The sequence below is a fragment of the Coffea eugenioides genome, chromosome 11 (assembly GCF_003713205.1).
Source record: "Coffea eugenioides isolate CCC68of chromosome 11, Ceug_1.0, whole genome shotgun sequence".
Classification (NCBI taxonomy): Eukaryota; Viridiplantae; Streptophyta; class Magnoliopsida; order Gentianales; family Rubiaceae; genus Coffea; species Coffea eugenioides.
In genome coordinates, this window is record NC_040045.1 from 12238641 (window position 1) to 12291760 (window position 53120).

The window sequence follows — 53120 nt, forward strand, 5'->3', positions numbered from 1 at the left end:
TAAGATTCAAGAAGCAAGAAGTTTTCTTTTGCTCTCCCTTTCTCTCTCTCTTTTGGTCGGCCAACAGCAGAAAAAATGAAGAGGAAAGTGCAAAATTTGGAAATAAGAAGAAAGACCAACTCTTGGTCAAGAAACTCTAGGGTGGCGACACTTGTCGCCACCACCACCTTTCATTTTTCTCTTTCCTTTTCCTTGTTATTTTAGCCTCAATTTTCGGTCAAAGGCAGCTGACAATTAAGAAGATATTTTGCTCAAATATCAATAAGCTTGTATGGTAAGAAAGTGGTGGTCAAGTGGTGCGTTCAATCGGTAGTGCGCGGTACCCGTCGGTTCGCGCCGTTTTTCTTAAAAACACACGTACTAGGGTTTTTACTTCCTATTCACCAACTCTATATCATTGCTCCTAATCACATATTATTTCTCACTTAAAAGTCACTTTTAATCACCAAATTTGATCCTTGCTCAGTACCGAAAATTCATCCGGCGATAAATCGCGAAAACCCTAATTTTGCTCCAATCTTGAAACCAAAAGTGAAACCCTACTTTCTAGGTTTATTTACACTTATTGTGGAATAATTGGGTAGTAGGGCTTTTAGAAATAATAATTTCCAAATAAAAGGGCATTTTTCTGAAAAAATATGAGAAATTTGCGGGTCTTCACAAAGAAGGTTCACTTAATTTTATTAACAGGTTAGTTATAGTCGCTGAAAAGCTCTGATGACCAGTTTTTTCTTAATTTATTGATAACCAAGGTACGACCGTTGATTACCCCTAACTAGGAAATACTCCTAAGTACGACTGTAGGAATTAATTTCTTAATTGCCTTAAAAACTAGAAAAGCCTAACTCAAATTAATAACACGCTACGAGGGTTATTTAAATCAGATTGTACATTCCCCTAGTATGTGAAAATACTAGTTGCCACTTATATTAACCAATTATACAATTACAAATTTAATTGATTAATGTGACAGGAGATTAATAAGTCAAATTGTACATCAGGCCCTTGATATCCAATTAACAAAATAATCCCATGAAAATTCAAATAGAAAACATGCAAATATTAACATATCAAGGAACATATGAAAATTAATTCGATCCCACAGATATTTGGGATTGCGTCGTCGTGTTGATTCTTGACTAGATGAGAAGATTAGCCACGCCTCATAAGAAAATTTTCACGCAATTTAATTGACTTCAAAGACATCTATTTCTTGCCAATAGTCTAGAATGAGAATTTGATTCTCCGTAGTCTAATGGAATAAAACAAGTCTCATGGAAGAGAAGGAAGAAATCCAACCACTGAAGAAAACTCCACACCACACAACAAAAGAAAGAACAACTCCTATTCTAAAAACCAAAGTTCCTATCTTTTCCTCCGTAGAGAGAAAACTAGTCTAATGTCCTCTGCACTAGTTTCATCAGAGAACTAGTTACGTAGGAAGCAAATAGAAAAGCTACTTTCATCATCAAAGTACTCCCAAAAGAAGAACACATTTTCTAAATCAATCCACCAACTTTGTTACGTGGTCCCTGCTGAATTCTCTCCTTTTGATTTCTTATTGCTAGTGGACTTGTCTGGACTTAATAATAGGAAGGCAACTCTTCATCAGCAAATGGAAATGAAATCCATTGCTTAGCATCATGTGGGCCAGGTTTGTGGAGCTTTTAGAAATCTCTCACGTGTGTAGCAATCTTCACAAGAAGGTCCCCATTTTAAAACGCTTTTCAGTTCCACTTCCTATAAATAGATCCAAATACCAAATATAAGTATATGTCGACAATTAAAGCAATATTTGGCAAGGATAAAGAGGAAAATTATCAATAAAAATACTAACAATTAACATCCTATCAGATTGGGATATATTTTATGGCATTTTGAAGGTAAGACAAATACCTACATTTCCTGTGAAAACATCGACACCCAGTTCTTTCATTTTCAAGGTCAAAAATCTAAATTTCAGAGAAAATAGAAAACTGTCCGCGAATTAGGGCATTTGGGCAGTCAGGGTTATTTTAGTCATTTCATAAGATACAGTGAGCCGATTAAGCTGAAATTTTACAGGAAGATTGTTAGCTACACTCCCAATAACTCTCATGTTTTGAGTAAGACCTGATTCGGCCCCTATCATGGATGAATATGCAGGTCAGAAACAGGGCAGGTTCATCATCAAATCTGAAAATTCACTTCTACTCTAAAAATTCATATACTACCTCAATACTAACAAGCACTATATCATCAAAACCATCAATTACTAGCTCAATACCATCAATTACTAGGTAGACAATGTGATAGCCCCACATAACCCTAGGGCATACCCAAGGGTTTGGCAGACCGCCTGCCCAACTCTCGCTAGGACTCAGTCAAATAACATGAAGATTTACAAATAGACCCTCAAAAGAAAATGAAATTATTACAACCAAAGAGTCGAACTTGTCAAAAATCAAACCAAACAAGTCGGCTAGACAGCTATGCAGTGCTCACACCAGCAACTAACAAACTTAAAAGAAAACGAGGCCTTCCTAAAGTCAACCTCTCATTTTCTCATCCCTGTAAGGAAAACAAATGGCGTGGAATGAGCTAGAAGCCCAATGAGATTCCAAGTAATTAAGTAGGTAAAATACGAGACAGGATAGCATATTCAGACATCAAGAAACAAGTCAACTTTGATGAGATTATAATGCAGCATATAATTGAGCAAATAGCCAGATAAAACATGCAAAATGGTGCAGTAAGGAACACATTCATGTCAAAGGATATAGGTTGCTCTCAGGAGCAAGTTCCACGGTAGCTTGATCAAGGTCCGTTGACTCTCCGTCAACCACAAATGTATAACGTCCGTAGATCCCCACTTTACACCAGTTTCCGTTCACCATCACCCCCTACCAGGCCCAAACGTCCAAGAAGTACCCAAGGTTCGTTGATCTTTTCAACCAAGCTCTTGCCGGCTTGATTTGACCAACTAGCCCCGGGGTTGGACTTATAGTCCCAGATATACAGTAATTCATGATATGGCTTATAACCCCCAAGTATTCAGTAATCAAGATTGGAGTCATTGGCAATTATCCAATGCTCACAGAGTAAAGTTTGGAGATGTTAGTTGTCACTTAACGCTTCGTATTCAGAATTAAACAGTGGTGGTAATATTCGAATATACCAGTTAGTTGAGGAGATAACACTCCACTCGACAAAACAGGATAGAGGTACTGAGACGGGATGAGAGGTACCTCCCACTCGGATGGAGTGTGGTACATGCGATCGCTCAGCCCTAGTGTCAATGAGATAACTCTCCAATCGATTTAATCAGGATAAAAGTACTGAGACGGGATGAGAGGTACCTCCCACTCAGATGGAGTGTGGTACATACGGCCGCTCAGCACTTGCAAGTCAAATACAAGCACAAACACAAGTACAGGTTAATCAAGTTCAAGTGAGTACAAGATCATTCAAGAAAGGGAGGCCAAGTGTGATAATGACACACTCGCCTAGCCAGAATCAAGTCACAAGTGTCCAGTAATTCATAATCTCAAGTATTCCAGTACTGTCCAGTAATTCATACTCTCAAGTAATGTCCAGTAATTCATATTCTCAAGTATTTCAAATATTTCAAGTCAATAGACAAATCAAGTTACTTGTTCATGTGTGAAGGAGATATCAAGTGTTTAGTCAAGTCGGGTCAATTGAGTATACATAAGAGCACACTCGCCTAAACAGGTTCAAGTCACAATTAAGTTCAACATATCATGTTTTAAGCAATTCAAGCATTTCAAGTCCAAACAGTTGAAAATCGGATGGTTACGAAACTTGATCAAATAAGAAGAACTGGAGAAAATTAGAAATCTCTTTAGCAAATCCGGTCACATATCAGTTATAACAAAACGGTCAGTACATATTTTAAAAAAATATCAAAGTTTAGTCAAGCGAGATCAAGTGCAATAAAGTACACACTTATCTATGAGACAAGAAATCAAGTACCTAGCATTGTCTAACAATAATGAGCATGTAACACATAAGTCGTGGGATAACCACCCGAGTAACCAACAAGTCAAGTGCAAGCAAATCATTTCATCTCATATTAATATCATGAAGTGAACTACAAAGGATCGAGTATGATAAAATACATCCTCGTCCCAAAGGTTATCAATTCAAGAGAAGTTACTTTAACCAAGTAAGCATGTTATTCAAGCAAGGAGACATTCCACGTAAATATTTTCATGTAAAGTACACACTTATCTATGAGACAAGAAATCAAGTACCTAGCATTGTCTAACAATAATGAGCATGTAACACATAAGTTGTGGGATAACCACCCGAGTAACCAACAAGTCAAGTGCAAGCAAAACATTTCATCTCATATTAATATCGTGAAGTGAACTACAAAGGATCGAGTATGATAAAATACATCCTCGTCCCAAAGGTTATCAATTCAAGAGAAGATACTTTAACCAAGTAAGCATGTTATTCAAGCAAGGAGACATTCCACGTAAATATTTTCATGTACTTGGAACACTCACCTGTCAAGCAATGTAGAGTTCAAACGTCAAGTTCCTTGGTAACGTTCACCATCGTTTCCCAATCCTAGGGCAACGAGTGAAATCATTAACAAACTAGGCTCAATTCTAACCCAAAAGTGAGCTCATTAGGTGACCAAGTGAGTGGTTAAATCTACTCAATTCACCGTACAAGTTAGGCCCAAAATGCAGTAAAAGTTCATGAGAAAACAAGTTTGACAAGTGCAAGAAAGTTGGGCAAAAGAAAAGTTTCATCCAAGCTCAAGTTGTTCTTCGCAGGTAAAACAGTCGCGCCCACGCAGTCTTGGGAAAACGGCTATATCTCACTGTAGGAAGGTCAGAATCAGGTGCCGTTAGTGGCGTTGGAAACTAGACTCGAAGGGCTTTCCAACGGTACCATTCATACTCTAGTTCGTCTCCTATTAGTACCAGTAGCTTAGACAATTCGGCTGATTTTCCAACTCTGGATCAACCCTAACCTCAAGCAAAACTACTTTAGTTCTTGGTGCTATCTTCATTCGTTTTGGTTCAAATTCACCCAAATCAGTACTCTAATGTTCATATACAGGGATTTAGGTCACCTAGTGCCATTGGAGTTCAAAATGAATTACATCAACATGATTAAGAATGACCATAGCAGTCTAGTCATCAAGAGAAACCAAAACAGTCCACTAGTGGTCCAACCAACCACTTTACTTGCTTAAATTTCATTCCAACTCACACATGAGCTTAACAAATGTCTAGCCAAGTTTCTTAGGCACTATTAAGGTGCAAATAAACCACAAAAATGAAGGAGAAACCTCTCCTTCCAAAACCGGTCAGCCAAGAACAAAAAAAACAGTCCACAAGTTCCTTCATGTCACCAACCTTCATCCTTTCATGATTTTCACTTAAACAATATATCAAGTGTTAAATCTAACTCAAAAGGGGTCTAAAACATGTTAATACTTCATAAACAACCATGAACAAAGTTTAAACATTTCATCAAACACATGGTATGCATACTAACTAACCCAACTACTACTTGTTTAATTCAAGAAGATTAATCACAAATCTCATCCAAATAACTTGTAGCTTGCTATTAAAACTGATAGTACATGATATAACACCATAAAATCAAGATTTAAAGATTATTTACCTCTCATGCAAGAAGCTTGAATCACCAAAACAATCCACCAAAATGAAAGCTTCAAGCTTGAAACAAATTCTCTAGGGTTGGAGGAGATTCACTCTACTAACTCAAACTCTTTTTTTTTTGGTTTTAGCTCTTGATCAAACTAGGGTTAGAAAGCAAGAAAAATGGAGTTTTCTCTCTTCCTTGAGAAGCTTCAAGAATTCAGCCAACATAAGAAATAATAGAGCCAAGAATGGTTTAAATTTCCTCTAATCTTTGGTCAAACAAGATGCATGGCTAGGATTTGGCCACTTGGCCCAATTCTTGTCCATTTCTTCCTTAATCTTTGACTAATGGTGTTTCAACCCTTCCAAATGTTCCAATACTTATTTAACACCTCTAACCTATCATATAAAGTCCCAACCACAATAAAATAATATTTGGTAAAAATGTAAGTGGTGAAATAAACTAAAACTAACTCAAAGAAATGTGTTAATTCAAGTAGAGGAAATGAAATGCAATACAAGGAAATTGTTGTAACACATGTAGAATATAATGCAAGGGCATATAAAAAGTGGTTTAAATCTTAGGGCAAGGCATGTAGTTTAGGGAAATTGCGTTTTAAAGTGAGGGTTCTCACACTCTCTTCCTCTTAAAAGAATTTTGTCCTCGAAATTCTCACCTTGATCACTGAATAGCTCAGGATATTTTGATCAAATGCCCTCTTGAACTCTCTCGAGGCCTGTGGTCACATACTATAGTAAAAGACTAGCAATACAAAGCCAAACTATAGGAAGAAATTAAGGTTCCAAAACTTTATTTAGAATATGCATCAATTTATAAGTTTTATACCCGTATAACTTATCAAAATATAATATTTGCTTGTTCCAATCGAGAAGTAATCCTCATGTACTTACAATCAACGTTGCCAAAAGTCATTTAAAGCACAAGAGTATCACTTATCATTAAACATTTGGAGAAATTAGAAAAGGCATTCAAAATACAAAGTTGGAAATTGTCCGACCTAAAATGATTTGAAGAAACTCATTTCCTTTCATTTAAACCTCAATTCCACTCATAAGCCAACCTCAAAATAGTTTAACCAACTCCAATCCTAAAGTTGGAAATGAAAGTAGGAACAGTTTTAGGAAAACAGAAATTTTCTAGTTTTGCGCCATACCATTTGAAAAGTCATATCTCAAGTTTCTTAAGTTCAAAATTTATAGACTTTATATTGTCAGGAAATAGATTCAAAGGGTTACAACTTTCTAGAAGGTACCATTGTAAGATCCAATCCACAAGTCAGTCAAATTCCAACCTAAAGTTGCTGCTTCACCCAGTAAGAGATAGAACAGGTATGCAATTTCAGTCAATTTTAAAAAATCACAGATATTCATGGAAATTGAGAACAATGCTGAAATTTTTGTGATTGATAGTACTCTAAATCTAGTTTCAAACTCAACAAACGGAACTCAATTCTGACTTTTCTACATCAAGATATAACAGATTTCCTAAAACTGCCCAAGGTTCCCTGTGGACAAATTTTCAGCGGCATTTCCTTTGTGTTTACTAATTTTTTTCTAGCCAATCCAAGGCTTCATCCTTCCCACAAAATAGTTTCAACTCAAGCATAAACATACCAAACCAACAACTTACTAAATCAAGCATATAACTGTCACCTACTCAAGTTAGAAAATAAAACCCTAAACTGAAATTCCTAATCACAAGGTGGAATTTTCTTTAGGCTAGTCAAACTAGCATATAAAAGCTAGATATTTCACATAGTAAAACTACCAAACCATGGCCAACACTTAAGCATCATGTGTGTGCAGAAAATTACCATAAAAATTGAAAATTTCACACCACAACTTCAAATCATGAGATTTTCTCATGAAACTACCAAAAATTAAAACCCTAAACCACCAATATTTAATAGCACTTATTAAAATAGCAGGTACCAAGTCCACTGTTCCCAACAGGAATACAGCTTACTACATAAAAATTTCACTACGCATAGTCCAATGATTACAACTATTTCAGGCAAAACCTCACTAATGGCTAACTTTGACTAGGAATGTCTTAAGATACTATTCGACTAGGCAAATGCACTAATTTAAACTTATTCCGTACCTCTTCTGGAATCCTTTTGTATTTCTTTTTCAATTCTATGTTCTGGTGTCGTAGTTCAATTTTCTCCAAATATTCTTATTCCCATCGTCCTTCTCAGTGTTCAGCTAATCTCTTTTGAAACTCTATTTCCTTTCGAATAATCTCTATTTTCTTATGCAGATCAGTCACATTTGTCATCTCGCCGATTCACTTAACTCGATGATAGCTTGCCAGGCAAATCAAAGGAGCAGAATAAGTAACTAATTACAATTGAAAACTCTAGTCATATAACTTTTAAGTTCATTCACTTCCAATCCAACCACGAGAAATTAAACTTAACTATTCTCAAATGAGATAGACAAGGAAGTAGAATACAGGTAGGGCAATATCTCAAAATATTATGCCACTTATTCTTATTCCGGGAGTTTAACATAAGGAGTATTCTTATCACCTATGTACATAATGAAATCCTAAAATGCACTTCGTATTTCAAAAGTTCCACACCCTATCTCAAGCTTTTGCATACAAGTATAGGAGCCAACTCTTTTTCTCAAATCCCCTACATAATTTCAAAACTCTCGATCTCAACACGGTAATAATTAAGCCAAGTCCATACTTTGCCATTAGTGGATAGGTGTCAAGGAAGTATAGGCAAGGGTAGTTCATTGAGGACCAAGCTACAAGTATCAGATATTACAAGAGAGGTAGAAATACCTACATAGTTACAGTTAAACCACCTCAAAATCCAATAAACACTTATCAAGTTCTCACAGTTATAAGAGATGGAAACAGGTCTTCAGTGCAAATTTCTCGACGTACACAACAATCTGGTCACCGTCTAGAGAAACCCTAGTCAGATTATTACTAGATTAGTCCATGATAACCTTCTAGGATCCGTTCCCTCGATCAGTCCAATTACTAGGTCAAATGTTAGAATCTTCCGCGCCTTGGCCTTTGCCATCAAAACCTACCTCAAGAGCAAGTAAGATACAGACCCTTATTCTAGTGCTCTCTACTTTGGTACTCAGATAGAATAATCCAAGATAAGATAATTCATAACTTGAGCCGGCTGGTCCCAAGAGTAAATCACCCATATTAGAGATTCCTACCAACGTACATATCTATCTTCTCCAAGTATCATGAAAAAGGATTTACGCTTATAACAGTCATGATTCATAGCTTATGCCCAACAAGAGCATCTAGTCCTTTCTACTTATTCACCTAATCGGGACCATAACACCACTCGGCCCCAAGCTCACCTCGCGCAGAGATCACGTGAAATGGATCTGATACCACCTGTGATAACCCCACATAACCCTAGGGCATACGCAAGGGTTTGGCAGACCGCCTGCCTAACGCTCGCCAGGACTCAGTCAAATAACATGAAGATTTACAAATAGACCCTCAAAAGAAAACGAAATTATTACAACCAAAGAGTCGAACTTGTCAAAAATTAAACCAAACAAGTCGGCTAGACACTTGTGCAGTGCTCACACCAGCAACTAATAAACTTAGAAGAAAACGAGGCCTTCCTCAATTCAATCTCTCATTTTCTCATCCCTGTAAGGAAAATAAATGGCGTCGAATGAGCTAGAAGCCCAGTGAGGTTCTAAGTAATTAAGTAGGTAAAATACGAGACAATATAGCATATTCAGACATCAAGAAACAAGTCAACTTCGATGAGATTATAATCCAGTATATAATTGAGCAAATAGCCAGATAAAACATGCAAAAGGGTGCTGTAATGAACACATTCATGTCAAAGGATATAGGTTGCTCTCAGGAGTAAGTTCCACAGTAGCTTGATCAAGATCCATTGACTCTTCGTCAACCACGAAAGTATAACGTCCGTAGATCCCCACTTTACACCAGTTTCCGTCCACCATCACCCCCTACTAGGCCCGAAAGTCCAAGAAGTACCCAAGGTTCGTTGATCTTGTGATACCCCAACTTTTAGGATACTATTGTTGTTTAGCCTCAAAGAGAATATTACGGTTTCTTTATTTTACTGTTTTGTTTTACAGACTAGAAACCCTAAATTCTAGAAATAAAGTCTAATCAAAACCCTAGTTTCATTTGTGACTGACCATTTTCTCAAATTTCTCATATTTCAACCGAAACCCTAAATTCAATTTATGGAATTGTAAAATCCCTCATGTTTTCTTAAAAATGCCCTTTTAATTGGAAATTATGATTTTATAATAGCCCTACCACCCAATCATTCCACAATAAGGGCAAATGAACATGAAAGTAAAGGTTTAAGTTGGAGCAAGTTAGGGTTTTCATGTTTTTTCGTACGGAGTGAGGATCAAATTTGGTAGGTACGAGTGACTTTTGGATGAGGAAATATTATATGATTTGAAGTGATAATAATAAGTTAGTGATTAGAAGGTAAAAACCCTAGTATACGTGATTTAAGAAAAAACGACTCGAACCGACGGGTATCGATCACTACCGATTGAACCCACCACTTGACCACCACTTTCTTACTACCACATACGGCCAGGGCTTGGTGGAATGTGGTTCAAGCTAAGTGGGAGAGAGAGGGGATCGCATGGACGTGGGTGAATTTCGTGTGAGAGTTTAACGAAAAATACCTCCCACCTATTGTCCAGGAGAAAAGAGTAGATGATTTTATTAAGCTTCGGCAGGGAACTTTGAGTATAGCTGAGTATGAAACCCAATTTACGAAGTTGTCTAAATTTGCTCCTGAACTGATAGCTACGGAGCAAAGAAGGGTTCGGAGGTTTGTGCAAGGGCTCAATGTGGAGATAGAAGAGGCCTTAGCGGCGGCCTAGATTAATACATTTATAGAAGTCTTGGAGAAGGCCCAATGAATAGAAATTGCTAGGGCACAAGTGAGAGCTTTTCATGCAAAAAGGAAAGGTGCGCCTGGTGGAAGTCAAAGGCAAGGACAAGGTGAATTAGATATGCCACCCTCTAAGATGGGTCAAGGAGATGGTGGTGAGAAAATTTCAGTGACATCTAAGGAAATTACTCCAGGAGGAGCCTCGCGTGGCCGGGAGCAAGCAAGAGGTGCCTCACAAGGAGGTCAAACTCGAGTATCTTGTGAGTACTGTGGGAAGGCCAATTATACGAAGAATGATTGTTGGCGAAAGGCAGGAAAATATTTATGGTGTGGTAGTGCCGAGCACCAGCTTGCAACTTGTCCCCGTAGGTCACACCTAAACCCTGAACAAGCAAATGTAGGAGGGACTAAGCCAAGAGTGCCAGCTAAAGTGTACGCCTTGGACCAACAGGCATTACCTGAACCATCGGAAATAGTAGAAGGTACGATTCGTGATTTCTATTGTTTAACTAAGTTTTGGCTATAGTGAGACCTGAGAGCTAGAAATGGATATACAAGAAAATACCCTACGCTATTTAGGAGTGCATGGATGAATTTCGAGGACGAAATTCTTTTAAGGAGGGGAGATTGTGATACCCCAACTTTTAGGATACTATTGTTGTTTAGCCTCAAAGAGAATATTACGGTTTCTTTATTTTATTGTTTTGTTTTACAGACTAGAAACCCTAAATTCTAGAAATAAAGTCTAATCAAAACCCTAGTTTCATTTCTGACTGACCATTTTCTCAAATTTCTCATATTTCAACCGAAACCCTAAATTCAATTTATGGAATTGTAAAATCCCTCATATTTTCTTAAAAATGCCCTTTTAATTGGAAATTATTATTTTATAATAGCCCTACCACCCAATCATTCCACAATAAGTGCAAATGAACATGCAAGTAAAGGTTTTCACTTTTCGTTTTCAAGTTGGAGCAAGTTAGGGTTTTCACGTTTTTTCGTACGGAGTGAGGACCAAATTTGGTAAGTACGAGTGACTTTTGGATGAGGAAATATTATATGATTTGAAGTGATAATAATAAGTTAGTGATTAGAAGGTAAAAACCCTAGTATACGTGATTCAAGAAAAAACGGCTCGAACCGACGAGTATCGATCACTACCGATTGAACCCACCACTTGACCACCACTTTCTTACTACCACATACCCTTGATATTTTTTTAAAATATCCCCCCCCCCATCCTCAGCCATGTGGCTGAAAATTGTGGCCAAAAAAGCAAGGAAAAGAAAGAGAAATTTGGATGGCTTTGGTAGTGCCAAGTGTTGGCAATTTGTGGCTTTGACTAAACTTAATTTTCTTACCTTCTTATCTTGCAAATTAGCTCATTCTTCCTCATTTTTTTTCTGGTTTGGCCGAGACAAGTGAGAGAGAAAGAGAGAGCAAGAGAAACAACCTTCTTTCATCTTGATTTGCACCATTTGAGTGAAAGAAATAAGATTCTAAACCGATTAACTTGTGAGTTGTGAACTTGGGAAGCTAAGGGAACCAAAAATTTCAAGAGGAGGTGAAGTATTACTCTTGCAAGCCCTTTTGTTGAGGTATAAGGTCTGACCCATGGCTTTGATTCTTTTATTTTTGTTTAAGTTGTTATATAACTCATGTTTTGGTTAGATTAGTAGCTATACAAGTTGTTGTGATGATTTTTGGGGTGATGTATGTAAGCTAGGGTTTGACTGATTTCCTTCTTATACTTGTTGTAGGAGTGGTATATGATGTATATAGGCTTGTATAAGAGGTTTTGGTAGTGATTGAATCAAGAAAATGAAGAGATTGCCCTTGAAATCCCAAAATTCCAGATTTCTGGAATTGTATGCTTCAGTTCTGTCCGGTTTCAGTGCCCTATGTTAGAGGCCAAATTAGGCTTGGAACAAAACAGAAAAGTTGTAGAGAATGATATTTTATAGTTTTCTACAAAATTTCAGCCCAATCGGAGCAACGTAGCCAGTGAAAAGACCAAAATACCCTCACTGCCTTAGGATGCATCCAGTGATCCGTTTTGGACAGTTCATCCAATTGACCGTGTCTATTCACTATGATCCGTGCTGATTTAGCCATTTACCAAAACATGAAAGTTTTAGAACTCTGTCTTACTTTTCAACGCCTCCAAGAACGCCTTAAACGGACTTTGGTAGCCTGAGATATGGCCATTTAAATGTAGTACGGTTAACTAGCCGGTTAGTTGGAAGTTGGTTCTATGAATTAGGAATTTGACTGGGTTACACTGGAAATTTGACTAAGTGATCTTCATGAAAGTTTTAGGCCTTCATCTTAGCTTCGAAATGGTATAAGTTTCAACCCAATCCGATAAGCGTAGCTTCGGCTGTGTCCGTTACGTAAAACTCTATCAAATCTGTCTCTTGTTAAACTTCATTTCCGCACTTGTTGTTAGCTTGATTTTGTCCTTGTATTGTCTTGAGCCTATTGAACGGCTATTGAAATTAGATTGTTGTGTGTGTACCTTTGGGTTTGAATGAGGAAAATAATGAAGCCATAAATGGCTGGAAATAGGAAAATACAAAGGGCATGCTGCCCAAATTTACGCTCGAGGACTAGAGAAATATACTTGCGACTTGAGTAAGGGTTAAGAGTGACTACTACTTGAATCATCTAGGATATTTGCGTCTTCTTTTACCGAGGTATATAAGTAAGGATTTGGCCGAACTTGTACCCTTGAGAAATACAACTATGACTACTAGGAATACGTTTTCCTTCTACCTTCGACTCAAATGGCATTTCCAAGTATAAATGTTACAAAGTTATATAGTTTGAAAAGTGAGCGAGTGTTTCACGAATATTCTCCAAGTGAATTTCCATTTCTTGATTCTTATTGAACGAAACGTCTAAGTTTCGAATCTTAGTCATGTTTCAAAGTTCTCAAATTGAGTTTTATCGCAGATTTGGACTCCGAACCCGGAGTATAACCAGACGTGATTACTAGGGGCACTTCATTTTGGTGAGTGCTTTCAAATACCGAATTGAACTTGATACTTGTATTTGATACGTGACCAATGTGATTACATGTTGTATACGTGAATTGTTAGGGCGAGAGTGTACTTTATCGCACTTGCCCTTATTTGATATATACTTGTTTATTGTTGAAATTGAATTGATATACTTGTTTATGTTGTGCGCACTTCCTGGAATTCCAGAAACCCTGCGGCAAGTTACTCGGGTCGAGCCGGCAAGGGCTTGGTCGATTGGGTAACGAACCCTGGGTCTCTTGATTGTCGAGTGGAGTGATATCTCCTCGACTAATCGGTATACTCGAGTATTACCACCCGTGTTTATTGAGGATTTTGGGCCCAGTAGGGGGTGTGAATGGTGGACGGAGAGTAGTGTAAGTGGTGCTCTACTGGATTGGTTCCTTTACTTGAAAGTTGACGGAGTGTCAACTATTACGTGATCAAGCTCCTGATGATGAATGGAAGTTGGCTCCTGAGAGCCATCCGTATCCTTATGCTTTGGAATGATTATTGCTTATTGGATTATTGTTTATTTTGAAAAACTTTTACACTCGCTCATTTTGAGATTGCTACTTGACGTGTTATTGCTCACTTTTATGAACTCTTCATGCTCGTTACTTTGCTATATCAAAAACTTGTACTTATAAATAATGGTCAATTTGCTATTTGGAACCTCACTGGGCTTTTAGCCCATTACACGCCATTTGTTATCCTTACAGGGGTACGAGCGAGGCGTGAGACGTGTACAGACTAGCATAGTCTAGTTGTTTTGAATTTTGTAATTGTACTCGCACTAGTCGCTCGATTAGGGTTGAATGTACTGAGAACTTAAGTCCTTTGATGTATTTGGGACTGTATGGATGGTTGAGATAGAAATGAATGTATTTGTATGTTCCAAACTTGGGAACCGTTATTTCGTTTATTATTGAGTTTTGCACCTTATTTTAATGGTTGTGAGTGAATGAGTCCTGACGAGAATTGGGCAGGCGGTCCGCTAAACCCTAGGGTACGCCCAGGGGGAGGTGGGGCCATCACATATCTTCTCGACTGATACGAAATATGGGCCGCTTATGGGCCATGTTTTGGGTTGCAAGAGATTGAATCTTTTAGTAATAGTTAGTAGTTTATTTTCTAGATTTCTATTTTATTTGCTAGGAATAAATTCGGTCCAAGACCTCATGTTGAGTTGGATCCGATTTATAGAGTCTAGGCTCACTATCACTTAAGTTGGTTAATTAGCTTTTATTGGGTTATGTTGGGCCAGCTTAAAGCTTTCATTGGATTGATTATAAGCTGACCATTAGATAGTGGATTTGAGTAGTGGAATCGGGCCAAAGGCCTAGCCTAGCCGAGTTAGGGTTTTCAAGTCACTTTAGGTTTTCAAGTTGTATGGCTATATATAGCCAAGGCAAGAGACCTTCATAGGCAGTTTTGAAGATCAATAAAATTGTGAGTTTTCACTTTTCTCTTTCCAAGAGAGCCTCTTTGAATATTTGAGAATCTTTCTCAAGTTATTCAAGTGAACTTATCAATCAAGTAACTCCTTGGTTGTGGCGTTCCTCTACCAATAGTTTGGTTCGCTAATTCATTAGGTAACGGGTTGAGATAATATCAATAGTGTTCGTTATCTCGGGGATTAGATTTGGGTCAAATTTCCGCTGCTAAACCGTTGGTGATTCGTTGTCTAGATCGCGTCAAGTGAGTATCACATCAGGTGGTAATCAGAGCTAGTCGACAACCACCAGGTTATATCCTTCTTTTCTTTTGTGTTTCGAGTCACATACTCTTGTTTCAAATCAGTTTGTGTGTCAATTCAAAAAAAAAAAAAAATACTGTAGCATCATACTGTTCATCGCTACTGTAGCGGCACTGTTCATCCCAAAAAAATTTATAACTTGTGTTTCTTTCTTGTTTTGGTGTCTTGTTATATTGTTCTTGAAGTTTTGTGTTGGTTTAGAGTTAAAAAAAAAAAATCCAGCCGCTAGGGTTTTGTGCCGTCGTTGTGTTCTTGTATCTTGTTTCTTGCATGCAATCTGTCTTGTCATCTCTTGCTACTGTTTTGACCAGATCTTAGACTTTTCATTGTGTTGTTGAGTCGTTCTGGTTGTGTAAAGCAACCACCAAAAGAAAAAAAAAAGAAAAGAAAAGAAACACATTCAAGAGGCGAAAACAAAATTCTGGTCGCTAGTTGTTTCTTAATACCGAAGTGTTTTGAACAAGAGGGCTGGGAATATTGTTTTGTTTTCCATAAAAAGGCTGATTACAATAGTTCTTGAATTCTTGATAACCTTACCTTGCTTCTTGGAACCCTTGATACATATCTTGATAAGGGGGATTGATACTTGAAATCTTGAAACTAAACAAACCTCCATTCTTGATCTTGAGTTGCGGCTGACCTTTGTACAAACACCACACAAAAATCTTGTGTTTTGAAGGTGGGATTCGAAATTCAAAAGAAAGAAAAGCATTCTGGTTGCACAAAAAAAAAAGAGAAAGAAAGAAAGAGGAACCAGAGTTGGATCACAAGAAATAAGAAACCTTCTTGAAATAGGCAACCTTCTTGACAAAGGAAACCCAAACCGCCTTGGAATTGCTAGGGCAAACCCTAGCCACCACCAAAGCTGTCCACTTCAGACTTCCCTTGCTTGAATTGGGGAAACCAGCCGCCAACACCAAAACACCCATAACCCAAAATCACCCAAGAAACATTGATCCCAACTTCCAAAGAAAATTCGGCCGCATGCAAAAAGTGGGTAAAGTCCTTCTAGGATTCTAAATTTCCGCCATCTTGTTCTTGTGTCAATCGAACCTTGCGTTCTGTCCACACCACAAATTGGTATCTTGAGTCATTTTTGCAGATTGCTAAAAGTGTCCAAAAGGAGTCCGTCCTGATCTAGTCTTAGAGTCCTTGTCGAAGTCAAACTTCCCCAACATTTGAGTCACCCTTTTGCGGACTAAATCAGAAAAAAATTCCAGAAAAAATTCTTGCTTGTATAATTGCTGTTTTGAGTCATCATTTAGTCTTCAAATTTCCAGATTCTCATACACCACTTTTGGGGACAAACTTGGTTGACGTTTGGTTGAACTACTTGAGGGAAATTTCTGATTTCTTCAAGGGGGCAATCAAGGGATTTGAAAGTGAATGGTGAGATCATTAGAGTGTTTTTAAACACTTGAGCAAAACACGAGAGTGAGCGAAACACGTAAGGGAGCGAGTGAGGACTGTTCTACTAATTTTTGTTGAGTTTTACAGGTAATAAAAGTATGAGACAAACGAATGCTCAACTGGAGCTTCACCATCTTGTGCCTAAAGGAGTAAATACTGTGGCATTGCGTGAGATAACTGAGCAATTGGAAATAATCAAAGCTCAAAAAAATGATTGGTTTTATACACGTTGCCATATCAAGGATAAAGTTTGCAGCTTAGCCATTGATAAGGGTTGTGAAGTTAATCTCGCAAGTACTGTCTTGGTTGAGAAATTGAATCTTCCAACCATTGATCATCTTCGACCTTACAAGTTGCAAAGTGATAGTGGTGATATTTGGATTACTAAGCACACACTTGTTCCTTTTCGTATTGGTCAATACGTGGATGAGGTGTTGTGTGATGTGGTTCCCATTCAAGTGGCGCATGTGCTGTTGGGACAGTGGTGGATGTTTAATTGAGAAGTCAAATATGATGGATATACTAATAAGTATTCCTTCACATTTAATGGCCGTCGTACCAGGCTTGTGTCGCTTAACTCTAAGCAACTTTGTATTGATCTAGCATACATGAAGAGTGAGTATGAGCGTTATAGTATGAAGAAAGAGCTGGAGGAGAGAATTGTGACTGAAGAGGTAAAATTCGAGGGAGTTGAAAAGGAGAAAGAGGTTGAGAATAATGAGGGGAAAAAGTCAGCTACTGAGCATGAAAAAGAGATTAAAAATTCTAAGAATAAGCTGATTGTGAGAAAGGATGTGAGATCATATGTTTTTTCTAACGATCTTGACTCTACTTTGTTTAGTGTTTCTACTTTTATGCAGGTTAAGCAAGGAAAAATTGAGTTGATCTTGGCATGTTCTATGCCTAAATCCATTGGTGAATATCAAACTTTTCATGGAGTTTGCACCTTTAGTGTTGTCTCTCTTTGTCATCCACTGATGTTCAACGTCAACCATGAGCCTGATTTGCTTGTTGGGAGGAATAATGAAGTTTCAAAGGGAGTTTCTACACTTGAAACTTGTTATAAATTTCCTTCTTATTTTGTTGGTGACAATCCTTTCCTCATTGGTCTAAATTCTGATTCCTTACAACCTGGTTTTATTCTTCAATTTGAGGGTTCAAAAGCTACCTATCTCGATCTTGTTCCATTTGTGCAAGATAGGCCATACCCACAACAACTTGCAATGAATTTTATAACTTTGCACAATCATGTCCGAGACTTTTCTAACCTGATTGAGCATCACTATGAAGATCCTTATCTTGTGAATGTGAATGGTAAGCTGTCAAGTGATTTTATACCTACAAATCCTAATCGTGTGATTTATTGTGTAGGTCCAAATTCGACCATTCATGACACAATGCTAATTAGAGAGCTTTGGAGTGGTTGGAGTAAAGCCTTGAGTTTCCCATGGCGGATTGTGAGCATTTTCAAGCTAACCAAGAGACATGTGCAGCGACTTACAATAATCACGACGTATGCAAGTATCATCCATTCTAAGAGAGCCAATTTGTGGAGATTTGAAGTTTCATACTGCCAACTCTTCTAGTACCATTCATTTCCAAACACGATTTGAGGACAAATCTTTTTTTAAGAGGAGGGGAATGATACGAAATATGGGCCGCTTATGGGCCATGTTTTGGGCTGGAAGAGATTGAATCTTTTAGTAATAGTTAGTAGTTTATTTTCTAGATTTCTATTTTATTTGCTAGGAATAAATTCAGTCCAAGACCTCATGTTGAGTTGGATCCGATTTATAGAGTCTAGGCTCACTATCACTTAAGTTGGTTAATTAGCTTTTATTGGGTTATGTTGGGCCAGCTTAAAGCTTTCATTGGATTGATTATAAGCTGACCATTAGATAGTGGATTTGAATAGTGGAATCGGGCCAAAGGCCTAGCCTAGCCGAGTTAGGGTTTTCAAGTCACTTTAGGTTTTCAAGTTGTATGGCTATATATAGCCAAGGCAAGAGACCTTCATAGGCAGTTTTGAAGATCAATAAAATTGTGAGTTTTCACTTTTCTCTTTCCAAGAGAGCCTCTTTGAATATTTGAGAATCTTTCTCAAGTTATTCAAGTGAACTTATCAATCAAGTAACTCCTTGGTTGTGGCGTTCCTCTACCTATAGTTTGGTTCGCTATTTCATTAGGTACGGGTTGAGATAATATCAATAGTGTTCGTTATCTCGGGGATTAGATTTGGGTCAAATTTCCGCTGCTAAACCGTTGGTGATTCGTTGTCTAGATCGCGTCAAGTGAGTATCACATCATCGACCAAACCCTTGCCGACTCGATTTGACCAACTAGCCCCAGGGTTAGACTTATAGTCCCAGATATACAGTAATTCAGGATATGGCTTATAGCCCCCAAGTATTCAGTAATCAAGATTGGAGTCAATGGCAATTATCGAATGCTCACATAGTAAAGCTTGGAGACGTTAGTTGTCACTTAACGCTCCGTATTCAGAATTAAATAGTGGTGGTAATATTCGAATATATCAATTAGTCGAGGAGATAACACTATACTCGACAAAACAGGATAGAAGTACTGAGACGGGATGAGAGGTACCTCCCACTCAGATAGAGTGTGGTATATGCGACCGCTCAACCCTAGTGTCGATGAGATAACTCTCCAATTGACTTAATCAGGATAAAAGTACTGAGACGGGATGAGAGGTACCTCCCACTCGGATGGAGTGTGGTACATACGGCCGCTCAGCACTTGCAAGTCAAATACAAGCACAAACACAAGTATAGGTTAATTAAGTTCAAGTGAGTACAAGCTCATTCAAGAAAGGGAGGCCAAGTGTGATAATGACACACTCGCCTAGCCAGAATCAAATCACAAGTAATGTGTGATACCCCGACTTTTAGGATATTACGGTTTCTATATTTTATTTTTGTTTTAAGACATTATTTTGTTTTAAAGATTAGAAACCCTACTTGTACTCAAAACTCTAGTTTTACTTGTGACTAACAGGTTTTCTTAAATCTCTCATATTGTAGTCGAAATCCTAATTTTAATCTATGAAATTGTAAAATCCAACATATTTTTCTTAAAATTCCCTTTTATTTGAAATCCATTATCTTATAATAGCTATACTACTCATTCACCCCACAATAAGTGCAAACAAACATAGAATCAAGGATTTTTCCTTTTGCTTTCTTGTTATCGTAAATTAGGATTTTTACGTCTTTTCATAGTGTGAGTAATCGGTACGGAGTATGTACTAAATATGGTGGTTAAGAGTGAGTTTTAGATAAGAAAAAGTATGTGATTAGAAGTAATAAAAAAAATAAGTTAGTGAATTATAAGTGAAAACTCCTAGTACATGCGAGTTAAGGAAAACGGTGAGACATTATTTTCTAACCCTTATTTTAATTCTATGCATACATTTTCTATACTTTCCTTTATTATATTAATTTTCTAGCTATTTTTATAAGGGAATTAAGTGCTAAGACATTTTTCTAGTATAAGTTAGTTCGTGTGACATTAGTAGTGCATATTGGGCGTGGGACCCGCTAGTGAGGTTTGTGCGGTAAAATTTTAACGACTAGAAGGAGTTTTGTACAAAAAAAATTATGTGCCAAAAGGTGTTAAGAGATTATTAGAGGAGTAATAGATATTTGAGTGCTTAAGAGAGACAATTAGATAGACTTCCCTTGGATTTGTGCCACTTGTCAAGCACCAAGCCAATCTTGACCAAGACCATGACCAAGATTCAGCTTAAAACTTATCCAACTGAAGTCAATCACCATTTTCTTCCTTTGCCTTCCATGATGGACGAAATTTGGGAGGAGAAGAAGAGATAAATACTCCATTTTCAGCCTTGATCTCTTGCTTGAATCATGGAAGAAAAAAAACCAAGATCAACCCTAATCCACTCCAATCAACCTTGAGATAATCTTGAGGGGAAGCTCTTGGAGAAGTTTTGGAGGAAGACACCCTTGAGTACTTCTTGCTTGGCTGTCCATCTAAGTTTTAGAGGTAAAGAGGAGAACTTTGCTAGAAATCCTCCCTTATCTTTGAGTTTCTTTGATAGATGATGTTATAGAAGCTAAAGGAAGGATTTGTATGGTGGTTTTCACGATTTTCAGGTTGTGTTGTGCTTTTCCCAGCATTCACTACAAGAAAATTGGTCATCAGTGACAACTTTTCTCTGTGACGAAAAAAAGTTGTCACAAAAGGAGATCCTTTATTGACAACTTTCTAACTCGTCACAAACCTCTAATGGGAGCCAACTCATTTGTGACGACTTAGAAAAGTCGTCACTAGTAAATTCCCGCCAAGATTTAGCAAGAGCGCGGGAGTGTTTAGAACACACAATAGTGACGACATTAAGAACATCATCACTATTGCTTGGCCTATTTACCGACCATTTTTTGTTGTCGTCACTGATCACTTAAAAAAAAAATTATTAGTGACAACATTTTGTAGTGATGACAATAAGTCGTCACAAAAGGAGCTTCTTTAGTCGCGATACCTAAAGTTGTCACAATTGCATCAAAGTAACTAAATGTTTAGTGACGACCCGTTATTTTCGTCACAAACTACACTGCAAGAAATATGGTCATTAGTGACAACATTTTCTAGTGACGACAAAAGTTGTCACAAAACGTGGTTGTTTAGTGACGACAAGGAAAGTTGTCATAATTGCTTAAAGCAACTAAGTCTTCAGTGACGACCTTGAAAAACGTTGTCACTAAAATGATCTATATAGTGACAACTTCTAATATCGTCACTGTCACTCTACCGATTCGGATTTAGTGACAAGAATTAATCGTCACTGTTTAAAGTACTTATTTCTAAGTCACTTTCATTAATTCTACTGTGCCACCCTAACTTTTGCGATTTAGCCCTAAATGTTGTAAAAAATTCCATTAATTCCATTATAATACCTTAACTTTTACAATTTAGCCCCATATGTAGTACACCGATTTCTTTAATTCTATTATTACTCCCTAACTTTTGTAATTTAGCCCCATATGTAATTCACCAATTTCATTAATTCTACTATGGCACTCTAACTTTTACAATTTAACCCCCATATGTAATACACCAATTTTATTATTTCTATTATGGCACCCTAACTTTTACAATTTAGCCCCTATTTTTTTATTAGGAAATTGCGAATGGTATCTTGATAAACTATGCATAAATATTTTATAATTTTCTCAAACTTAAGTAATAATTTGTTATAAACTCTAAAGATATATCTTTCATTACAATAGTTATAAGGCAGGCAGGTCTTTTTATCAATGGAATAAGAAATTTATGCCAGATTTATCCTTTGTACTACATGCCAAGTAGTATTAGCAAAGGAATAACAAAGTACTACAAAGTAATTAACAAAATAGCCTTCAGGGAGTGTAGTTTATGGGCAAATGAGCATTATCTATTCGGCATTTTACTCTCAAACATATAATTTATGATAAATTTATAAATGTTTGTAAGTAAAATTCAAAAAGTGTTACACTGATTTCTTACAAAACGAAAACTGACAGGTTATCTTTTCAACATAAATTAAATTTTTTTAAAAAAAGAAATGGCCCATAAAGTACCAACTCTTTGTGGGTTTCTTCCATTACATGAACAAATATTCTGCTCTTTATGGGCATTTCACTCTAAATCATTTAATTTATGTTAAATACATAAATGTTTGTAAGTAAAATTCAAAAAGTGTTGCACTAATATTTTTATGAAAGGGAAACTGGTAGGTTTTGTATTTAACATAAATTAAATATGTGAAAGCAAAAAAAAAAGAAATTACCCATAAATCTATGTCTTGCAAATCTATACTAGTAAAATAGTTTCAAACAAAATTAAACATTAAAATAAACTGTAATTTATACACATTAAAATATCTGTAATTTATACACATTTTGCAACTACTACTTTGTGTTTTCTCTATAATGAATTTTTTAACTATTGAGAACTTAAGTTTTGTCTTGCAAATCTATACTAGTACAATAGTTTTAAACAAAATTAAACATTAAAATAAATGTTTGAAAAAGAACAAAAGTACATTTATCACTTGCAGTAATGTAACAAAATTTTCTCAACCATTATCAATATTTTCACAAAAGTATTAAAAACTAGCAATTGACAATATTAAAAACTAGCAATTTAATTAGTGACGACTTTCCTTGTCATTATAATCTTGAATAAATTAGTGATAACATTATGTCATCACTAAATTTTCTTTGATTTTGACTTAACAATAATGTCTTATTAATAGCATTTGATTATTTTTAATGAAAGTCTGTTATAACCATAGAATTTGACTTTCGTTATTTTCAATTAATGATGTACTTTAGTGCTGCAATTATAAAAAATTGCAGGGCTAAAATATTTGCAAATTATAAAAGTATATTTTCACTTATATGTAATTAACAAATTTTGCCACCTATATTGATGAAAATTTGTGTTTTTGTACTAAAAAATAAAGAATAATACTATAGCAATAAAATCTATGCTTCAAACCAAATTAAAAATAAAAAAAAGCATGATGATTGGTCTCAAATGTTGGGAAAATGATTATTTTTATTGAAACTGTGTTATAACCATATAATTTGAGTTTTATTATTTTCAATTACATTATAGACACCAAATTTTTGATTTTTTAACTTTATTTGTTTAATTAATTTAATAGGTTTATTTGTTTCAATTCTAGGGTTTTTTTATTTTTTTTTATTTTTGTTCTGGTTTATTTTATTTTTTGTCTTCATAATAAATTTAAGAAAACAAAGAAAAAAAGGAAAAAAAGAGAAAAGAAAAAAAAAGAGTGAAAGTGACAAGTGGGGAGACATGCATTGGACAAGTGTCTCTTTTATGTTAGGGACACTTGGTAAGTTTAAGGAATTTTTGGGGGAAAAAAATGAAAAAAGGAAAAAAGGAAAAGATGGAGTTTTTAGGGCCAAAGGAGAAAGAGAGCAAGGAGAGGCTTCGGACACAAAAAAAAAGGGGGAAAGAAAGCTAAGCAAAGGGAGCAGAGGGAGAAAAACAGAGAGGGGCGGCTAGGTTTTGGGCATGAAAGCTTCGGCGAACTGGGAAAGAAAGAAAAAAGAAGAAGAGCGCGAGGGATAAAAAGGAAAAGCAGAGGGAAAAGAGGAACCAGGCGGCGGGCTGAGCAAAAAATGGAGGAAACAAGCAACGAAAAAAACACACAAAAGGGAAATGGGGGTTTCAGCTTCAATCATCCGATAAAAATTTTTCCAATCACCACTGCCAAATTTCCCACCACCTCAACCGGCTGCCGGCTGCCACCACTCTCTTTCCACCCTCCGTCCTCAAATTCCCCCCAATTTCCCCAAACGAATCCTCCACAAAAACCCCTCATTTCCCATTCTGCTCCTCCCCACTTCTAATACAAGCCTTTTCTGCCAACGCCTCCACCACAGCCCTTCCCCTTTACCGCCGTCTCTATCCGCGCCAAGCCCAAAAAAAAACTCATCCTCAGCAACCTTTCTGTTCTCGGTGAAAAGGGCAAGAACAGCTACGACGTCGAGACTCTCATCAAATTCTTCTCCACCTGCTCCTCTTCCGTGGATGGCTTGAGCAGCAACAGCAGCGGAGATTTCCAACTCACCGAGCCGTCACCACCCATCGGATATCCATTGCCGCCTGCGAATTTCACCAAGAAAGCCTTGTAAGTCGTCTTCCCTCTTTGAACTTCAGTTCCCATTCAAGCACAAACGTCTGAGCTCCCAAAGCATGTTTTCCGTGTCTCTGTTAGTACAATTTTCTTGTTGATTGTTTATGGTTTTAGAATATACAGGCTCTAGGTGTCGATTGGACTGATTTATCTCGTGTTTATAACAAATTTTGGGCTAGTCATAACCTCAATTGAGCACAATATGCTGAAGTTTTTCACGCCCATTTAGTGTTTGATAAAATGCCCGAACGGAAATCTTGAACCAAAAGAGGAGATTTTATGTTTTTTTAATTTGAGAGAGACTCTGGCCAGTCCAAAGCATATATTTTTCCAAATATGGAATCAATGTCCCCTTGTGTCGAGAAATTTGATTTTATTTGACAAAACAATTGGGAAAATAGTTTTTTTTCTCTAGCTATTTATCAAGAAAGAGCATAACATACTATTCACTATTTTTGAGTTTTCAACATCATTCGTATGTTAATATGAAGCTTCATATATAAGGTAAATATGCAAATCCACCGCTGGAGAGAATTCGACATGCTACTTTTCGGTTTTCTTGGTCAATCTTGTTTTCTTTCCGTGAATGAGAGTATATAGCCATGAGAAGTGAAACATAAGATGTTCCCAATGTTGCCTCAATCTTGTTTTCTTTGTTGTTATTAGCAATAAAAGATGTTTAATATTCCAAATTCTGTAAACAACCTGCTATATTGCTGAATAATGTTACAGATAGAAGTGTTGAATTCTAGAGGGGCAACCCTCTCTTTTGTTCTGTACTTTAGTTGCTGCCTCTGATGCTAAGCGGATTTTGTTCTGATTTTAGGCTTCTCAAGAGCTTAGCTTTTTTGCAGCTGGCAATGATTTTAGGCACTGGAGAAAGAAAATAGTGAAGATGGAAATAATTCTGATTCTAGCAGTTATTCTAATGATAATGAGGACGAAAGGCCGGAGAGCAAATCTATCACCACCTCTTGGCCTCAAAGTTACAGGTAGTATCATCTTATCGCACATATCTATATTTGTTTCTTTCTACATCTAGCTATGGTGTTCTCTATGTTTGTTCTGTTCTTGTTGTGCAGATTCTGTATTTAGCAGTGAAGCACTTGGTTTCTTGAAAGCTGTTATATTTATATGGTACCAGATATTTAGCTTTACCTATTCATTTTTGGCTAGGAGAGATATTTAGAAATGGGATTGAAATGCTTTCATCATTCATATTTTGAAGCTTCTTCAAGTATTTTCATTCTGTTTCGGCCATGAATATCAATAGTTTATGAGTTTGAATGGATCCAGTAACATCAGTAAAGGATAGCTATGGGCTTAAGGTAGGCTATGTAATGTTATCAAAAGGCCAGAGCATTTTATGTCTTCCCTGGATCCTTCTTCAGCTTAGCGGAACTTGGTAGGATGCACTTATATTGCTGAGTATTGCCTCTATTGAAAAGATTTTCCTTCGTCATGAGGGATTGGTGGTTAATCCCTGTGAACCATCTTTGGAAGTGAAGGAGTTGTATTTGTCCTTGCTACATTTATCAATGGTAGAAACCATATTTTGGATATTACCTTTCATCGAACGGCTGATTCTGGAAGACTGAACCAATTTCCATAACTTGTGTGTCATAACATCTGGCCAGAACATACTGGTTTGATCAAAAGTACAACCATCACTCCCTCATGTGCAATTCTACCAGCTGCAAATAATTTCGCTCTTAGCTTTTAAGATTTAGAATCAATTCCAATGGTTCTTTGTTAATTTGTTTTAAACTTGCATAACTGGATTATATATTTGAGAAATGGTTACATTAGTCATCTCACTTGGACTGTGTTCAAACTCTGGTTGATAATGCTTGGTATCTCATATCCTTGTATCAGGCAGTCCATCGATTTATACAGTAGTGTACCATCTCCAAGTCTTAACTTCCTGGGGACGCCTACGTTATCATGTTTAGGCAGCTCATGTATCTCTTATTCATTAACAAGAAGATACACTCCTGAAGTACTCCCTTCTTCGCAAAACCTCTATTACCACCAGTAGCAGATGCATGTCGGCCACCAGAAAGGCGTAGTTCACATTCTCTGCTGCCCTCCATTCAAGGGAGGCCTTCCTTAAGAAAAGCAATTGCTGACAAGAAATCATCCAAGGTCTCACATGAGGTTTCTCTTCCTAGCCAGAGTTCATATGGACAAGCTGTGGTGAATGGTAGGTTTATTTGATTGAACATCCATCAATCTACATAGAAATGCAGGAATATTAAAGAAGCATTTATCAGAGGAACTGCATAATTAACTTGTATGTTGACGTGAATGTTGATGATTCGTACTTCAGTAATCTGTCCTTATTCAACTTCTAGATGTAGGAATATGAACTTGCTCGCTTTACTGTAAATTAAAAAGAAAAGCCTAAATTTGCTATAATCTATTCACTCACTGAGAACTTTGATGGCTTGCATAATATTCTAAATCCTTTTCTTCTATCTGTAGATATATATTCTACCTATACATTTGATCCTTTTCCCTTTTCACTGATGTAAGGAAGTTCGTCCTTGCAGTTCCTTGCAAAATGAAATAAAATATCAAATCAGAAACTATCATGAAACATCTAGAACCGTTTGAAGGCCTTGACAATTCTGATTTTGCCTTTGCATTTAGCTGCTAATGTGCTCATGGTGAATGAAGACACATAAAAATTATGTACATTTACTTTTCACAGGCATAAATGTTCTTTGTGGTGTTGGAATTCTTTCAACTACTTGTGCTGTCAAAGAAGGTGGATGGGTTGGGCTCTCAATTCTGTTTATCTTTGCTGTTGTTTCTTACTACACTGGGATTCTCCTGCATTCCTGTTTGGACAGTCAACCTGGGCTCGAGACTTACCCGGATATTGGCCATGCTGCCTTTGGTAATGTGGGACGTATTGCTACATCTGTAAGTATATTGTAAAATTGTCATTTTCTGAATGCTTGTTTGATGGTCCCCTTTATCTTTGAGGATTTCAGAAACTTTTTATTGGCCTTAACAATTTTGGAGCCAGAGTGGTTTTTTGGACTCTCTGAAGTTTACTTGGGAGGGTTGACAATGATAACTTTTGTTATAGCTGAAGAAATTGTATATGATGTTACAATTCGATACCTTCTTATTAACTCTAAATGGAAATGATACCTTTCTGTCTCTAGGGTACTGATAGTTAATTTGTTGCCTTTTCAGGTTTCACTCATGCCAGATCCAAAAGCTAGATCATATTTATGCAGCCTCTTTGTCACTGCTGCTTTGATTTGTTGCGTATACTTCATCGGAACTGCATTCCTTGCGAAGGATGACATGGTAAGTGTCTTTCTTTTAGTTCTTTTTAATTCATTCCATGGGACATGGACTTTGCTTTAATTACCCTGCTGTTATAATGGTTTGCTTCAATGGGTATCACATAAACATTTCTGAGGGCACTTTGGGCTTTGACGCTACAACTTCTGGTTAACTTCAAATATCAGGCGGACTTTGTTTCTCCTCTTTCCCCTCTTTCAAGAGCTGTGTTGCAGGATTTTGGTAGCATTTTACTAAGTGCAACAAATATTAGTTTCGAAGAATTGCAAGATCTTCAACATTCACATTTGGATAATCTGTACTGTGGTATATTAGAAGAGAGATGATGTCAAGATGTGGTAAAAATTTAGCAAAAGCCTTAGTTATATTGATTTAACAATTTTTAAAGAAGACAGAACCTAATTATTCTTTATTGCTATCCTTTGCTTTTTAGGTTTCTATAACCCTCTATAAAGCATGCATCATGATATATTGATTTATGCCTTTTAACGTGCCTTCGCATCGCGCTACTGTAGTTATTATTCAGTAGAAAATGTTAGCCAAAGGCTATCATTCAGGAGAAAATATTCACTACAGAATCAACTGCCGTTACTCCATTTTTTGTATCAGTACATAGCTGCTCTTATAAACTAATAATGTATATTGCTTTTGCGTGTTAACCAAGGATATTTTCAATCAATACTAACTGCTCTTATCAACTAATATATACTGCTTTTGCATGGGAGGGAACCTTACTAACAGGTCTCAAGCTCCCACGCCTTGCGTGGGAAGCAGACCCTAGTATTTGTATAGATTGGACTGTGATTTCTAACTTCTTGTTGGTGTTGTAATATGTGGGCCCAAATTATATGAGGTTCTTAATGAATTGTAATTTTTGTCTTAATAATCTAAGTCTCATTACTTGTTCTTTATTATTGTACTCCTCCCCTTACCTACTTCTTTTACTCTTTTATGACAGATAAATGCTATTCATACTAGCTTTTGGAAGATATCTATGGTTATGGTTGAAGAATGTTGAAGACAAAATTGTCTTTTGCTCATGGAGTGGTTCATTTAAATGTTCTTCAATTTCTTAAACTGTGATTGCTTTTGTAAATATACCTTATGTACAAGTGATATTTTGGACAAATGTTATTTTTGTAGGCATTAGTTGGGTAATGTACACTTGAATTTGGCATTTGAGAATGCTATATTATTACCATGTAATCTAATGCAAATACTTTTGGTTATCAATCGTTCATGTTTATTTGTATGGTTTGTTTAAAATCAATGATTTAGCAATGATTACAGACCAAATTATGACTATTAAGCTATTGAGAAATTATCTAATGACAAAAAAAAGTTGTCATAAAATAGAAAATAAAACTCCTTGTCACAACAGAGACTGTCACTAAATCTAAGCTAAATTTGTGACGACAATTGTTGTCAGTAAAATAGTTATATACAATGGCTTTCGGTGCTTTTTAGTGACGACCTTAAGTAGAGCATTTTTGACAAAAGGTCAATTCGTCAATAAAATACTTCCGGATTGTTGTCACTAATGACAACTATTTAGTGACGACATTTTAGGTCGTCACTAAATAGTTGTCATTAGTGACGACAATCTGGAAGTGTTTTATTGACGACTTGATCTTTTGTCAAAAATGCTCTACTTAAAGTCGTCACTAATGAGAACTATTTAGTGACGACATTTTAGGTCGTCACTGTTTACTTTTACCGACGGGGATTTAGTGACGACTTTGTGACGATTAAAAAGTCGTCAATAAAAGGTATTTGTGACGATATTTGTATGTTCTGTGATGACTTTGTGTTGTCACTGATGAACAATTTTCTTGTAGTGAACTATGAAAACTTTTGACTTCAGCTTCTCGCATATAGTCCTTAAAGACAAATCTTGGCCTATTCTTCTGTCACCTTATTTTTTGTGTTAATTCACAATTTTGTTTCTAAGATTTTACAGATATATAGTAAAACAAAATTCAGCAAAACATGTATAACAACCTTGTTTGAATTCTCCCTTGCATCAGGGGTAGTATATCCAAGTAGATCCTCAGCTAGTTCGCTAAAGATTGATACTGTGAGGGTATCACTATCATCAATAAGATCCGTATTGAAACGACACCTGAATTATAGATAATAAGAAAATGAGAATTATGAAAAAGTAAAAATCAGAGAGAGTAAGAACTAGAAGAAATAGGAAAAGAAAGAATAATTTATATTGGTACATCAGCTTGCAAATCATTATAGTGATTGCAAGTGTATTCATAGACATAGCTCACAAAAGTTAGGTGGTGGCACTTGATTCATGCCATGTACCAAAACTTTCGGAATATATGCTGAAAAGAGAACGTACATTGCACCAAATTAACCTACAAAGTAATTTTGATGAAACACTGTCTATGAATCTATAAGCACAATAACTCAATAATTAAACATAGGATACCAAAGCAAAAAGCACTAACTTTTTGTGTTGGAAAACATGTGCAATGAGAGTAATCTTGTGTTTTGGTCCATAAGACATCCCAAGAATTTGGCTCATACATGCCTTCTATTGGCCAAGAGCAATTAAAGATTTTTCATTCCTAATGGCCCTGTAGAACAAAACAATGTAAAAAATGTGATTCACTTCCAAGAATTAAAGGTCCAAAAATTTAAACAGTTTCATGAGTTACCATTTTTGTACAGCCTTGCATCTGTCATAAGTGGATCAACAAAATGATCGAATCATTTCTGGTACTCAATGCTATGCCTATAAAATAATCCACATCAAACTAAATTAGCTCATGCAAAGAAAAGCACAGGAAGGAAAAAAAGGAAGATATTGGTACTTTGTAAAATTCATAAACATTTGCTAAGATTATGATTGTAAATGACAATTCTGAGCCTGCGGCATGCAACAACTAGATACTTTTCTGTTGTTCAATTATGAGCTTGTCATCCTATTCAATGAATTCATTTCAAAGGGACAATACTATGACGACCCCACCTCCCCCTAGGGCGTTCCCTAGGATTTAGCGGACTGCCTGTCCAACTCTTGCCAGGACTCGCTCACTCACCTTAAGAAAATAACTTACAATCATAGAAAGGAAATGAAACAACAAATCCCAAGGTTAGAATATACATTAATGCTTAAATTCAGCTCCAAGACTCATACATGCCCAAATATATCAAAGTATTTAAAATTCAAGTACATTCAACCCTAGTCGAGTACTAGCGTGAGTACAATCGCAAAAATTCAAAAAAACTAGACACTGCTAGCCTGTACCAGTCCTCACGGCCTCGCTCGTACCCCCTGTAAGGAAAACAAAGACTAATAGAGTGAGTTAAAACTCAGTGAGGTTCCAAAACATCATGTAGACCCAAATAACAAGTTGACCATGATTTAAAAATATAAGTATCAAAATAGTGAGCCTATGAAGTCAAGAAAAGGGAGCAATAACATTTCGCAAAGCCAATCACTAGATATTTAACATGTCAAGTAAAAGGATACAGCCGCTATTTCAAAATAGCTCTGCCATAACTTGATCAAGTAGTAGTTGTGTGAGGACCCGAAAATTTTCTTGTTTTTATCTTATTTCACGGATTTATTTAAATATTTATTCATCCGTTTTCTCCGAATAATTTATTTCAGCTATTTTACATCCATTTACATGGAACAATGCCTTACTTTTATTTTTAAAATGCCCCGTTAGTAAATTGAATTTTTCGGAGGCTCGTTTAGCGAGAAATAGCAAGTACATGTTTTTCAAGGTAATATTCAATTCAAGAGTGCAATAATCTTGGAGAATTAAGAATGATCAATAGTAGACTAAGAAAAGTTAATTGAGAGATTAGAGGTGAGTGAATTCAAATTTCTGCCTTATCGCGCACGAATCGGAGATTCGCGTATTTCGCATTCAATCGACTATGTGGAGATTTAAGAAATTTATATTAGACTACTAAGAGTGAATATTTTTAGTAATAAAGGAATTACATTTGAGAATTAGTGCACAAGGGAAACAAACTCGAGAGAAAACGGCGATACGAAACTCGCGCGTGCACTATTCCTAGTTGACTTTTGAGCACCTTTTGGCCACAAATTCCTTAAGCTTCCAAAAGAAGCTTCATTCATCAAAACACTCTCTCTCTCCTCACCTCTCATAGCCGGCCGAACCCTCAAGGGAAAAGAAGGAAAGAAACCTCTTCTTGTCTTGCTCAAATCTTGCACCAAAACACCATCCAATCTTCTAACTACTTGGAGATTGACTTAATCTTTGTGGAGGACTTTATCTTGTGGTGATTCTTGGGAGTTTTAGTGGTGAAAATTCTGGTTCTTCAAGAGCTAAGGAGGTAACAAACAACTCATCTCATCTCTTCATTTAATACAAGATCTATGGTTGTTTCTGCATGGGTTTTGAACCCTAAGCATGAAACTAGGTAGAGGACTTGAGGAGCTCACTTTATCTTGCTTTATTGTTAGGATAGAGGTCTTGAGGTGACCTATAGGTAGCTGGCTTGAGGTGTAAATGCTTGATTGTGGTTGTTATGTGTTTAGATGAGTTGATTATGGATAGAAAATGAAGGAAAGATGAAGGAAAATTGCGCATGGTTACTGGCCGAAATCTGTCCTGTTATTTCAAACTTTTGATGCTCAAATGACTGTAAAACTGATGTATATATGTGGTATATTGTGTGTAGGAAATTTCTACCAAAAATTATTTGAATTGGTTAAGTAAAACTTGAAATTTCGAAATGTGAAGAAACCTGGAAAATGTGTTCAGGCAGTCTGAACAGTGTCCCTTTGAACGAACATATCTCTTTGTACAGATGTCAAAATTGAGTGCTGTTTTTTGGCATTTGAAACTAGACATTTGTAGCTTTCCAATAGTATAAAATTCACTTTCTAATTCGAAAAGAGTGAGCCGTAGGGATTCGGCAAAATTGTTGTCCTGTTCTGATGGTCTATCCGAAGAAAGGTAGAAGCTGCATTTTGTGGCTCTATTTTCTCCCACTTATGAATTGATTTTGAAAATGATTTGTTCTGTTGAAATGTAGCCTTATGATTTTAGTTTCCAATGCCACCAACCATTCTCAATTTTTAGTTGTATTAAGTGAGATATGGTTCAATTTCCAAATTGCGGCAAAGCTGGAAAACCTTTCCTTTTGTTGGATGACTGGTTTAGTTGTATGTGAAATGTTTTATTTTGAAATTTTGATGTCAACCAACTATCAATTGCTTATGAAATGTTTCTTGGACCTTGGTTTCACAATTCATGGTGCAAAGTGTTTGAAAAAGGAAAAGAAAACAAGAAGACAGATTTGCTTTGGGAATTTCTTGAACTTTGGTAGTTTTGTTAACTACCTTCCCGTATGAGGTTTTATGTGAAATTTGATAGAGGAGTATTCCTCCTATGAAAGTTGAATTGTACCAAATTTGGTGTTATTCTAAGGCCATTTTGATACCCAAATGATGTCCCAAAGTTTACTTTCAAATCTGGAAAATTCACTGTTTAGTAGTGAAAATTTACCAACTTTGAGCTGCTATATCTTGACGCTCAAGATTTCAAATTTAGTTCTGCTTGTTGTGTTTGAAACTTTATTAGGAACTCGTAATGTGTTACGAATTTCAAAGACTAGTTCACTTTCTGTGAATTTTGCCAAATTTTCAAAATTTGCTAAAAACATGACCGAAACTGCCTTGCTTGTTCAGAACGGCCACTTTGAGTTGAAAATTGAATGCCTCCCGTTTAGAATCTTGGAAAAGTGTCTTCTAGGAATTTTTAGTACCCCAAACCAAGATTTCAATGGTACTAAGTTTTCCAATTTTGGACCTATTGAGTGCAAGATCTAATTTTTCCTAAGTTTGACGCGCAAAGCTAAAATTTGCCAATTTCTTAGAAAATGAAATTTTGGGAACTTGGACTTCTTATCTTGATATTGATATAGCGTTTTGAACCCGATTTCATGGAGGATATGAGTTTCCTTAGTAACTTTAAAATCCTCACTTTTGAATATTGATTTTCGATAAAGTGAAACTCTTATAAAGACATTGACTTGAATTTTAAAGAAAGTATGCATTCTTCTTTGTTTGATAAGGAATTTCTGAATGTGTAAGAGTGATTGTTGGTCGTTTTTCTTCAGGCAACAAAGAAGGTCTCGAAGAGAATCCCGAAGCAGATCGTTAAAGACTTTCTCACTCACTTTTGTTTTGACTTGGTGAGTATCAAGTGCATGTGAAGTGGTTAAGTACGTGAATTAATTTTTTCTTAAAAAAGTTATTTAATTTTTATTGTGCCAGTTATCTGACTTTCAAAAAAGTAAATATATAATCGATAATCACTAGTAAATTGACCCAATTTGATAGGGAAAAAAACATCAGAGGCCACTAAACTATTGGTCAGATCATGTTCTGAGCATCAAATTATTTTTCGTCAATAATTGACCACTAAACAACTTAATTAGTAAACTCGTGACTATTTAGTTGATAATTGCCCTTAATCTGTGAAGTTAGCAATACATGTAGCAAAGTGCAGGAGTAATTTTATCCAACAACTACACGACCTTATTTCACAAATTAGTTGCTAATTTCACAGATTAAAAGTAATTATTGACCAAAAGGTCACAGATTTACTAATCATGTTGTTTAGTGGCCAATTACTGATAAAAAATAGTTTGATGGCCAAAACATAATCCGACCAATAGTTTGATAGCCGCTGAGGCTTTTTACCCAATTTGATATATTATAATAAAAGACCCAATTCATAATTATCAATGGGTTGAAACAAAAGTAATTATTTTATTGACTCATATACAAATATATAACTTAGCCCGATTGATTAGACTCATTCTCACATTTCTATATCAACGACAATTATAGTACAAGAATTTTTAATTATGAAGATAATCAAGACAGTTTTGAAACAAGCTAGAAGATAATTTCTTGAATGATTGGCTAATTGTGTGTATAGAAAAGAAAGTTGTTGAAAAATTTAACACTGATTAAATCATAGATAAATTTACTTCTATAAAGAGTTCAATGTGCTTTTAAGAAAAGAGGTTGAAATTTCACTGGATGTTAACATAAATTTTATTTTTTTAATTAAAAATAGTTATCTTTATATTGCATAGTTATATATATATATTTCATAGGTGACATATTGGAGTATCTTCTCATAATGTGCAACTTGAGTGGTTTGTGATATTATAAGATATTTAATCAAAGGTTATTTTTTGTCTTAATTTTCATTATGACTATGTTGTATATTTATGAAATAGACATATTTTTATAATTAAAGTTAATATTTGATGTTTTTAGATGTCATATATTTAAATAGGTGAAAATTAGTTTGAGCATAGCATATTAAGATAATTTTGTTAGATTGGTCCCCCTAAGAAAAAAATCCTGACTTTGTCACTGCACAAAAATAACTTTGCCATCAGAATCAACTTAGCCATTGAACTTTGCTTGCTGATTTGACAAATTTTTGTTTCAGACATATCAAGTGGTATCTCGAACCTTGAATGTGCAGTCCTCCCTGCAGGGAGAATGGATACAACAACACCAGAAGATGCAGTGGCTATTACTATATGACCTTGAGATTGCAATATAGCAAGGGTTGACAGGTAATGAAATTTCTTACTAGTCCTTCTAGGGCCATAGATAAAATTTTTTTTACACCTTTTGAAGGGAAAACATGAGATATTATAGCACCATAAGCAACTTTATGCCTTGCATTTAGTCTTTGAAGACAAGAGTAGATATTCTTCTGTAAATTGCACATGCCTCTTACTCTGAATTTCCTTTGTAATCCTCTCATCTTGTGTTATACCAAGATCATCGAAGGAAAGATGAAAATCAACTATGGTTTTTCCCATCTATTCCAATGATCTATTGATTTCCCTATGGACACAAACTTTGATTCAATCAATACAATACCCAGTAAAAACTGTGCTTCACTAAAAATCTTTCGAAAATTTGGCTTCATATTTTTCCCACAACTATTTTGGGTCTGATAGAGGACAAAAGCATAGCATTACTGCAAACAAATTCCTAAGAGAGGAATTCATCAGAAAAATAGCCACCTCTTCAAGCATGTCCTCCATCTATGTATCAGACTGGAGCAATCCTATATGAAAAGCAGCTTCTCTATAAGCGCTCATAAGAGTTCCAATGATAGTCAAGAGATCATCAATAGTAGTTGCACGAACATGAGATGGGAGCAACCTGAGATAATATCGTTTTCCCTCACTTAGACTAACAGTTACTATCCTCCCAATGACCTTTCCACACTTTCTCTAAGACTAACATCTCTTGGCACGCTTCCATACAAAAAATTTAGGAAACTCTTTATAAAAGCACTTGAGGTTTTGAGCACTCTTATTAGTTGGATTCATATAGAAGAACTCAATTAACATAGTTTTGGTAAAATCTACATCATCCAATAAGTCTGCAAGATTCATTTTCTTATGAAAAGAAATCATTTGTCCACTAGGTAGATACAACTATTATGCACAGATAGAAGGGGTCATTTCATTGAGAGTATATTTGAAAATACACCAATAAGCTTCTGCTACAACCACATACCTTCCAGCTTGAAACTCCGCGGCTGTTTTCAGAATGGATATAGAAGCTTACCCTATCATGACCTTTATAAACATATTTGTATAGATATTTAACTAATTTGATTAAGTGTATCTCAACATTTAAATGGTAGTCAAAGAGAGCAAGCAGGTATGAATGTATGGCACCACCCATCTATTATCCAAAGACCTCTGCTTGACAGTAACTGAAGTGCCATTTTGCCTCTGTCTATAAGGATGATAACCATCTTCTGGATGAGTTGTGCACTCGCTATAATCTTTTGGAATATGATTTTTGCATACTTCATCTTTCATGCAAACATTATCTATCTGGGTTTTACAATCTACAAGGAGCATGCATCATGTGCTTAATAACAAGGGAGTGTAGATATCACTGCTTCTTTAGGTCTGGAATTTTGTGTGACAGCCGTACTTCCCCCTAAGGCGAACCAAAGGGTTCGGAGGACCGCCTGCCCAGCTCTCGCCGGGACTCACTACAAAACTCAAGCATGAATATAATTGATGGTTTTTAAAAGCTCAAACGGAGTATATTATATCCACCAGTCCAACATACCAAAGTACAAGTCCAATACTTCATCTAAATGTTCATAATAATAACTTAAGTACAATCCTTATGTTTGCAATTCAAATCATTCTTACAAAAGTATAATCCCTAAAATATCATGAGATTTACATTCACTTCAACCACAAGTACATCATACCATGAAATTCACAAATCTTTCAAAATAACAATTACATTCCACAAAGAAAATCAATCACAACCCAGATAAAGGATAATCTAATGTACTCCAAATCCTTGTGCTTGAGTAACTATCCTTCTCGAGCCCTGCATAGAACTAAAATATTTTTGGGGGTGAGCTAAAGATCAATGAGGTTTCAAAAGGGAAAATCAAGTATTTATAAACTAGTGCGTAATTGCTACTTTGAAATCACGTGTAGTAATAGTACTCTTGCTGGTAACTTTACTACGAGTACAACTCATAAATCATTTAAAATCACTAACGTACATTTGGAATGAATGACCATATAAATATATTTTCATGAATTTTTTTAGTCAAACAAATAGTGGCTCGTCCGACTAGAAGAACATTACAAGGATTGCTTCGTCTCAGAGATTAATGCTCATGAGGAGTTTTACCCGAGAAATGTCAACTAGGAGAGCAATAACAGTACTAATAGTAAAGCAAACACAAAAGGATACAGTACTCGGTCCACTTCCCGTCCTTATAACTTCCATCGGTAACTCCTTCGGTTCACTGGCCATCACCTTATCCCTCCAGCGGTAATACTCGAGTATACCAAAATACAGTGCCCAGGTTATCAACCTATCCGACGGAGTCCGCTTCTGGCTCGAATAGGTGATAACGAAGGGGGGGAAGGCCTTGTTCAGCCGATGTGATAAAGTACACATGGCCTACAGTATATGCAAACAACATATAAACAATGAAATATTGAACAGTTAAGTGATACAGCAACAGTTAGGTCGAGTGCGATAAAGTACACACTCGCCTAGGAATAAGTATTTTCCATTCAAGTGAACAAGATTCATCAAGTATTTAACCACTTAGGCATGTAAGAAGCACTTATCAAGTCACATCACGTATATATATATATATATATATATGCAATTATACAAACAGTGGTTATAAAAGTTCGAGAAGCAATTTTGTGCAAAACAGTTTGGAATCCCTCACCGTAATCCGGAGCAAAGCAAGAGCAAAAGCAGGAAATTAAAAGAGCTTCTCGGTGTCCTCTGGATCACCTGAGATTAATCACAATCACGAATTACCTAGATGCTCGATCAAGGCGAATAAAAGAAAACCTCTTAAATACACACACTCAAGAGCCTCAAGCTCAAACAAATTGAAATAGGAAGTTTTCACTTAATCATTGGAATAATAACCAAAAGGAATTTAAAAGTCCCATTTCTGAGTTAAATCGTGGCAAGGACTATCAATTTCAAAAGAAGAGTAAAATGCTTAATTTGGCACGAAAATCGAGAATGGAGAAAAATGTGTTCGTACTAGAAAATTTTCAATAAAAGCCCAAGTACTAGAATATAAGTGAAAAATCATGTTTTTAAAACTTACGAAGTCAAAGTTTCCTAACAATCACTTTTTCCATAATAAATATGGAAGTTAAAGTTCTAACTTTCAAATAGGAAATTTAGTGAAATCCCTCAAAGATTTCTCTAGTTAAAATGCTCAAGGTCAAATTTTCAAGTGTTTCGGTTTATCGAAACCAACATTCAAAATAAAATTCCAAATTATAAGTGAGCACGTTTTCACCATAAAAATAAGTTTGAAATATCCCAAGAGTCTCAAAAGAGTGGCCTAAGCTCTTAAAAGAGCAAGTAGGTTCAAATCAGAAAATTTCACTTTTACGCGTGAAACTTTGAAAAATCGATCCAGAAGTTCAGAAAGTCCAAAAATGGAAAATTTTACACTGTCGGAAACTTCATGTGAAGCATAACAACTTTGTAGAAGACCATTATCCAAAAGTCAAATCAGAAGCAAGTCAATTTTTCAAGTGAAATTTCTGTTCATAGAAGATAGGGCAAAACAGTCCCCACTTTTCCAATAAACTTGGATTTTTGTCAAAAATCATAGAATCAAAACCAGCCTTTGAAATTTGATATGCATTCCATTCCAGTTTTAAAAAAAAAAAAAATGAACAGAACTCGATTCCGCCGTTCCTAGCTCAAGAAATAAAAGTTTGAAGTTCGCACAAGCTTAAGGACTGATGAGCTTTGTTTTCCAGAATTTCAATTCTGACACACTTTAGCAAAAAGGCCATATCTGGCTCTATATGTACTCAAATCAGGAATGGTTGGTGGCATTGAAAACTAGATTCACAAGGCTACATTTATACACAAGAAATCATTTTCAATATCCAAACACAAGTGGTTCAAAAATCAGCAACAAGTTGCAATTTCTGGACTGTCCTCGGGTGAACAGTGGCTGTCAATCAGCAAACTTTCAAGACTCACCACGGATCACTCGGGATGAACTAGAAAATGAGCTTGGTACCATTTTAAAGCTATAAGAGTCTAGTTTCAAATTACACAAGCAGAACTTGATTTTGATCAATGAACAAAACGTTATAGCTACACAAATGTTGCTGGTCAGAAAATTCTGGAGCTTGTTCCAGTTTTGCTTCTTTACTTGTAACTCAAAATTTAACCAACCATTTGGGTTGATTTTTGGTAGACAACCACAATACACATAGCACAACATATCTAGATCAATTTGGAAGCTCAATTAGCACCAGAAAATTTTCGAAATTACAGGGCAGCAGCAAACAAGAAAGTCGGGCAGCAAGTAAGAAATTTTCCAGGGTTGTGACTAAATTTTGCGTGCAATTTTGGTGTACCAAATCAAAGGGTTTTTGGCTGAAATTTTGTACACTTAAAGCTCAACATATCAGAACTCAAATGGACCAAAGAAAAGGCACGAAAATATGGGCAGAAAGACAGAGTAACAAGGTCAAGAATTTCGGTCACCAGTCCTCCCTTCTCTCAGTTTCGCTTTTTTCTCTTCCTCTTCTAGTTTCTACCATTATAACTCATCAAAATCACACTCACACACACATTAACATCTTAACAACCCTCAAACAACAATGGTGGGAGTTCATAAAGCCCACATCAACCAACCAAATTCAACTAATAACAACAATAAGGAAGCTACAAGCTTCAAAGCTAGAAATGAACCAAGAAAGCAAGGATTTTGTGTGTTACCTCTTGGAGCTATGAAATCTAGCAAAATCAGAATTTTCCTTCCCAAATTTCACCACCATCAACCACCCAATCCACCCTCGAAGTCACAAAATCAGCTCCTCCACTTAGCTAGGCTGAAAACCCACAAGTTGATGAGGAACTTTGATGGATTTGGTGCAAGGTTTGAGCAGAAAAATTGGAGAGCTCTTCTTCCTTTATTTTTTTCTGGTGAGGGCCGAATTTAGAGAGAGAAAGATGAGAGAGATTGTTTCAGAATTTTTTTAAGTGTGTTTTTGGGGAGAAAAGGAAGCTTAAAGGCTAAGTTTTCTAGGTCAAACCTCGCTAGGTCCGAATAGGGCTTCGCGCGAGTACTTTTCGCGCTCGTTTGCTACTTTTGTGCACTAAACCTCCGAGGTAATTCCTCTAGTGCATTAATAGTACATTCTTAGTAGTCTAATATCAACTTCTTAAATCTCAAATTAAGCAAATTAATGCACCTATCGGGGCCGTTTCGGCACGCGGGCGCACAAGGGTCGAACTTAAGGAATTCTCACTCGAACTTTGAAAATTCAACTTATTCGACTCTAAAACTTTAAAATATGATAATTCAAGTATATATAACAATCAAAATCACCATAAATAATTCAACTCGAATCAATTTGGTCATTAAAATAATAATTGTTTAAAGAACCAATTGTTTAGACTCATTTTCAAGAAATTCATGCAATTTGGGAAAACTTGAGTAACTCACATGCAAAAATACTTTTAAATGACCAATTTAAGAATATTTTGCAATAATTAAAATATGAGTCCTCACATTTTGGCATAGACAATGCTACCTTAGGTGTGACGGCCCCCGCCTTCCCCTAAGGCGAACCAAAGGGTTCGGCGGACCGCCTGCCCAGCTCTCGCCAGGACTACGGAGTCAAATCTCGTAAACCCTAGAGCACGCACGATAGAAACCCAAGAAACAATCCATCGGAGACTATTACATTGGAGACATGATTCCTAACCTTCAGGTACAATGATGCTTTAATTAAGTACTGCAACGAAAGAAAAACGGAAACGAAAACGAAACGAAAATGAACAGTAACCGCCAAAATTTTCTTTCTTCCCTCGCTCAAAAGCCGCGCCCGTCCGATCTTCCCAACAGTGACATAAACATTCACCAGAGCTATAAAACATAGCATCTCAAACAAATACAATTAAGAAACAAGGTTAAATACTTGCTTACATATATTTACATTAGAGTCTTGAACAAATTAACTAAAGTACAAGCCAAAGTATTCCTACTATTCAAAATACAATTAGGGTTTCGGTTGCGAAAGAGCTTAACAAAATTTCATATACAATAGCTCGACCCTTTTCTTCCAAACCCATGAGTTCATAGTTTGTTCCCTGTAAGGAAAACAAAGATAACGGGAAGGGGGTGAGTTTACGCTCAATGAGGTACCCAAAATAATAACAGGCAAGAACCAAGGAACTTCATGCTCAATTAATCACATAGGTGTACCAAATAAGGAGAGGAGCCAAACATCTTAGATAGAAAGGATACAGGTGGCTCTCAGGAGCCAAATCCCCGTTGCAGTACTTGATCCGACTACGTTGACCCTCCGTCAACTTTCAAATAAGGAAACCAGTCTAGTAGAACACCACTTTAACGCCAAATCCCGTTCACCAATCATACCCCCTTACCGGGCCCGAACGCCAAACAAGAATGAAAGTGGTAATACTCGAGTATACCGGAATCAAGAGTCTCAATACTCAAAGATTCCCTAGAAACAGGCACTCATGGATTGTCAAATACCTCGACCAAGCCCTTGCTGGCTCGATTTAATTAACTCCCATGAGGTTGAGCTCAGGTTTAACAAGAAGGTCGTTGGACACACTTCCAAACGCCCTTATAACAAGTGCAAGTAACAGGTTCAAGTTCATAACAAGTACAAGTAATAGATTTCAGTTTATACAACACAGGCAAGAGAACGAGTGTGATAAAGTACACTCTCGTCTCATTCAAAATAACAGAGTTCATAGTATCCATGTCACACATTTCAAGTATAGATGGACCAATTAAGCAACAAGGCAGGGGAGTGGGACACTCACCTGATCAAACAAGGATAATTTCAAAAGTTTCCTTCCCAAGTATGGCTTTACTCGCCGGCACCTCCTAGAACAATCAAGGCAAACACTTAAGACTGGACTCCAAGACCTAATAAGTGGAATTCGCAAGTAAAACTCGATTACAAGTCAGGTGCCTATCCAAATGAACCATTAATGTAAAGCGAAGAGGTGACTTTGGAGTGAAAAGATAACGATTAGTCCTAAAGGCATGAACAACCTCAAAACCCTACCTACAATGACTGACCAACTCCAAATTTGAAGTAGAAAATGAAAGTAAGATCGATACTAGGAAAACAGGATTTTCCAGTTTTGCACAACCCTATATGAAAAATCATATCTCAAGTTTTGTAAATCCAAAATTAGTAAAAGTTATACCGTTGGAAAATGCATTCAAAGGGCTATAACTTTCCAGAGAACACCCTTATAAGATTCAGAACACAAGTCAGTCAAATTCAAGCCTCAAGTTGCTGCTTTATCCAGTGAAATATAGAACAGGTACAATATTTCAGTCAACTTTGAAAAATCACCATAAATGGTACAGACATAAACAGGGTCTGAAATTTACATGGTTTATATCTCTATGAATCTAGTTTAAAACGCAACAAACGGAACTCAATTCCGGCATTCCTACATCAAGATATAGCAAATTTCCCGAGACTGTACAGAAGCTCCGTGAAAATTTTGACTGCATTACCCTTGTCTTTCTTTACTTTCCAACCAAACCTCAACACCCACAAATCACAAGCTATCAAACACCTTTAATTAGAGCCACAATAAGGCTCGAATATGAGTCATAAACCGAATCCACATATCACTAGAGTAAAATCTTATGGAACGTATAAGTGCAAAATCAAACTAGGACATATGCGGAAACGAAGTTTGGGTTGGGAAACAAAAGGCAGGTTTGCTGTTGCTTAGCGGAATTAACGTAACTGAAGCTATCCTTGTCGGATTGAGGTGTAATTTACACCGTTTCGAATCTAAGAGAAAGGGCTACAATGTTGAAGAAGGCCACTCAGTCCAGTTTGCAATGTATCTAGGTCAAATTTACCAAAACAATCCCAGATTTTCCAGTTTGAAGTTTACTATGAAATGCAACCAGCAGTCCTGATTCATTCACTCATATCTCAGCACCTACAACTCCAATTCAAGTGATTCCAAAGCCATTAAGAAGACATTAACAACTAAATCAGTAGTATTCCCAGTCAACCTAACCAATTACCAAAGCTGGTTATCAGTTTCGGACAGAAACAGGGCAGCAGGGGTATTTCAGTCTTTTCACAGGCCACGTTGCTCCGATTGGGCTGAAATTTTGTAGGAAACTATAAAACATCATTCTATACAACTTTCATGTTTTAACCTTAAGCTAATTCGTCCTCTAACCTTCTCAAATAAATTCAGACAGAACAGGCCTGTTTGAAACCCTAACCTGGAAATTTTGCCCCAAACCAGAATTTTTGCACAATCAACCATATCCAACATATATCAACTCCATTTTACACAATAAATAACCAACAATCCATGACTAACCAACACTAAACATATGAAATCAGAAAAATCAAGTATAAAATAAAAATCCATCAATCTTCACCACAAGTCATGAAATCATCCAAAAAAATCACTTATTCAACTACCACAAGGCACCAATTTAGCATTATCATGAACAAGAAAGAATTTCTTGGCTACTCACCTTACCAACCCAAGAAAGGAAGCAACTTAGCACCTTAATCTTCCAAACCACTTGATAACCAACCTTGCAACCACTAGACTAGGGGTTTTTATGGAGAGAATCCAAGTTTAATCGGTTAGATTTGAGGATTAAGCAAAATTGGAAGCCAAAGAGTTGAGAGTTTTCTTTTCTTTTCTTGTGGAGAGAGTCGGCCAAGAGAGGGAGAGAAATGATAAATTTTTGGTGAATTTTGGGATTATTTGGTAAAGTTGGCCAATTAGTCAAAGTCCAAGATGAAATAGGGAGGTGACACTTGTCACCTTAATTAATGCATGGCTATCCTTTTGTCCCTCTCACACCAATTCATCTAGTAACCTCTAGTTATCTCTTAACACCTGCTAAATTAATCCCGGTATACGAAACTTAATCTAACTGGCCGAATTTTACCGAACTTTCCGCACTAGCGGGTCCCACGCCCGGTATACACTTCTAAAATCTCATGAACTAACTTATACTAGAAAAATGATTTAAAATCCTATTTACTCATAAAACGAGTTAGAAAATTTCCTAATAAAGAAATTACAGAAAAACGTGCTATTAAATAAAATAAAACCCTAGAAAATACGAAAATTTACGGGTTCTCACATTAGGCATCTAGATTCAATGGCTTATACTCGGGTTTTAAAATCAGCAATAAATGAGCATGGGGAAGCCCAATTTTCTGAATTACAATGACATAAACACATGCCGTTATTTCCACAAAAATCTTTTTTTTTTTTAGAATCTCAGTGTTTATCATCTCCAATTTTGCTCATGAAAACTCTAGCAACTAACTCCAATTTATCTTGAGCTTCCTCTAAATGATGAAGATGGTCCAATATCTCCTTCCATATTGTGCTGCATGTCATCGTGATGAATAGATCAAGTTTACCATATTTTTGAACCAACAATGTAGCATCTATGCATATTTGTCTCATATTTCTTGTGCCACCAATGAAAGAAGATGGAAGATAGACTCTCCTTCCCACCTAACCTCCCTCTATGTGGCCAGTAGATATGTTACCAATGACACCTTTAAGAATCTTAATCCTAATCTCTTTCTATTTCTTTTTGGGATAATCAAGCCTGGAAGTTTTGATTTTAACATAGATATCTACTATAAATTGCTGAAGCAACCTTCTTGTGCCCAAAAGCATTGATTTATCATCATTTCTCATCTGCAACTTATAGCAATAATATTCCTTAGGTGAAACTGTCTCACAGTTTTTCCTTCCTTCCTTAGCAGCTTAGAAACAAAAGGAATGATAGAAAAAATGGATGTCACTATCTAAGTAAGCCTGAATAATTAATGTGACAGGGTAGACTTATTAATGAAATAAATAAGCTTACTTTCATTTCTATATTGATCAACTGGAAGCACTTCTATTAGTGAAGGATCAAGAAGCATGTCATCATTTGAATCATCCCCTTTTTTTTTGTTTGAATTAGATTTCCTTGAGATACCGTAATGCCATCTAGCCTGACCATTGGGAAATAAAATAAGATATGATAAAGAATTGTAGCATGCAAAATAGTGCTGCATCCTATGGCTTGCATTCAAAAGAGTGTATATGTGAGGAACCGAAATTCTCTTTTACTGGCTTATCTATTTATTTATTTATTCATTTGCCCCAATTAAATTATTTCATTCATTTTAATTGCATTTGCATTGTACATTGCCTCATTTTATATTTTTAACACGTTTGCTCTTCAACTTAATTTTTCTGTCACCCAATTAGTGAAAATTTGAGAAACACGCTTTTCGAGACAATATTTTGTCTGAGAGTGCAGTGGTTTTGGAGAGTTAAGGATGATCAATTGTAGACTAAGAAAAGTTAATTGAGAGATTAGAGGTGAATGATTTGAGTTAAGCTCAATTAGGAGCATTAATGGACCACTATTCAAATGTTGACTTTTGCACCATAAAAGTAGCTTTATGTCACTTCACTCTTTCACCATTTCACTTCACAAACATCACTCAAAACCACACTCTTTTTCTCTCCCTCTTGGCCGAACTTCTCCCTCCCCATTTACCAAGACAAATTTCATCTTCTTCCTCTCAATCTTGCTCACCAATCTTACTCCTAACCTTTTCACACCTTGGATTATCTTCAAGCTTGGTAGAAGACTTGGTGGAGGGAAGATTCTAGGAGGTTTAGTGCTTGGTTCCTTGAGGTCTTGCTTGCTATCCTTGGAAGAAGTAACCCCTTCCAAGCTCCAATCTTTCTTTCATCCATTAGCTAAATTTTAGCTAGATACACATGGGGTTGTTGAAGGGTTCTATGAACCTTGACATTAGGTAGCATGCCTTGAGGATTTTCTTACTTTCTTGACTTGCTCTTAGGAAGATGCCTTGAGTGTTGATATGCTTGATTTGGTTAGATGATCATGTGATATAGCATGGATACTTGGCTTTCTTGATGGCTTGATTTTACCTCTTTAATAACTTGCAAGAATAGGGTTTTGTTGGTTAATAATGAACTTGCTTTGTTGGTTGTTTTGGTGGCATGAAAATTGAGTTATAATGCTTGAATCTTGGTGGAAAAAAATTTCAGTTTTGAGCCCCCCTCTTTGGACGAAAATGGTGCTAAAAATTTCTGGTTTTAGTGACCTCCTTTGTAGCTTAAAATCTTATCCAAAAACTGGTTTTGGTGAAGCCTCATTGGCCAGACTTAAGGCTGAAAATTTTCAGTTTTGAGCCATTATTTTGGTGGGATTTGATAGCTAAAATTTCAGGTTTTAAAGCCTCTTGTTGGCCAAGACTTTGAGGACAAAATTTCAGGTTTTAGAGCTTCATTTTAACTCCAACCATGTACAAAAATTTCTGGTTTTAAAAGCCCCAATTTAGCTCCAACTTGGAGCTCAAAAAAATTCTGGTTTTGAGGCCACACTCATGGCCGAAAGTTTGAGCAGAAAATTTCAATTTTTGGAGCCTCTTCTGGAGGAAAAATCTTGTTAAAACGATGGCCTTAGATGCATCTTGATCGAAGCAATTAAGTTGGCTTTAAGCAAAAGGAAAAGAGAAAGGTATCACAAGTAGGTTTGCTGGAATTTTTGTGTTGCAGGTTTCAAAAATCAGCTTTCGAAAAACTGTTGTATCTTGGTATAAAAAAATCCAAATTGAGTTCAGTTTATTGCGTTTGAAACTAGATTTGAAGTTATTTTAGTGTTATAAATTTCAGGGGCTAGTTCGATTCCTATGAATTTTGATAAATTTTCAAAATTCACTGAAATTCAAGACTGTTTTGCCCTGTTTTTACTGAAGCAGCGAATTGGAACTAAAATTTGACTAGTTTCTGATTTGAATCTGGTAGAAGTGTCTTCCAGAGAGTTTTAGTTTATTGAGTCTATTTTCCAACGGTATACAATTTGCGATTTTTGGACCTATGGAACTCAAGTTATGATTTTTCAAAGAATGTTACAAAAAAACTGAAATTCTCCTTATAAAGTGACAAAAGCTCAAAAGTGGTTTGGAAACATTTTCAGGGTTCAAGCCTAACCTTTTTTATTATTTGCACCCCATTTCATACTTAGAAAATGGATTTCACCGAGCACATCAGATTTTTCTTGACTTGGATCAAAAAGCTTGATTGTTTGGAAGTTGACCAAGCTTCAAGCGAAATTAGTTTGTTTCCTTTAACTCCGAAATAAGATTTTTCATCTCCTAGTCTTTTGCCCTCAATTTCCATGAAAATGAACCATAAATTGAGCATGTTAGCTAGAGTAATTCTGAAGGAATTTCACTAGTTTCATATTTGAAACTTGGAGCTTTTAGCTCCAATATTTACTATGAAATAAGTGACGCTTTTGATGGATTTTGAATTCATAAGTTTAGAAAACGTGAACGCTCATTTATATTCTAAAACTTGGTCATAAGATTAGAAGCTTTAAAATATGAAAAAAAAAATTCCCTTTCTCGATTTTCATGCCAAAAATTAATTGTTACACTCCTCTTTGGAAATCGAAAGTCCTTACATGACTTGACTCAAAAATGGAACTCTTGAGTCCTCCTTGAGTATTATTTCAGTGATTAAGTGAGAAATTTCTCTTTTAATTTGACTTGAGCTTGAGGATCTTGAGTGTGGATAGCAAGGGTTTTTTTTGTTATTATTCGCCTTGGTCGAGTACCTAGGTAACCGTGATTGTGCATATTTCAGGTGGTCACGTGGACACTGAGGAGCTCGTTTGACCTCTTGCTTTTGCTCTCGCTTTGCTTTTGACTTTGGTGAGTGTCAAGTGCCTGCTTCATGTTACTTTGAATAAAATGATACTTGTACAAGTGTTATATGATTCTTGTGATTTGTAAACTTGCCGAGGTAAGGGTGTACTTTATCGCCCTCGTTCTCTCCCTCTTGAGTACTCACTACTTGTTATATGAATTTTTGTGACTTGCACTTGTACTTGAACATACTTTTAACTCGTGAGCACTGAGTGGTAGCATGTACCACACCCTATTCGGGTGGGAGGTACCTCTCATCCCGACTCAGTGGTATGATCGATTTTAAGTCGATTGGAGCGCTGTCTCATCGACCAATTATACTTGTGGGGACGCCCCAACCCATTGGCTAACCTCGTAACTCGAGCCGGCAAGGGCTTGGTCGAGAAGCTTGGTAAACCATGAAAAATTTTATAGCTTGATCTTTTGAGATCTTGCTTAGCATACTCAAATAGTATTGCCACCTCGTGCTTGTTTGGTTCCGGATCCGAGATGTTGATATGGTGGATGGAGGAAGTAAGTGGAGCTCTATGGACGTGATGCTACTTGAGTTGACGAAGGGTCAACCAAAGATGGTTTGAACCGGCCGTGACGTGGGAATAGCTCCTTAGAGCTCCTGTATCCTTTCTACTTGTGTTTTACTCCCTACTTGCTCACTTATATGAAATTTATGTTAAGTCGCTTTTGAATGTGCTATTTGATTTGGTTTGTGCTACTTGCTTGTTTGCTTGATCTTCTTGGCCACACTGAGCATTGGCTCACCCTAAGTTGTTATTCCTTAACAGGTTTTGGAAGTGGAAGTTGGGAACTCTGAACTAGCAGTTTTTGGTTAAAGCTAGTAAACCCTTTGTATGATATTTGAGACATTTGAAGTGTAAACCTTATTATATTTGGGTTTTTGGATTGTAATAGTAGAAGGTAATCTTAGGAGAATTTGGCTTGTATATTTGAAGTATTCCTTTAATTCTAAGTCTGTGGTTGACTTGTGGATCTCTATTAAGCTAAAATGAGTACGTGAGACCTGACGAGAGTTGGACAGACGCCCCACTGATACCCTAGGGCTCGCTCTAGGGAGAGGTGGGGGCGTCACAGGATAATTGAATGTGAGCATTTCTATCTAGATGTTCTTCAGCATCCTCAGTCCAAACAGTGGCAAATTGAGAAGACGTTGGTAAATTATAAACACGCTAATCCAAGCCCAGGTTAGAGTTCAAAATTATCTTATGGCCTTCAAGATTAGGAATTTCTCTTAACTCCTTAAAGAATCTCATATAAGGATTTGTATCAAGAATGCACATCAAGAGTTTAAGAGTACTGTGATGCAATCCAAGCGAAGCACTAAGCAGTTTTGACAGTTCTTCCTCTTGGTCATAGACGTACATGCCAGTAGGATAGCGACAAAATAATTTCAGGCTATGTAGTAGATGATACACTTGGCCTTGCACTCTGAAGGTGTCAACCCCCCTAAGTATTTTTTGTTAATTCAGAATCATACTTTGCACTAAACGATGTAAATGCAAGGTTGTTATTAGAAGTATGAACGTTCTTTCAGAATTCCACACACTCTTCATCTATGCTAGAGAAAAGGTGAATAGGTAATAAGGCATTACGGGTCGAACAACTAAAACTTCTATCCCAGAATAGCAAAACTTTGGTGGTTCTAAATGGAAACACTTCTCGCCGCAATGCTTACAATCTGGAGCATTAGGAAGAACTATAGGCTTAGTAGGTATTTTATCGAGGCAGGAAAGATTACTATTTTTAAACTTCTTTCTTCTTCCTGAGAGAAGGATGAAATATGTACCACTCTTAGAAGAATCGAAAACCAGTAATAGTCTAATAAATTAAAACACGTAAATGTCACTAACAAGCTTCTACCTCTATTCTGAACTTAGATATTTCACCATTAGACTTAAGTTAGTACTCTTCTTGGATGAACCAAATTGACCAAGAGACATAATACATGTTCCTTCACCTTGGATGAACCAAATTGACCAAGAGACATAACACATGTTCCTTCATCTACTAGATAACTAACATGAGTTGATTGAAGCGACAAACAAACATGGCACAAGTCATGAATGAATGGAGCATTTTGAAAAATTAACTGGACCCAAGAAAAGGCCATATAGAACATAGAACACCTATGCAGAGACTCAATCTAATTTTCTTTCTTCTGGAAACTTTCCTAATAACGTAGAAATAACCACTAAAGAAGCTCAACTATAACAAGAGGCTATACTTTCAGATAAACACATTGAAACATTAGGAGGAATAGAAGGAGCTAGTTGATTAGAAGAGGTTGGGATACTGAGGATGACTGAAGATTATTCGACATACTATCAAATAGATAAGCCAAGTTATCATTACTGATAACACCATAGGAGAAGGCGTACAAGATGGAACATTTCCATCTCTCTTTGTAGCATTATTATCTCTTCTCCTTTGCAACTTTGCATCATTTTGCTATTTTGGCATAGCAGCATAGGACTTTGCCTAATGGCATTATAATCTGTAGGAAAAGTATGTTTACTATTTAATAGTATGGCGATAACATGATTAGAAAATAGAACAATTATTTAAGTAAATGCTCACATGAATTAAAAAAAACTACCATACTGCATAAGGTCATTTTAAAAAATCTACAAAGTTCTGTGATATATTCATATACAAGCATTCAATGTAAAGTATGAATGAATCCAAGAACAAAGATTACAAAGGTATTAGAGTTCAAGCAAGCATAATCACAAAGTAATATTCCAATTTAAAAACTCAGCCACCTATAGAAATCCATTAGTAAATTAAATACCTAGTAAACCTTGCATGTGAAGACCAGTAGCAATTTAGGTTGGAGACAATTACTAAATTATGTCAAGAATAATATGCATCAAAGATCAAAATACATAATGTTTAGACTATTATAATGTGGATAAGGGAAAAAGCAAACACCTAAAATGCATGAAAGTACATGACTCCATGGGAACTACTCAACAAATGCATGGACAAAAGGAAGTTTAAATGATGCATGTAACAATATTACATGAGTGAACAGAGAATGCAGATTCAAAAAGCATACCAAAGTTACTAAAAGCACAATTGTGATGGGAACAAGATGAAGAAGAAAGTAAAGATACAGAGCAAATGTTCAAAAAGCATACCTAGATAGCAACCAAGAGACCACAGAAGTAGTTATGGTCAGATTACCAATGAGTCTTCTATAGTTAGGGTTGAAAACAAGCCCTAATGAACTGGACAAAGATATGTTCAGGAATGGTTTGAACATTCAAAGAAATGTTTGAACTTGGTTTGTACTCAATAATTTTTGAAAGAAATTGGTCAATTTTGGCTTGAAATTTCTTATGTATGTTCATGGAAATCTTGGCCTGACTTGTTTTCTTATCAAGTTCAAGTACATACAATAAAAGTTTGGTTTGGCTTGGCTTGAAATTTCATGTTTTATTACATAGAGATTTTCACCCTAATTTGTTGCATTTTTTCCCTTAATTTTTGTTCTCTGATATTTAAAGAATCTATTATGATGAATTAGAGATGTGATTAAAGTCAATTATGTCTATCCAAGAAATCTATTATGCTGAATTATGGATGTAATTAAAATCAGTTATACCTATTCAAGATATAAGAGTATTATATACTTGTTATTTTATAAGATAAGTTCTGTGGCAGATATAGGAATCTAGAAATGAAATTCAATTCAACAGAAAGCTAGGATGTCAGGCAGAGTAGTGCACAAAGCAGTGTAGGAGTGGCAGGAATACATCCAGGCTCAATTGGAGGGTAGTAAGAGGAAGGATACAGGAGGAGTGGATCAAAGTGAAAAAGCCAATTGAACACCACCAACAGAGGGCATTGTAATGTTGAATATTGATGTTGCAATAAACAATATGAAGGAAAGAATAGGATGGGAAATTATGGCAAAGGAAAAGGATAGGAGGTTAATCAGTGCATGGGCAGGAAGTGGTAAAAGAAACAATGAGGCAATGATAGAGGAAGCAAATGTTATTAGACAAGCTCTACTCAAAGCAAAACAGGAAGGATGGAGATGTACAATGATCCAATCAGACTGCAAGACGGTGGTGGAAAAAATTCAAAATGAAAATGTAGCTGAGCCATTGATGGAAGTAATACAGGAGAACGTTTTAGAGTTTAAACAAAATTTCTGTAAATGTTACTTTTCCTTTATCAGAAGGGAAGGTAACTCTGTGAGTCATAATTTGGCAAAATATGTCATAAACTTGATGTGTGAGGTTAGTTGGAAGGATTAATTTCTATTTGGTTACCCAATTTAGCTAGCAGTGATGTAGAAGCAATTGCTCCAAGAATCTAAACTGTTTATATTGTGTTGTTGTAAGAGTTGTTATCGTTTGGTTAAAAAACAAACTGGGGTTTAATTTTTTGTTGCTAATTTCACGTTGCATCTTGTATTGACATTTTTCGTGCTCATGGTTTGCTAGCTAAGAGGGATGAAGGCATTTTAGGTATTGGAAGCTTGTATAGTTTTGTCCTTAGAAAAGAGTTTGGTTAATTACTTTACTACTAAATACCACTCTAATGCTGTAGGAGTTGGGAGTAGTAGGGCCAGCCGACTTTCTGCTTTCTCTTTGCACTCCCAATCTCTCTCTGTTTTTTTTTTTTTCTTTTTTGGTCCTCGAGTTTCCATTGGCGAGTTGGAGATATTCTTCATCCATAAACTCGGTTTATGAAACAAAATCCGTCTCGCGAGTATTTGGTCATTTTTTCCTGCACCTTAGTACCCGCTGCTCTAGTATGCTTTTTTGTTTATGGATTGGATAGTATGAGAGGCAGGAATGCAAGAGACCTTAAAATTCAAACCTCTCACTTACACTTAAAAAAAAAGAAAAGGAAAAAAAATCCCTTTGCCTCTAATCCCCACCTGAAAGACACCTGCTACATGGTTCAGCACAATCTTTTCTTTTTAGGCGATTAGGCAATTAGGCAATACATCAATGGATGTCATAGCCGAAGATTTCCCGTTCTATGATTTCACATTGTAGCCGC

The 53120-nt window shown here is 36.2% G+C and overlaps 2 protein-coding genes across 4 annotated transcripts; both read left to right on the top strand.

Moving 5' to 3' along the window:
* The first annotated feature begins 23782 nt into the window (after positions 1–23782).
* On the top strand, positions 23783–26462 carry LOC113753914. 3 transcript variants are annotated; one of them, XM_027298191.1, is made up of 4 exons: positions 23783–24416; positions 25277–25414; positions 25505–25559; positions 26298–26462. In XM_027298191.1, exons 2-4 carry the CDS (start codon positions 25318–25320, stop codon positions 26458–26460), a joined length of 315 nt encoding a protein of 104 aa, XP_027153992.1. In that variant the 5' UTR covers positions 23783–24416; positions 25277–25317; the 3' UTR covers positions 26461–26462. The 3 variants fall into 3 exon arrangements, 2 of the variants coding, with proteins under 2 accessions (XP_027153992.1, XP_027153993.1); XR_003465102.1 differs by lacking the exon at positions 25505–25559; XM_027298192.1 differs by lacking the exon at positions 23783–24416 and having other exon boundaries at positions 25099–25414.
* A 5-nt stretch (positions 26463–26467) lies between these two features.
* Positions 26468–28161, top strand: LOC113751969 (amino acid transporter AVT1C-like). Its single transcript, XM_027296113.1, has 5 exons — positions 26468–26487; positions 26537–26625; positions 27136–27350; positions 27630–27746; positions 27911–28161. Exons 1-5 carry the CDS (start codon positions 26468–26470, stop codon positions 28067–28069), a joined length of 600 nt encoding a protein of 199 aa, XP_027151914.1. The 3' UTR covers positions 28070–28161.
* The last annotated feature ends 24959 nt before the right edge of the window (positions 28162–53120 follow it).

What these genes read in the sequence shown, in the direction of transcription:
- LOC113753914 (XM_027298191.1), top strand. Translation starts at nt 25,318, where the DNA reads ATGGAAATAATTCTGATTCTAGCAGTTATTCTAATGATAATGAGGACG. An exon ending in TCTTGGCCTCAAAGTTACAG is followed by an intron (nt 25,415 to 25,504) that starts GTAGTATCATCT and finishes CTTGTTGTGCAG; the next exon opens with ATTCTGTATTTAGCAGTGAA. An exon ending in AAAGCTGTTATATTTATATG is followed by an intron (nt 25,560 to 26,297) that starts GTACCAGATATT and finishes TCCTTGTATCAG; the next exon opens with GCAGTCCATCGATTTATACA.
- LOC113751969 (XM_027296113.1), top strand. Translation starts at nt 26,468, where the DNA reads ATGTCGGCCACCAGAAAGGC. An exon ending in TGGACAAGCTGTGGTGAATG is followed by an intron (nt 26,626 to 27,135) that starts GTAGGTTTATTT and finishes TACTTTTCACAG; the next exon opens with GCATAAATGTTCTTTGTGGT. An exon ending in TCCTTGCGAAGGATGACATG is followed by an intron (nt 27,747 to 27,910) that starts GTAAGTGTCTTT and finishes TTCAAATATCAG; the next exon opens with GCGGACTTTGTTTCTCCTCT.